The sequence below is a fragment of the Heterodontus francisci genome, chromosome 50, assembly GCF_036365525.1.
Source record: "Heterodontus francisci isolate sHetFra1 chromosome 50, sHetFra1.hap1, whole genome shotgun sequence".
Classification (NCBI taxonomy): Eukaryota; Metazoa; Chordata; class Chondrichthyes; order Heterodontiformes; family Heterodontidae; genus Heterodontus; species Heterodontus francisci.
In genome coordinates, this window is record NC_090420.1 from 7,385,597 (window position 1) to 7,457,685 (window position 72,089).

The window sequence follows — 72,089 nt, forward strand, 5'->3', positions numbered from 1 at the left end:
CAGTCAGTGAACCCGATTATATACTCAGTGTCAGTATCGAGCACTCCCAGCGTAGGTACAATACAGAAATGTTGGGGGTCACTGTCAGGGTAATGTAGAGGGAGATCTGTATTGTCCCCACACTGGGAGTGCTAGACATTGGCGCTGGGTATGTATTGGGGTTGACTGTCAGGGTACTGAAGAGCGAGCTCTGTATTGTACCTACATTGGGAGTGCTCTATACTGACACTGGGAATATAATCGGGTTCACTGTCAGGTTAATGTAGCGGGAGCTCCGTATTGTACCTCCATTTTGAGGGCCCGATACACACACTGGGTATATAATGGGGCTCACTGTCAGGGTAATGTAGAGGGTGCTCTGTATTTCCCCTAACCTGGGAGAGCTCGATACTGACACTGGGTATATAATGGGGTTAACTGTCAAGGTGATGTCGAGGGAGCTCTGTATTGTACAGAAACTGGGAGTGCCCGATACTGACACTGGGTATATAATGGGGTTCACTGTCTGGGTAATGTCGATGGAGCTCTGTATTGTGCAGACACTGGCAGTGTCTGATACTGACACTGGGTATATAATGAGGATCACTGTCAGGGTAATTTCGAGGGAGTTCTGTATTGTATCTACGCTGGGAGTGCTTGACACTGGCGCAGGGTATATATTGCGGTTCATTGTCAGGATAATGTGGAGGGAGCTCTGTATTGTTCCTACACTGGGAGTGCTCGACACTAACACTGGGTAAATAAAGGGGGTTCACTGTCAGGGTAATGCAAAGGTAGCTATGTATTGTACCTGCACTGGGAGTGCTCGATACTAACACTGGGTATATAATGGAGTTTACTGTCTGCCCAATGTGGATGGAGATCTGTATTGTACGTACACTGGGAGTGCTGGACACTGGCGCTGGGTATATATTGGGGTTCACTGTCAGGGTAATGTAGATGGAGGTCTGTATTGTACCAACACTTGGAGAGCTCGATACTGACACTGGGTATATACTGGGGGTTCACTGTCAGGGTAATGTAGAGGGAGCACTGTATTGAACCTGCACTGGGAGTGCTCGATACTGACACTGGATATATAATGGGGTTCACTGTCAGGGTAACGTCGTGGCAGCTCTGTATTTTCCATACCCTGGGAGAGCTCGATACTGACACTGGGTATATAATGTGGTTCAATGTCAGGGAAATGTCGAAGGAGCTCTGTATTGTACCTAAGCAGGGAGTGCTTGACACAGGCTCAGGGTATATATTGGGGTTCACTGTCAGTGTAATGTAGAGGAAGCTCTGTATTGGACCTACACTGGGACTGCTCGATACTGACACTGAGTATGTAATGTTGTTCACTGTCAGAGTAATGTAGGGGGAGCTCTGCATTTTACCTACACTGAGAGTACTCGATACTGACACTGGGTATATAATGGGGGTCTCAGTCATGGTAAGGTAGAGGGAGCTCTGTCTTGAACCTGCACTGGGAGTGCTCGATACTGACACTGGGTATATAATGGGGTTCACTGTCAGGGTAATGTCGAAGGAGCTCTGTATTGTACCTAAGCAGGGAGTGCATGGCACAGGCGCAGGGTATCTATTGGGGTTCAATGTCAGTGTAATGTAGGGGGAGCTCTGTATTGGACCTACACTGGGACTGCTCGATACTGACACTGGGTATATAATGTGGTTCACTGTCAGGGTAATGTAGAGGGAGCTCTGTATTGTACCTACACTGGGAGTGCTCGATACTGACACTGGGTATATAATGGGGTTCACTGATAGGGTTATGTCGAGGGAGATCTGTATTGTACGAACACTGTTAGTGCTTGACAATGGCGTTGGGTGTATATTGGGGATCACTGTCAGGGTAATGCAGAGGGAGCTCTGTATTGTACCTACACTGGGTTGCTCAATACTGACAGTGGGTATATAATGGGGCTTCACTGTCAGGGTAATGTAGAAGGAGCTCGGTATTGTACTTGCACTGGGAGTGCTCGATACTGACACTGGGTATATAGTGTGGGTACATTGTCAGTGTAATGTCGAGGGAGCTCTGTATTGTACCTACACAGGGTGTTCTCCATTCTGACACTGGGTATATAATGGGGTTCACTGTCAGGGTAATGTAGAGGGAGCTCTTTATTGTACCTACACTGGGTGTTCTCCATTCTGACACTGGGTATATAACGGGGTTCACTGTCAGGGTATTGTAGAGGGAGCTTTGTATTGTACCTAGCCTCGGAGTGATCGATACTGACACTGGGTACATAATGGGGGTCACTGTCAGGGTAATGTAGAGGGAGCTCTGTATTGTACAGACACTGGGAGTGCCCCATCCTGACACTGGGTATATAATGGGGGTCACTGTCAGGGTAATGTAGAGGGAGCTCTGTATTGTACAGACACTGGGAGTGCCCCATCCTGACACTGGGTATATAATGGGGGTCACAGTCAGGGTAACGTAGAGGGAGCTCTGTATTGTACAGACACTGCGAGTGCCCAATGTGGACACTGGGTATATAATGGGGGTCACAGTCAGGGTAACGTAGAGGGAGCTCTGTATTGTACAGACACTGCGAGTGCCCAATGTGGACACTGGGTATATAACGGGGTTCACTGTCAGGGTATTGTAGAGGGAGCTTTGTATTGTACCTAGCCTCGGAGTGATCGATACTGACACTGGGTACATAATGGGGGTCACTGTCAGGGTAATGTAGAGGGAGCTCTGTATTGTACAGACACTGCGAGTGCCCAATGTGGACACTGGGTATATAATGGGGTTCACAGTCAGGGTAATGTAGAGGGAGCTCTGTATTGTAGCAACAATAGGAGTGCTGGATACTGACACTGGGCATATAATGGGGTTCACTGTCAGGGTTATGTCGAGGGAGATCTGTATTGTACTTACACTGTTAGTGCTTGACACTGGCGTTGGGTATATATTGGGGTTCACTGTCAGGGTAATGTAGACGGAGCTCTGTATTGTACCTACACTGGGGACCTCGCTACTGTCACTGGGTATATCATGGGGCTTCACTGTCAGGGTAATGTAGAGGGAGCTCCGTATTGAACCTACACTGGGAGTGCTCGATACTGACACTGGTTATATATTGGGTTTTCACTGTCAGGGTAATGTGGAGGGAGCTCTGTATTGTACCTACACTGGGAGAGCTCTTTACTGACACTGGGTATATAATGGTGTTCACTGCCAGTGTAATGTAGAGGGAGCTCTGTATTGTACCTACACTGGAGAGCTCGATACTGACACCGGGTATATAATGGGGATTCGCTGTCAATGTAATGTAGAAGAAGCTATGTATTCTACCTGCCCTTCTGTTCGCTACTGACACTGGGTATAATGTGCAGGTCGGTACTTAGAAACAGGATTGGAATGTTATACTCCTCGGGTCTTTTCCACCATTCATTGTGATCCTGTCTGATTTCTATGCTAACTCCATTCACCTGTCTTTGTTCCATTTCCATTACTCCCCTTGTTCAGTAACAATCTATCAGTTGCAGATTTAAATTATTTCTTGAGCTCGCATTTGTTGTTTTTTGTGGTGTCAATTCCACTCTTTGATCACTATTTGTCTGAAGAAATGTTTCCTAATTCCTCTCCTTCACAATCTGGCTCTGATTTTAAGATCATGTCCCCTTGTTCTCGACTCCCCGACCAGCAGATAAAACTTTCTATCTGCCTTCTCAATCATTTTCAAAATCCTAAAACACTCACTCTGTTGGAATGACCCCTGAACATTCCGGAGAATACAAGCTACAAGCCCAGTTTATGTAACCTGACCACACAATTTAACCCTTGTTGCCCTCATATTATTCTGATGACTCTGTGCTGCTCTCCTTCAATGGCCAATATATCCTTTCGAAGGTGTGATGTCCAGAACTGTACACAGTCCTCCTAGTGTGAAATAGATAGGGTTTTAGATAGGTGGTGGAAAATCTCCTCACCTTTATATTGTCTTGTTATATATAAATGGAGTTGGGTATATTAAATATAATTTAAATTTGCAGGTGATAGAACATTTGACAATGCAGTCAAAAGTGAACAGGACACTAACAGACTGAAATGTGACAGAGAGAGACTGGTGAAGTGGACAGGAATATGGAAGATACAATTTAATTTGGATAAGTGTGAAGTGAACTACTTTGTGGAAACAATATGGGGACAGCAGCATAGTGCTAATGATACTGGGCTGGTAATCCAGAGGCCTGCACTAATGATCTGGAGATATCAGTTCAAATCCCACCATTGCAGATGGAGGAAATTAATTCAATTAAATAAATCTGGTGTTTAAAGAGCTCAACTCAATAATGATCAGGTAACTGCCAGATTGTTGTAAACTCTCATCTGGATCACTAATATATTTCAGTGGAGGAAATCTGCTGTCCTTACCTGGTCTGGCCTACATGTAACTCCTAACTCACAGTAATGTGGTTGACTCTTACCTGCCCTCTAAAATAGCTGAATAATCCAATTAGTTATGTTAAACTGCAACAATAAAATAGCACTGCGGGTGTCCCTACACCACCCATAGTGCAGTGGTTCAAGAAGACAGCTCACCCCCACATTCTCAAGGGTAATGAGGGATGTGAAATAAATGCTGGCCTAGCCAGTAACACTCGCATTCCATGAACGAATTAAAGAAAACCACATGGAGAGGCAGTAGAATCTAAATGGTGCTTTTCCGATTGGTGTGCAAGAGTGGAGGTACCTCGGGAACATAGACACATATCATTCAATGTTACAGGGTAAGTTGATATCGCAGTTAAGAAAGAGTGAATAATATTTGGTTTTGCAAATGCTTTCAATCAATTAAAAAAAAACAAGGAACTTATGCTAAAAATTGACATATCACTGGTCCAGCCTTAGCTGGAGTATTGTGAATAATTACGAACACCACACTTTCAGAAGGATGTCATGACCTTGGTGAAGGTAACAGGGAGATTGACAGGATGATATTAGACATGAAGAAGATAAGAAATAGGAGCAGGAATAGACCATATGACACGTCGAGCCTGCTCCACCATGCAACATGATCATGGCTGATCTTGGTCTTCATTTTCCTGCCTGCTGCCCTTATCCCTTGATTCCCTGAGACACCAACATCTGTCCATTTCAGCATTAAATATATTCAATGATGGGGCATCCACATTTCTCTGATGTACAGAATTCAAAGGATTCACATTGCTTTGAGTTTAAATATTTATTCTCATCTCAGTCCTAAATGATCCTCCCTTATCCCACCCAGGGCAATAACCTTTCCGTATCTCCCCTGTCAAGCCCTTTCAGAATCTTGTATGTTTCAATAAGGTCACCCCTCATTCTTCTAAACTCCAGAGAATATAAACCCAATTTACTCAGCCTCTCATCACAGGATAACCCCCTCATCCCAGAGACCAATCTAGTGAATGTTCGCTGCAGAACCTTCGATGACTTAAATATGGAGACCCAAACAGTACACAGTTTTCCAGGTGTGGTCTCACCAAAAATCTGCACAATTGCAGCAAGACTTATATATTCCTGTATTCCTATCCCCTCGCAATAAAGACAAACATGCCATTTACCTTCCTAATTGCTTGCTGTACCCGCAAGCTGTCTGTCTGTGTTCCTTGTGCGAGGGCATCAAAGTCTCTCTGAACATCAATATTTAGAAGATTCAGGACATTTAAAAATTTTCTGCTCTTCTGTTCTGACCAAAGTGAGTAACTTCACACTTTCCCACATGCAATTCCATCTGCCAACTTGTTGTCCATTTACTTAACCTGTCTATATCTCTTTGCTGCCTTTCTGTGTTCTTCTCACAGTGTGCATTTCCACCTACTTTGTATCATCAGCAAACGGAGATACATTACTCTCGGTCACTTAGTCATCAATATTGATTGCAAATGATTGAGTTCTCAGCACTGGTCCTTGTGGCACTCCAGGATTCACTGCCATCCAAAATGGCCCTTTTATACCCATTAATTACTTCTTATCAATTAGCCAGTCCTCTATCCATGCTAATATATTGCCCCCAACTCCATGAGCTCTTATCCTGCCTATTAACCTTGTTTTGTGTGTAACCTTGTTGAACACCTTTTGGATATCCAGGTATACTACACCTCCAGGTTCCTCCTTATCAATCCTACTAGCTATATTCTCAGACAAACTCGATTAAATTTGTCAAACAGAATGTTCCTTTGGTAAAATAATGTTGAATTGCACAAATCATACTGTGCTTTTCTCAGTGCACAGTTAGGACTTCCTTAATAGTAGATTCCCGCATTTTCCCAATGACAGACATTAGGCTAACTGGCCTGTAGTTCCCTGCGTCCTCTCTCCCTCCTTTCTTGACTGCAGGTTTTACATTCGCTAACTTCCAATCTGTTGGGACTGTGCCAGAATCCAGGGAATTTTGGAAAATCATATCAAGTGCATCGAAAATCTCTGTAACTATCCCTTTTAACACCCTAGCAGGTAAGCCATCAGGTACTAGAGATTTGTCGCGTTGTAGTCCCGTAGCTGTCTCCACCGCTTTTAATTGTTAAAATATGCATGATAACTAATTCTTACTCTTCTTTGGCCTCCTTGTCTCGCGAGACAATGGGTAAGCACCTGGAGGTGGTCAGTGGTTTGTGGAGCAGAGCCTGGATTGGCTACAAAGGCCAATATTAGTGTGACTGACTCTTCCACAGTTCACTCTAATATAGAATGTAAAACGTCCAGTTAGTTGTTAAATTAGATGTCATTCCTAATACATAGGGTATAATATTCTGGTTAACTGTTAAATTAGATGTCATCCCTAATGCACAGGGTATAATATTCTGGTTAATTGTTAAATTAGATGTCATTCCTAATACACAGGGTATATTATTCTGGTTAATTGTTAAATTAGATGTCATCACTTATACACAGGGGATAATATTCCGGTTAATTGTTAAATTAGATGTCATTCCTAATACAAAGGGTATAATATTCTGGTTAATTGTTAAATTAGATGTCATCCCTAATGCACAGGGTATTATATTCTGGTTAATTGTTAAATTCGATGTCATCACTAACACACATGGTATAATATTCTGGTTAATTGTTAAATTAGATATGATAACTAATATCAAGTGCAAATGTTCCAGTTAATTGTTAAATACGATGCCATCCCTAATGTACTTGGAAACTCTGGTTCAATCTCAAATTAGGCATGATAACTAATATAGACCACACATTGTTCATGTTCATTGTTAAATTAGACGCCATCCCTAATACATAGGGTATAATATTCTGGTTAATTGTTAAATTACATGGCATCACTCATACACAGTGTATAATCGTCTGGTTAATTGTTAAATTAGATGTCATCACTTATACACAGGGGATAATATTCTGGTTAATTGTTAAATTAGATGTCATCACTAATACACAGGTTATAATATTCTGGTTAATTGTCAAATTAGATGTCATCACTAATACACAGGTTATAATATGCCGGTTAATTGTTAAATTACATGTCATCACTAATACACAGGGTATGATATTCTGGTTAATTGTTAAATTAGATGTTATCCCTAATACACAGGCTATAATATTCTGGTTAATTGTTGAATTAGATATCATCACTAATATACGGTATGATATACTGCTTAATTGTTAAATTAGATGTCATCACTTATACACAGGGTATAATATTCCAGTTAATTGTTAAATTAGATGTCATCACTAATGTACTTGAAAACTCTGGTTCAATCTCAAATTAGGCATGATAACTAATATAGAGCACACATTGCTCATGTTCATTGTTAAATTAGATGTCATCACTTATACACAGGGGATAATATTCTGGTTAATTGTCAAATTAGATGTCATCAATCATACACAGGTTATAATATTCTGGTTAATTGTTAAATTAGATGTCATCACTAATACACAGGTTATAATATTCTGGTAAATTGTTAAATTAGATATCATCACTAATACACAGGTTATAATATTCTGGTTAATTGTTAAATTAGATTTCATCACTAATACACAGGTTATCGTATTCCGGTTAATTGTTAAATTAGATGTCATCACAAATACACAGGGTATAATATTCCGGTTCATTGTTAAATTAGATGTCATCCCTAATACACAGGGTGTAATATTCTGCTTAATTGTTAATTTAGATGTCATCACTAATGCACGGTATGATATTCTGGTTAATTGTTAAATTAGATGTCATCCCTAATATGCAAAGTATAATATTCTGGTTAATTGTTAAATTAGATGTCATCACTAATACACAGGTTATAATATTCTGGTTAATTGTTAAATTAGATCTCATCACTAATACACAGGTTATCGTATTCCGGTTAATTGTTAAATTAGATGTCATCACTAATACACAGGGAATAATATTCTGGTTAATTGTTGAATTAGATATCATCACTAATACACGGTATGAAATTCTGCTTAATTATTAAATTAGATGTCATCACTAATACACAGGGGATAATATTCCGGTTCATTGTTAAATTAGATGTCATCCCTAATATACAGGGTGTAATATTCTGCTTAATTTTTAAATTAGATGTCATCACTAATACACAGTGTATAATATTCCGGTTAATTGTTAAATTGGATGTCGTCACTAATACACAGGGTATAATATTCTGGTTAATTGTTAAATTATATATGATATCTAATATCAAGTGTAAATGTTCCAGTTAATTGTTAAATACGATGCCATCCCGAATGTACTTGAAAACTCTGGTTCAATCTCAAATTAGGCATGATACCTAACATAGAGCACACATTGTTCATGTTCATTGTTAAATTAGATGCCATAACTAATGCATGGGGTATAATATTCTGGTTAATTGTTAAATTAGATGTCATCACTTATAAAAAGTGTATAATCTTCTGGTTAATTGTTAAATTAGATGTCATCACTAATACACAGGGTATAATATTCTGGTTAATTGTTTAATTAGATGTCATCACTAATACACAGTGTATAATCTTCTGGTTAATTGTTAAATTAGATGTCATTACTTATACGCAGGGTGTAATATTCTGCTTAATTGTTAAATTAGATGTCATCACTAATACACAGGTTATAATATTCCGGTTAATTGTTAAATTAGATGTCATCACTAATACACAGGGGATAATATTCTGGTTAATTGTTGAATTAGATGTCATCACTAATACACAGGGTATAATATTCTGGTTAATTGCAAAATTAGATATGATAACTAATATCAAATGTAAAATGTTCCAATTAATTGTTGAATATGATGCCATCTCTAATGCACTGGAATAATCTGGTTAAATCTCAAATTGGGCATGATAACTAATATAGAGCACACATTGTTCATGTTCTTTGTTAAATTAGATGTCATCCCTAATACACAGGGTATAATATTCTGGTTAATTGTTAAGTTAGATGTCATCCCTAATACACAGGGTATAATATTCTGGTTAATTGTTAAATTAGATGTCATCACGAATACACAGTGTAATATTCTGGTCAATTGTTAAATTAGATGTCATCCCTAATACACAGGGTATAATATTCTGGTTAATTGTTAAATTAGATGTCATCACGAATACACAGTGTAATATTCTGGTTAATTGTTAAATTAGATATGATAACTAATATCAAGTGTAAAATGTTCCCGTTAATTGTTGAATATGATGCCATCTCTAATGCACTGGAATAATTTGGTTAAATCTCAAATTGGGCATGATAACTAATATAGAGCACACATTGTTCATGTTCTTTGTTAAATTAGATGCCATCCCTGATGGACAGTATATGATCTGGTTTATTGCTAAATTCAGCATGATACCCTTATATAGTGTAAAATAATCCAGGTAATTGTTAATTTAGATGTCGCCAGGAATACATAAGTGATGACATTCTGGTTAATTGTTTAACTAGAAGTCATCTCGAATACACTGGGAAGAACATTCAGGTTAATTTCAAAATAGGCATGATAACTAATATCGAGTCCACATTGTTCAAGTTCCTTGTTAAATTCGATGCCGTCCCAAATACACTGGGAATAATCTGCTGGATAATTGTTAAATTCGGCACGATAACTAATATAGAGTGTAAAATGTTGCTGCTAATTGTTAAATTAAATGTCATCTCGAATACACAGGGTATAATATTCTGGTCAATTGTTAAATTAGGCACGATAACTAATATTGAGTGTAAATTATACCTGTTTATTTTAAAATAGATTTCGTCCCTAATACACACAATATAATATTCTGGTTAATTGCTAAATTGGACACGAGAACTAATAAAGAGTTTAAAACGTTCTCCTTAATTGTTGTTAGCTGTCCTTCCCACTGCACAAGGTATAATATCCTGGTTAATTGTTAAATTAAACATGGCAACTAATATATTCCAATATATTGTCACGTTAAATGCCATCGCTAACACACGGGGTATAATATTTTGGTTAATTGTTAAATTATGCATGATAACATGCATAGACTGCAAACAGTTCCAGTTCGTTGTTGAATTTGATGCTGTCCCTAATTCACAGTGAATAATATTCTGGTTAATTGTTAAATGATACATGTAAAACATTCCAGTTAATTATTAAATTAGATGTCATCCCTAATACACGGTATAATCTGGTTAATTGTTAGATTTGACATGATAACAAATGTAAAATGTATAATGTTCCAGTTAATTGTTAAATTAGATGTCACGCCTAAGATGCAGGGGGTAGTGTTTATGTTAATTGTTGATTTAGACATGATACCTTATAGAGTGTAAAACGTGCCAGTTAATTGTTGTATTGGATGTCATCCCTAATACGCAGGGTATAATATTCTGGTTAATTGTTAAATTGTGCATGATAATTAATATAGAGTGTTAAATGTTCCAGTTAATTGTTAAATGGGATGTCATCACGAATACACCTGGGAACTTATTCTGGTTACTTGTTAAAATAGGCATGATAGCTAATCGTGTCCAATGTTCCAGTTAATAGTTAAATTAGATGACAGCTATTAAACAGCAAATATCATATTCTGGTTAATTGTTACTTTGGACATGATGACTAATATAGAGTGTAAAACGATACTGTTCATTATTGAGTTAGATTTCATCCCTCAAAAACAGGGTATAATATTCTGTGTAATTGCTAAATTAAATGTCGCCTGTAATACACCGGGTAGAATACTCCAGTTAATTGTTAAATTAGGCATGTCAAATAGTATAGATGGTAAATAATTCCAGTTAATTGTTAAACTAGACGTAGTCACTCATAGCCAGCGGATAATCGGTGAATTCAAAAGTTAGGCATGATAACGAATCTGGAATGTAAATTTGACAGTTATGTTTGGAGTGTTAAACTTTCCACTTAGTTGTTAAATGAGTTGTAGTCACTAGTACACAGGGGATAATACACTGGTGTGTTGTTGAATTAGGCATGATAACTAAGAAAGAGTGTAAAATGTTCTAGTTAGTTGTTAAATTAGATGCCCTCCCTAATTCACTGGGAATAATATTCTGGTTAAGTCTCAAATTAGGCATGAAAACTAATATAGAGCATACATTGTTCAATCTCATTGTTAAATTAGGTATCATCACTTATACACAGGGTTTAACCAGGTTATTTTTTAAATTTGACATGATAACCAGTATATCGTGTAAAACTTTCCAGTTTATTAAATTCGACATCATCCCTGATACCCAGGGAGTAATATTCCGGGTAAATACTTAAATGTGGAGTGCGAAACGTTTAAGTTAATTATGAAATTATATGTCATCTTAAATACACTGGGAGTAACATTCTGGTTAATTGATAAATTAGGCACGATGACTAATATAGAGTGTTAAGTATTCCAGTTAATTGTTAAATTAGAAATCATCTCTAATACAGAAGGGTCTAATAGTCTTGTTAGTTGTTTTATTAGACATGATGACTCATACCAAATGGATAACATTCCAGTTAATTGTTAATTTAGATGTCATCCCGAATACACAGTGTATAATATTCTGGTTAATTATTAAATTAGATGTCATCACTAATACACAGGTGATAATATTCTGGTAATTGTTAATTTAGATGTCATCCCTAATACACAGTGTATAATATTCTGGTTAATTATTAAATTAGATGTCATCACTAATACAAAGGTGATAATATTCTGATTAATTAATAAATTAGATGTCATCCCTAATACATTTGGTACAATACTCTGATTAATTGTTAACTTCGGCATGATGACTGGTATGGAGTGTTAAATGTTCCAGTTAACTGTTAACTTAGATATCACCACGAATACACAGCGGGTAGTGTTAATGTTACTTGTTGAATTAGACATGATAGCTAAACTAGAGTGTAAAACGTTCCAGTTAATTGTTGAAATCTATGTCGTCCCGAACACACCGGGTATAATATTGTGTTTATTTGTTAAATTAGGCACGATAGTTAATATGGATGATGATCAGGGGAATAGATAGGGTAGACAGTCAGAAACTTTTTCCCCGGGTGGAGCAAAGCGTTACAAGGGGTCATAAATTTAAGGTGAAGGGTGGGAGATATAAGGGGGATGTCAGGGGAAGGTTCTTTACCCAGAGAGTGGTCGAGGCATGGAATGCCTTGCCCGGGGAAGTTGTTGAGTCAGAAACTTTAGGGACTTTCAAAAGGCTTTTGGATAGGTATATGGATAAAGGAGAATGATGGGGTATAGATTAAATTGTCCTTGACAGAGGACAAAGGATCGGCACAACATTGTGGGCCGAAGGGCCTGTTCTGTGCTGTATGTTCTATGTTCTATGTTCTATGTTCTATGGAGTGTACAATGTTCCAGCTAATTGTTAAATTAGATCTCATCTTTAATACACGGGATAATCTGGTTACTTGTTAAACTAGGCACGATAACTAATACAGGGTGTAAAACGTTTCAGTTAAGTGTTAAATTAGATGTCATCCCTAATACTCAGGGGATAATATTCTGGTTAATTGTTAAATTCGGCATGATAGCTAATAGAGTGTAAATAGTTCCAGTTAATGGTTAAATTAATAAATAATCACTAATACACAGGGTATAATCTGGTTAGTTCTTAGATGTGACATGATAACCAGTATCGAGTGGAAAAGTATTCCAGTTTATTAAATTCGATATCATCCCTGATACCCAGGTTGTAATATTCTGGTTAAATGTTCAAATTAGGCTTGATAACTTATATGGAGTGCACAACGTTCCAGTTAATTGTTAAATTAAATGCCATCCCTAATACACTGGGTATAATACTCTGGTTAATTGTTAACTTAGGCATGATAATTGGGATAGAATGTAAATTGTTCCAGTTAATTGTTAAATTCAATGCGATGCCTAATACACTGGAAAATAATATTCTGGTTCAGTCTCAAATTCAGCATGACAACTAATACAGAGCGTACATTGTTCAAGTTCATTTTTAAATTAGATGCCTAATACACAGGGTACAATATTATGGTTAATTGTTAAATTAGGCATGATAACTAATATAGAAGGTCAGATTTCCCAGTTAATTGTAAAATTAGATGTCATCTCACATACAGAGTGTATAATCTGGTTAAATGTTCAAATTAGGCATGGTAACGCGTATGGAGTGTAAAATGTTCCAGTTAATTGTTAAATTAGATGTCATCCCGAATACATGGGGGATAATCTGGCTAATTGTTTAATTAGGCATGATAACGAACATAGAGTGTCTAATGTTCCAGTAAATTGTTAAATGAGATGTCATCTCTAATGCACAGGAAACCTTTTCTTGTTAATTATTTAATTAGACATGATAACTAATATAGAGTTTAAAATGTTCCCCTTAATTAAGTTACTAAGTCACCAGTAACCCCTCTCTCAATGCAGAAATCAACAAGTGTATGAGAAAGGCGTCCACTGCCATGTCCAGACTGGCCAAGAGAGTGTGGGAAAATGGCGCACTGACACGGAAGACAAAAGTCCGAGTGTATCAAGCCTGTGTCCTCAGTACCTTTCTTTATGGCAGCGAGGCCTGGACAACATATGTCAACCAAGTGTGACGTTTCAATTAATTCCATCTTCGCTGCCTACGGAGAATCCTTGGCATCAGATGGCAGGACCGTATCTCCAACGCAGAAGTCCTCAAGGTGGGCAACATTCCCGGCATATCCACCCGACTGAGCCAGCGGCGCTTGAGATGGCTTGGCCATGTGAGCAGCATGGAAGATGGCAGGATCCCCAAGGACACATTGTGCAGCGAGCTTGTCGCTGCTATCAGACCCACCGGCCGTCCATGTCTCCACTTTAAAGACGTTTGCAAACGCGACATGAAGTCCTATGACATTGATCACAAATCGTGGGGGTCAGTTGCTAGCGATCGCCAGAGCTGACGGACAGCCATAAAGGCGGGGCTAAAGTGTGGCGAGTCGAAGAGACTTAGCTGTTGGTAGAACAAAAGATAGAAGTGCAAAGGGGAGAGCTAACTGTGTAAAAGCCCCGACAACCAATTTCATCTGCAGCGCCTGTGGAAGAGTCTGTAACTATAGAATTGGCCTTTATAGCAATTCCAGGTGCTGCTTCACAAACCACTGACCTGCTCCAGTCTCTCGAGACAAGGATGCCAAAGAAGAAGAAGAAGGTGTCATCACCACTACACAGGGTATAATATACTGGTTAATTGTAAAATTAGACATGATAACTAATATAGAGTGTAAAACATTCCAATATATTGTCAAGTTAAATTCTATCGCTAACAGACGGGGTATAATATTATGGTTAATTGTTAAATTAGGACTGATAACATGCATAGACTGTAAACAGTTCCAGTTCATTGGTGAATTTGATGTTATCCCTAATACACAGTGTATAATATTCTGGTTAACTGTTAAATTAGACATGTGAAACATTCCAGTTAATTGTTAAATTAGATGTCAACCCTAAGACACAAGGTTTCATAATATGGTTAATTGTTGAAATAGGCATGATAACTAATAGATTGTAAAACGTTCCAGTTAATTGTTTAATTTGATGACATCCCTAATACATAGGGGATAATATTCTAGTTAATTGTTGAAATAGGCATGATAACTAATAGAGTGTAAAACGTTCCAGTTAATTGCTTAATTTGATGACATCCCTAATACATAGGGGATAATATTCTAGTTAATTGTTGAATTATGCATGATAGCTAATAGAGTGTACAACATTCCAGTCAATTGTTCAGTTATATTCCAAACATAGTGCACAGGCAATAAGCTGGTTAATTGTTAAATTAAGTATGATAACTAATAGAGTGTAAAACGCTACAGTTAATTGTCAAATTCGATGTCATCGCTAATACACCGGCTATAATATATGGTTAATTGTAATATGAGTTATGATCCTTCATAAAAAGTGGATAACAGTCCGGTTAATTGTTAAATTAGACTGCATCCTTAATGCGCGGTTATAATATTTTCGTTAATTGTTAAGTTTGATGTCATCCCGAATACAATGATATTCGTGCCCAGGTCCATCTGGATCTCAGCAGGCAGCCCATATTGGGTAAATAATTGGGTTAGCCCCTCCACCACTACCTTGGCAGAGATAGTTCTTCGGGGGAATAGCCTCTGGAATCGGATCACCACATCCATAATGTTGAGAAGATACTGGTAAACGCCTTTTGTTTTCGGCAGGTGTCCCACACAATCCACCAGCATTCTGTTGAAGGGTTCCCCAAAAGCTGGTATGGGACTTGGGGGTGCAGTTTTTATTGCAAGTTGGTGCTTCCCCACAACCTGGCATATATGAACAGTTTTACAGAACTCCACCACATCTTTGTGGAGTTATGGACAGTAAAAATGCTGTTTTGCAGGCTTGGGTTTTTCTGATGTCGACATGCCCAGCCATTGGAATTCCTGGGTTACTCTCAATATTTCCTTATGGTGCCTCGGGATCACCACTATCTGGTGAACCACTGTCCACTCTTCATCAGCAAGTCTGTGAGGAGGTCGCCACTTCCTCATCACCTCATTTTTTAAAAAATAGTCACACTCTGGAACTCCCTCAGCTTCAGTTTAGCTTTAGACAGTCTGTGCTAACTTTTTAACATTGGGTCTGCTTTCTGAGCCACGACCAAGCAAGACCTATTTAACACATCCCTTTTGTCCTCTAACATCCCAAAGAAGGTTTTAGATAACTAGACAAGTGGGTCATCCGTCTGCAGTGTCAGTTCAGCCTCCTCTGACAGAGTTTTTTTTGGCCATGGACCAGCACAACACAAAGGTAGGAAAAATGCCAGGGGCCTTCTCCTGTAACTGCTCTGTCTGCCTGACCTAGTTCACTCTCTCTAAAGCTATTGGGAAAGCTGCCACCTTCACCCTGACCAGATCATTATCCAGGCACAGGTAGACCCAGTCCACAGGTAAACGAGGGACCATCCCCACGGTTACCAGTAATGAAAGAAAGCGACACTCCAGGTGCATCCAATATAGAGGTATGGGCATTTTCCCTCCCCGATACTGTTTACTAATACCTGAGCGTTCGATACCCTCTCTGGGAGAAAGTTCATGCAATTTCCCAGCAGTTGGGATTAGGTTCCGCCTGTATCCCAAGTATGGCTTTGGGCTTATTGCTGCATTCGAGGGGTATCGGGTCACTTTTCCTGAGGGTACAAAATCCTGGGATCTCGCAGGGTATTTGTTAAATTTCCCAGTACTCTCAGTGGTGGGCATATTGGGTTTTACTGCCGCAGTTAAAGCCACAGCCTGGTCTTCTGTGCTTCCCATCAGGGCTCCTTTTCCTGTATTGGTCTGGTGTACCCTGATTAATCCTACAGCTTTTCACTGTAACGTCCAGCAGTCAGCTCGGACGTGATGTGCCTTGTTACAGTGGAAACACACAGGCTTTGGGGAATCACTCCTTCTCTAAGCACCGTCTGTTCCGGACTGACGAGGGACCATGTGTTTCCAACTCACCTTCTCACTCATGGCTGTTCATCCTGCTATCTGCCTCCCACCTTCCATCTTTTTCAGGTTTATGGAGGTGACTATGGAATGGTTTCCTTTGGGTAAGGGATTGTGTGCAAGCGAAAATTCATCAGCTACTGTCGCTGCCTCCCTGTCTCTTGGAACCTTTTGTTCTTCCACTTGGGTCTTAATGGAAAGGGGAAGTGATTTTTTGATCTCCTACTGAACGATCACCACTTGAGGTTTCATATACGGGCTCTATCTTGAGTGCCCATGCCAAGAAGCCAGTTGCTTCACCTTTCAAACTCGAGGTATGTCTATTCAGGCTGCATTCAGAGAGTTTTGAACTATTGGTGGTACGCCTCCACTACTGGCTCATATACACTCAGGATAGGATTTTCAGCCATCACGCAGTTGCCTGATGAGAGTTCATCAGACTGTGAATAAACCGCCTGGGCTTTTCCTGTTAGTTTGCTTTGCAATAGCAGGGTTTGGCTCTCTGCTGGCCACTTCGGTTGTTTTGCAAGCTTTTCAACAGAGATGAGAAATGCATGCATAGAACCATAGAAAAAATTACAACACAGAAGGGAGCCATTTAGCCCGTCCTGGCCTGTCCCTGCCGGCCGAGAAAACCTGCTGCCCAATCTAATTCCGGCTTCGAGCACCTGGTCTGTAGCCTTGCAGGTTACAGCACCTCAGGTGCAGGTCTAGGTACATTATAAATGAGTTGAGGGATTCTGCTTCCACCACCCGTTCCTGGCAGAGAATTGCAGACACCTGCCACCCTGTGGGTGAAAACGTTTTTCCTCATGTCCCCTCTAATCCTTCTCCCAATCATCTTAAATCTGTGCCCAGTGATAATTGACCTCTCTGCTAGGGGAAACAGGTCCTTCCCTATCTAGGCCTCTCATAATGTTGTACACCTCAATCAATGTCACCCCTCAGCCCCCTCTGTTCTAAGGGAAACAACCCTAGCGGATCCACTCTTCCCTCATAGCTGCAACTTTCAAGCCCTGACAACATTCTTTTCAATCTCCTCTGTACTCTCTCCAGCGCAACTATGTATTCCCTGTTATGTGGCGACCAGAACTGTACGCAATACTCCAGCTGTGACCTAACCAATGTTTTGTACAGTTCCAGCATTAAATCCCTGCTTTTGAATTCTATACCTCGGTCAATAAAGGAAAGCATTCCATATGCCGCCTTCACCACTCGAACGACCTGCCATGCCGCCTTCAGGGAACTGAGTACACACACTCCAAGGTCTCTCACTTCCTCTACCTCTCGCCATATCCTCCCGTTTATTGTGTATTCCGTCGCTCTATTTTCCCTCCCCAAATGCATTGCCTCACACTTCTCTGGATTGAATTCCATTTGGCGCTTTTCTGCCCACTCAATGAAACATTGCTGTCATTCTGGAGTCAACGGCTAGCCTCTTCACTATCAACTATTCGACCGTTTTTGGGTGATTAGCAAATTTCCCAATCCTGCCTCCCACGTTTAAGTCAAAATCATTAATATATACCACGGACAGCAAGGGGCCCAACAGTGATCTCCGTGGATGGCACTGTGGCGCAGCGGTTAGCACAGCAGCCTCACAGCTCCAGCGACCCGGGTTCAATTCTGGGTACTGCCTGTGTGGAGTTTGTAAGTTCTCCCTGTGTTTGCGTGGGTTTTCTCCGGTTTCCTCAATCAAGCCAAAGGACTTGCAGGTTGACAGGTAAATTGGCCATTATAAATTGCCCCCAGTATAGGTAGGTGGTAGGGAAATATAGGGACAGGTGTGGATGTGGTAGGAATAAGGAATTAGTGTAGGATTAATATAAATGGGTGGTTGATGGTCGGCACAGACTCGGTGGGCCGAAGGGCCTGTTTCAGTGCTGTATCGCCAAACTAAACAAAACAATGGAAACGGCTTTGCATTCACAAAAAAACTTTTGTCAACTACTACCCTTTGTTTCCTGTCACTGAGCCAATTTTGGATCCAACCTGCCACATTCCCCTCAATCCCATGGGCTTTCATTTTACTGACCAGCCTGCCATGTGAGACATTGCCAAATGCCTTACAAAATCCATGTAGACCACATCCACTGCATTACCCTCATCAATCCTCCTTGTTATTTCCTTTAAAAATTCTATTAAGTTAGTAAGACACGACCTTCCCTTAGCACACCCATGCTGGCTATCCCTGATTAATCCGTACCTTTCAAAATTGCAGTTTATCCTGTCCCTCAGAATTGATTCTAATAATATATCACCACCGAGGTCAGACTGAGTGGCCTATAATTATGTGGCGTTTCCTTCAAATCCTTTTTAAACAATGGAACAATGTTTGTTGACATCCAGTCCTCTGGTGCCTCTCCTATATCTAGTGAAGATCTGATGATGATCCTCAACGCATCCGCTATTTTCTCCCTGGCTTCCTTTAACAACCTGGGATGCAATCCATCCGGCCTTGGCGATTCATCCACTTTCAGACATATCGGACGTCTAGTACTTCCTTTCTCATTATGCTTATTATATCTATATTTCACACTCATCTTTTACTGCAATGTCTGCATCATCACTCTCCTTTGTGAAGACAGAGCCCAAAAAAACTCATTAAGCATCCTGCCCACATCATCTGCATCCACGTGTAAATTCCCTTGTGCATCTCTGACAGGCCCTACCCTTTACTTAGTTATCCTCTTGCTCTTAATGTCGTGATAAAACATCTTCGTGTTTTCCTTCATTTTACCTGCCAATATTTTTTCATGTCCTCTCTTTGCTTTTCTAACTTCCTTTTTTGCTTCACCCCTTCACTTTCTGTACTCGTCTTGGCTTTCTAAATTATAACGTTTTTTTTTTGTTTTTGTGATCGTCATAATCTTTCTTTTTTCTGCTTTAACTCAGCCTGTAAGCCTCTAGATAACCAGGGGGCTCCATATTTGGCCGTATCACCCATTATCGTCCTGGTGACATGCCTGCACTGCGCCTGTAGTATCTTGCTTTTGAATGCCTCCCACTGGTTTGCCAATGATTTTCCTTCCAGCAGCTGTATTTCAGTCCATTTCACCAGAACGCCTCTCAGTTTAGTAAAATTTGCCTTCCCACAATTTAGAATTTTAACTCCTGTCTTATCTTTGTCCTTTTCCATTATCATGCTAAAACTAACTGTATTATGATTGCCATCACCAAAATGGTCACCGACTGTTATTTCATCCACTTGCCCAGATTCATTACCGAAAACTAAATCTAGAATTGCGCCCCCTCTACGTTGGGCTTGTTACATTCTGGCTAAAAAGAAGTTCTCTTGAATGCATTTCAAGAATTTTGTGCCCTCCGTGCCCTTCACACTGTTTGTATCCCAGTTAATACTGGGTTAGTTGAAATACTCAACTATAGCTTTATCACTCAGAAATTTGCCTACACATTTGTTGTTCTATCTCTTTCTCGCTATTTGGGGGTCTATTGTCCGCTACTGATAGTGTGGCTGTCCATTTTTTACATTTCTGAGCTCCACCCATGTGGCCTCGTTTGATGATTTATTTAGCACATCATCCCTCCTCAAAGCTGTTATTGATTCCTTAACTAATAATGCTGTATCCCTTCGTTTTTATCTCCCTCTCTATCCCGCTTGAAACCCCCATATCCAAAGATGTGGAGCTGCAATTCTTGCCCTACTTTAAGCCAAGTTTCCATTATAGCAATGCTATTGTGTTTCCATTTGACTATCCGTGTCCTCAGCTCATCTCATTTATTTGCGAAACTCCTTGAATTTGAATAAATACCCTTTAACACTGCCAAATTCTTGTTCTGCACACTTTTTAACATTTGCTTCTTCTGTCTTTCCGAGTCACGCGCTAATTTTCTGCCTTCCATCCCCTCGCCTGAAATTGTCCTATCTGAAATTGCCTTCAGGTTCCCATGCCCCTTCCAAACTAGTTTACACCATCCCCAACAGCACTGGAAAACCTTCCTGCAAAGAAATATGTCCCAGTCCTATTCAGGTGCAGACTCTGTGGCTTTTACTGGTCCCACATTCCCCCGAACCGGTCCCAATATCCCAGATATCTGAAGCCATCCTTCCTGCATCATCTCTCCAGCCACTCATTCATTTTCCTATTTACATACTCACGAGCACGTGGCCTTGGGAATAATCTGCCCTCGGGAGTAATCTGCCTCAATATCTGCTTTGTGGCTCGGTGACATGTTTTGTTTTATAATTCCTCTGTGATCAGCTTGGAACTGTTTATGACATTAAGTACACGATATAAAGATAGGTTGTTGTTGTTGATATTGGTGCCTTCGGGACAACAATGTGTACAACTCTCCAGCCAGAAAAAAAAAAACAATGGCTCACCACTTCTCCCTATTTTCTGTGCCTTAGCCAATGCAATGTTTACAGAACCATTGCCAGATTGATCCATTGTTTTCAGTTTTCCTAAGAGGCCTATTAAGTGGCAATTGATCACATGCCTTTAAAAGTCTAAATACTTAACATCACCTGCACCACCCTCATCAATTCCCTCTATTACTTCATCACATAACTCCTTCACGTTCGTAAGCTACAATTTGCCTTTAACAAGTTCATGATGGTTGAGATTTATAAACCCTTGATTTTCAAAACAAGGATTTCATTACCAGTGAGCATAAAGGTGATTGGTGAACGGCATTAGGTGCAGGCTAGGAGAATGGCAGTGTAGGTTTAGATGACCTTAAGTTTTCAGAGGGCAGACTGTGTGAATGTTGTCACGACAGCATTGAAATAGCCAAGTCTAAAGATAATAAAGGCATAGATGAGCGTTTCAACATGAGAAGGCCTGAGGTGGGGTTGAGTCGTGTTAGCATACAGAAGTAGAAACCTGGCGACAGGGTGTCCAAGACTGGGAATTCAATATTCAAGGATATTCGACATTTAGGAAGGACAGGCCAAAGGGGAAAAGAGGTGGTGTTGTGAGGGTAATAAGGGGTGAGATCAGTACTTTATTAAGGGAGGATCTCCGATCGGAGGAGCAAAATGTGGAATCTGTTTGGATGGAGCTAAGAAACAGCAAGGGGCAGAAAAGCATTGTTTGAAGTTCTTTATAGGCCACTAAACAGTAGTGGTAGTGTGGAACATGGCATTAAACAGGAGATAAGAGAATCATGTAGCATGGGTAATACAGTAATCACGGGTGCCTTCAATCTTCATATAGACTGGGTAAACCTAATAATCACTAATGCTGCGGAGGACGAGTTTCTGGGTTGTGCTTGGATGATTTTCTCGAGCAGAATGTTGATGAACTGAAAAGAGAACAGGCTATTTTAGATCTGGTGTTATGCAATGAGAAAAGATTAATTAATAATCTTGTTGTAAAATAATCTTCAGGGATGAGTGATCATAATATGAAGAAATTTACATCATGTTTGAATATGAGGTAGTTTAATCTAAAGCCAGGGTTTAAATTTGAACAATGACAATTTTGAAGCTAGGGCGGCACAGTGGCGCAGTGGTTGGCATCGCAGCCTCACAGCTCCAGCGACCCGGGTCCAATTCTGGGTACTGCCTGTGTGGAGTTTGCAAGTTCTCCCTGTGTCTGCGTGGGTTTCCTCTGGTTGCTCCTGTTTCCTCCCACATGCCAAAGACTTGCAGGTTGAAAGGTAAATTGGCCATTATATATTGCCCCTAGTATAGGCAGGTGGTAGGGAAATATAGGGACAGGTGGGGATGTGATAGGAATATGGAATTAGTGTAGGATTAGTTTAAAATTGGTGGTTGATGGTTGGCACAGACTCGGTGGGCCGAAGGGCCTCTTTCATTGCTGTACCTCAAAACTAAACTAAATGAGGGGCATATTGGCCGAGCTGGATTCGGAAAATACATTAAAAGGTATGACAGTACTTAGGCAATGAATATTCTTTAAAGAAATATTAGATCGTTTACAGCTACTATATATTCAATCAAGGAATAAAAAAACCCAAAAGCAAAGGCAGTCAACCTTGGATAACAAAGGAAATTAAGGATTGTATAAGATTGCAAGAAAAGGCCGATAAAGTTTCCAGATATAGTCGTAAACCTGAGGATTGGGAGTATTTAGAATACAGTAAAAGAAGACGAAGAAACTGATAAAGAAATGGAGAATAGAATATGAATGTTAGCTACTTAAAAAAACATAAAAACGGACTGTAAAGGCTTCTAAAGGTATGTAAAACGGACAAATGTGCGTCCTTTACAGGCAGAGTCAGGATAATTTATAATGGGAAATAGAGAAATGGCATGGAAACTATATGATTACTTTGTGTCTGTCTTCACTGAAGAAGATGCAAGAAATCTCCCAGAATTAGGGATCCAAGGGATTAGGGAGAATGAGGAATTGAAGGAAATTAGTATTAGTAAAATGGATGTATTGCAAGATTAAATGGGTCTGAAGGTTGACAATTACCCAGGACCTGATATTTTACATTTCTGAGTGTTGAAAGGATACCTATGATGATAGCGAATGCAATGGTGATCATCTTCCAAAATTCTATAGTTTTTGGAAAGGTTCCTGTAGATTTCAAGGTCACAAATGTCACCTCACTATTTAAGAAGGGAGAGAGAAAAAACATTGAATTGCAGACGTGTTAGCCGTACATCAGTCGTTGGGAAAATGCGAGAATCTATTTTAAAGGATGTGATGAGCGGATACTTGGATAATAATGATCTGATTGGGCATTGTCAACATGGATTTATGATTGGGAAATCATGTTGCATGAAGCTGTTGGAGTTTTTTGAGGATGTTACCAACTGAATTGATAAAGGGAATTCAGTGGACGTGCTATACTTGAATTTTCAGAAGGCATTTGATAAAGTCCCCCACAGTAGGTTGGTTAGCAAAATAAAAGCACATGGGATAGGAGGCAATATACTGACATGGATTAAGGATTGGTTAACGGGAAAAAAGCGGATAGTAGAATAAATGGGTCATTCACAAGTTGGAAGAATGTGACTAGCGTGGTACCACAGGGATCAGTGCTTGAGCCCCAGCTGTTAACAATATATATCAATGATTTGGATGTGGGGACCAAATGTAATATTTCCAATTTCGTGGATGACACAAAACTAGGTGGGATTGTGTGTTGTGAGGAAGATTCAAAACAGCGTCAATGGGATTTGAACAGAATTGATGAATGATCTAGTGCCAGACAATGACCATCTCCAACAAGAGAGAATCTAACCATCTCCCCTTGACATTCAATGGCATTACTATAGCTGTATTCACCACTATCAACAGCCTGGGGTTTACCATTGACCAGAACATGAACTGGAGTAGTCATATAAATACTGTGGCTACAAGAGCAGGTCGGAGGTAGGAATCCTGAGGCGAGTAACTCACCTCCTGACTCCCCAAAGCCTGTCCACCAACTACAAGGCACAAGTCAGGAGTGTGATGGAATACTGTCCACTTGTCTGGATGGGTACAGCTCCAACAACACTCAAGAGGCTCGGCAGCATCTGGGACAAAGCAGCCTGCTTGATTGGCACCCCATCCACTAACATCCACTTCCTCCACCACCGACGCACACTGGCAGCAGTGTGTACTGTCAACAAGATGCACTGCAGAAACGCACCAAGGATCCTTAAAGAGCACTTACCAAACTCACGACCTCTACCACCTAGAAGGACAAGGGCAGCAAATGCATGCGAACACCACCACCTGCAAGTTCCGCTCCACGCCATACCCCATCCTGACTTGGAACTATATCGCCGTTCCTTCACTGCCACAGGGCCAAAATCCTGGAACACCCTTCCTACCCCACGTGGAGTGCAGAGGTTCAAGAAGGCAGCTCACCACCAACTTATAAACGGCAATTAGGGATGGGAAATAAATGTTGGCCTAGCCAGCTGGCCCCATGAATGAATAAAAAAAAACATGGCAGATGGTGTATAATGTGGGAAAAAGTGAGGTTATCCATTTTGGAAGGAGGAACAGATGTGCAGTGTATTTCTTTTTAATGATAAGGCATTATAAAGTGGAGATGTGCAAAGGGATCTGTGAGTCCTTGTCAATCAGTCATTGAAAGCTAATATGCAGGTGCAGCAAGCCATTAAGAAGGCTAATGGTATGTTGGCCTTCATTGCTGGAGGATTTTAGTACAGGAGTAAGGAAGTCTTGCTTCAATTATATCGAACATTGATTAGACCACACTTGGTGTGCTATGTGTAGTTTTAGTCCCCTTACCTTAGGAAGGGTGTTATTGTCAGAGAAGGAGTGCAAGGAAGGTTCACCAGACTTTGTTCCTGGGATGGCGGACTGCCCTATGAAGAGAGATTGGGGAACCTGGGCTGTATTCTCTGAAGTTTCGAAGAATGAAAGCTACAAAATACTTAAAGGGATAGACACTGTAGATGTAGGTAAGATGTTTTACCTGTTTAGGGAGTCTAGATCGAGGGGACACAATTTCAAAATAACAGAGAAGCCACTTAGGACAGAGATGAAGAGAAATGTCTTTACTCAGAGGGTTGTGAATCTTTGGAACTCTCTACCCCAAAGGGCTGTGGAAGCTTAGTCATTGAGTATGTTTAAAGCAGAATTGGTATTTAGAAACCTGTCAATGATATAAAGTGATATGAGGATAGTGTGGGAAAAAGACAGTGAAGTAGATGATCAGCCATGATCATATTGAATGATAGGGCATGCTCAATGGGCTGAATGGCCTTCTGCTTGTCCTATGTTCCCATGTAAAATAACAGGCAACTTTGTGCTTGTCCATGACTGAAACGATCCCACCATCTTATCACCATGAGAGTCTTACTGCACTGCAATTACATGGTTTATTCTATCCCTCTTTTTTCTAAAACAAAGTTTAACTGATGCAAACCACCAATCCAATGGCACCACTTCCATAACCAAGGAGGAATGAAAGATGCTTCCAAGTGACTCTGCTATTTCCTCCTTTCCTTCCATCAACAACTCTCAGTTATCCCATCCAAACCAGCTAAATGTTCTACTTCATTGTGGTACAAAAAGTATTAGATTGAAAGGGGTTAACTGAACCTTGTTTGTTCAATGACTGTAATTAATGTCAGTCTCCATAGACCCTAATTGTAGCATTGGAGGGTTTTGTTCTTCTATTAATAAGGGATTCCTTTCAATGTGTTATTTCAAAGTGTTAGTGGGAGCATCATCCCCGGCAATAACAGAGATCAGCAGTTGCAGAGAAACTGAGAGAATAGATCAGAATCTGAGAACAGCAGATTGGAATGTTACAACAATGGATCAGAATCTGAGAACGAAAGATTGGAATGTTGCAACAATGGACAGGAGTTTATCCTTTTTGTTTTTCCTTCTTACTGCAGATTATTATTGGGTAACATTAGACCATCGGATCTATTGGGCACTGATGATGATTCAGTATATTTACTATCAGATTCTCGCTATTGTTGGTGTCCTTGGTAAGTCTCTCACTCTCTATCTAGCTATTAATTAATTAATTAATCGAGCTTTCCATCATGACTAATTACATTACCGACTAACACCTTTTTTAATTCATTCATGGGATGTGGGCATCGCTGTCTAGGGCAGATTTTATTGCTCATCCCTAATTGCCCTTGGTAAAGTGGTGGTGAATTGCCTTGTTGATCCGCTGCAGTCCATGTGAGGTACCTACACCCACAGTGGTGTTGGGAAGGGAGCACCAGGATTTTGACCCAGCGACTGTGAAGCAATGACGATATAGTTCCAAGTCAGGCTGGTGTGTGACTTGGATGGGAACTTACTGGTGGTGCTGTTCATATGCATTTGCTGTCCTTGCACTTCTAGGTGGTAGGGGTCGCGGATTTGGAACGTGCTCTCAAAGGATCGTTGGTGTGTTGCTGCAGTGCATCTTGTAGATGGTACACAATGCTGTCACTGTTTGTCAGTGGTGGAGTGAGTGAATGTTTGTGGAAGGGGTGCCAGTCAAGCGGGCTGCTTTGTCCTGGATGCTGTCGAGCTTCATGAGTGTTGTTGGAGCTGCACCCATCCAGGCAAGTGGAGAGTATTCCATCACACTCCTGACTTGTGCCTTGTAGATGGTGGATGGGCTTTGGGGAGTCATGAGGTGAGTTACTCGCCACAGGATTCCTAGCCTCTGACCTGCTCTTGAAGCCACGCTATATATATATGGCTACTCCAGTTCAGTTTCAGGTCAAGGGTAACCACTAGGATGATGATAGTGGGGGATTCAGCGATGGTAATGCCATTCAATATCAAGGGGAGATAGTTAGATTCTCTCTTGTTGGAGATGGTCATTAACCTGCACTTGTGTGGCGCGAATGTTATTTGCCACTTATCAGCCCCAGCCTGGATATTGTCCAGGTCTTGCTGCATTTCCAGAAGGACTGCTTCAGTATTTGAGGAGTTGTGAAAGGTGCTGAACATTGTGCAATCATCAGTGAACATCTACCCTCCTGGCCTTATGATTGAAGGAAGGTCATTGATGAAGCAGCTGAAGATGCTTGGGCCTAGGACACTACCCTGAGGAACTCCTGCAGTGCTGTCCGAGAGCTCAGATGATTGACCTGCAACAACCGCAAACATCTTCCTTTGCGTTAGGTTTGTCTCCAACCAGCGGAGAATTTCCCCCCTGATTCCCATTGATTCCAGTTTTGCTTGGGCTCCTTGATGCCATACACGGTCAAATGCTGCCTTGATGTCAAGGGCAATCACTCTCACCTCATCTCTTGAGATCAGCTCTTTTGTCCATGTTTGAACGAAGGCTGTGATGTGGTCAGGTGCTGAGTTTCCCTGGCAGAGACCAAACTGAGTGTCACTGAGCAGGTTATTGCTAAGCAAGTGCTGCTTGATGGCATTGTCGATGATACCTTCCATCACTTTACTGATGATTGAGAGTAGACTGATGGGGTGGTAGTCAGCCCTGTTGGACTTGTTCTGCTTTTTGCGTACATGACATGCATAGGCAATTTTCCACATTGTCCGGAAGATGCCAATGTGGTCGCTGTACTGGAAAGGCTTGGCTACGGGCGTGGTAAGTTCTGAAGCACAGTTCTTCAGTACTATTGCTGGAATATTGTCAGGGCCCACAGTTTGTGCAGTATCCTGTGTCTTGTGTTATTCTTGATATTAAGCGGAGTGATTCGAATTGGCTGAAGTTTGACATCTGTGATAATGGAGACTGAAGGAGGAGGCCGAGATAATTATCAACTTAGAAATTCTGGTTGAATATTTCTGAAAATGCTTCTGCCTTATTTTTCGCTCTGATGTGCAGGGCTCCCCCATCACTGAGGATGGGAATATTGTGGAGCCACCTCCTCCAGTTAGTTGTTTAATTGTCCACCACCTTCATGGCTGGATGTGGCAGGACTGCAGAGTTTAGATCTGATCCGTTGGTTATGGGATCAGATAGCTCTGTCTCTCGAATGCTGCTTATGCAGTTTGGCACGCAGATAGTCCTCGGTTGTAGCTTCACCAGGTTGACACATCATTTTGAGGTAAGCCTGGTGCTTCTCCTGGCATGCCCGCCTGCACTCTTCATTGAACCAGGGTTGGTCTGCAGGCTTGATGGTAATGGTAGAGTGGGTGATATGCAGGGCCATGAGGTTACACATTGTGTTTGAGTACAATTCTGCTGCTGCTGATGGACCACAGAGCCTCATGGATGCCCAGTTTTGCATTGCTAGATCTGTTCGAAATCTATCCCATTTAGCACGGTGATAGTGCCACACAACACGATGGACGGTATCCTCAATGTGAAGGCGGGACATCGTCTCCACAAGGACTGTGCGGTGGTCACTCCTAACAATACTGTCATGGATATATGCATCTGCAGCAGGCGGATTGTTGAGAGCAAGGTCAAGTATGCGTTGCCCTCTTGTTGGTTCCCTCATGACCTGCTCCAGACCCAGTCTAGCAGCTTTGTCCTTTAGGATTCGGCCAGCTCGGTCAGTAGTGGTGCTACCGAGCCACTCTTGGTGATGGGCATTGTGGCCCCCCACCCAGGGTACATTCTGTGCCCTTGCCACCATCAGTGCTTCCTCCAAGTGGTGTTCAACATGGAGGAGCACTGACTCATCAGCTGAGGGTGGGCGGTACGTGGTAATAAGTAGGAGGTTTCCTTGTCCATGGCCTGATGCCATGAGACTTCATGGTGTCAGGAGTCAATGTTGAGGGCTCCCAGGGCAACTCCTTCCTTACTGTATACCACTGTTACACCACCTCTGCTGGGTCTGTCCTGCTGGCGGGACAGGACATACCCAGGGATAGTGATTGCAGTGTCTGGGACATTGTCTGTAAGGTATGATTTCGTGAGTATGACTACGTCAGGCTGTTGCTTGACTGGTCAGTGGGATTGCTCTCCCACTTCGGCACAAGCCCACAGATGTTACTAAGGATGACTTTGCAGGGTCGTCAGGGCTGGGTTTGGCTTTGTCGTTTCTGGTGTATGGTCGATGTCGTGTGGTCGTTCGCTTTCATTCCTTTTTATTGACTTTGTAGCATTTAGGTACAACTGAGTGGCTTGCTAGTCCATTTCAGAGGGCATGAAAGAGTCAACCACATTGCTGTGGATCTGAAGTCACATGTAGGCCAGACCAGACAAGGATAGCAGATTTCCTTCTCTAAAGGACATTCGTGAACCAGATGGGTTTTTACAAAAATCGACAATGGTTTCATGGCCAATATTAGACTAGCATTTTAATTCCAGATTTATTAATTGAATTAACGTTCCACCTTCTGCTGTGGTGTGATTCGACCCCCTGTTCCCAGAGCAATATGCTGGGGTCCGCGTTATTAGTCGGTAACAATGGCACCGCATCCCACCGTCTCTTCTGTGATATTATCCTCCGTGTGAACCCCATAGCTGAGGTATTACATTAAAACATTGCATCTGTCTTTATCAAGGACGAAGATGCACCGCAGGCAATGTTGAAAGAGGAGGTAAGTCAGACACTAGACGGGTTTAAAATTGATAATGTGGAAGTAGTAGATAGGCTGTCTGTACTTAAGTGGATAAAGCACCAGGGCCGGATGAGATGCATCCAAGGATACTGAGGGAGATGAGGGTGGAAATCGCTGAGGCACTTGCCATAATTTATCAGTCTTCCGTAGACTGGGGTGGTAGCAGAGGACTGGAGAAATGCAAACGTTACACTCCAGGTCAAAAAATAGTGGCAAGATAAGCCCAGCAGCTGCAGGCCAGTCAGTTTAAATTCGGTGGTGGGAAAGCGTCTAGAAAAAATAATTTGGCCTAAAATCAATCGTTACATAGACAAATGTATGCTAATTATGGAACGCCAGCATGAATCTATTAAGGCAAAAGCATGTTTAACTAAGTTTCTGGAGTTTTTATAAGGAGGTTACAGAGCGGGTTGATGAGGGTGATGCTGTTGATGAGGCGTACATGGACCTCCAGAAGGCATTTGATACAGTGCCACACGCAAAACTGATACAAAATTAGCTAAGTGAAAGGAAACAAAAAGTAGTGATTAATGGATATTTTCGAGCTGGAGGATAATTTGTCGTGGAGTTTCCCAGGGATCGGTGTTGGGATCCTAGCTTTTCCTGATATATGTTAATGACCTAGACCTTGGTGTACAGGGCGCAATTTCAAAGCTTGCTGATTATTAGAAACTTGGAAGTATTGTGAACTCTAAGCAGGATATTGTAGAACTTCAAAAGGACATAGACAAGTTGGTGGAATGGGTAAAGAGGTGGAAAATAAAGTTCAATGCATAGAAATGTGAAGTGATTCATTTTGGTAGGACTTGTGTGACTTGTGAGATGGACTGAAAACACAAGCATGCTCATTTTTTGTGAAACTGTGTTCTCCCTTGTTTGTGTCATACTGATGTTTTTGATTGGTTTGTTTGTGTTCAACATTAGCAGTCCGGTTTGGTAGAACCACACTCAAAATTGAGTCCATAGCATTCTCTACATGCTGTGGCATATAGGAGCTCATGGACACACTATGCGTCCAAAACAAGCACTTCTGCAGGAAGTGTTACCGGCTGCAGAAGCTTAATCTCTGGGTTTCGGAAGTCGAACGGTGGCTGGTGTCGCTGTTGTGCATCCGCGAGGCAGAGACCTATGTGAATAGCACGTTTAGAGAGGTGGTCACACCGCAGGTTAGAAACATACAGACAGATGACTGCCAGGCAGTTTAAGAGAACCAGGCAGGGACTGCAGGAGTCCCCTGATATGATCTCACTCACTAATCGGATTTCCATTTTGGATACTGGTGAGGGTGATGGTTCCTCAGAGGAGTGCAGTAAGAGCCAGGTTTGTGGCATCACAGGTGGCTCAGCTGCACGGGAGGGGTGGAAGAGGAGTGGAAAAGCAATAGTGATAGAGGATTCGTTAGTTAGGGGAACAGACAGGCGGTCCTGTGGCAGTAAACGTGACTCCATGATGCTGTGTTGCCTCCCTGGTGTCACGGTCAAGGATTTCATGGAAAGGCTGAAGAACATTCTTCTGGGGGAGGGTGAACAGCCAGAGGTCGTGGTCCACACTGGTACAAATGAAATATGTAAGAAGGGGATGAGCTCCAGAAAGCAGATTTTAGGGAGCTAGGAAGGATATTATAAAGAAAGCCCTCAAAAGCAATAAACTCAGTATTACTCCCAGTCCCACTGTTAGTGAAATAGGAATAGGAGAATTTAGTGAACACGTGGCTGGAGAACTGGAGTACGAGGGAGGGCATCAGATTTCTAAGATATTGGGACCGGTTCTGGGGCATGTGGGACCTGTACATGATGGATGGGTTGCATCGTATCGGGGCTTGTATCAATATCCTCGTAGGGCGATTTGCTAGTGCTGTTCGGGAGGGTTTATGCTAAATTGTCATGGGTATGGAACTTGTCAGGTGTGCGAGAACCAGAAGCAACTATTAGAGAAGAATACCAAGGTGCACAGAATGGTGGGGGTGATAGATAACACGCGAGTAGGGATAGTATGTTATTAGGTGGTGCCAGAGTAAGGGAGAATGTAATACAGTCTGAATAAAGGTTAATGCACTTGTATGTGAATACAAGGAGTGTTGTTAATAAGACTGGTGACGTACAGGTGCAGTATGCCATGAGGAAATATAGTGTTGCAGCAATAACAGAGACCTGGCACAATGAAGGGCACAACTGGGTGTTAATATTCCTGGATACTCGGTATTCAGGAAAGACGGGAACGTGAAAAAAGGGGGAAGGTTGGCATTATTGATTAAGGAGAACATTGCAGTGCTGGAGAAAAAGGATGTCCCAGAAATGTAGGACCGATTCAATTTGGCTAAAGCTAAGGTTCAAAAAAGATGCAGTTACATTGCTCGGTGTTGCCTATAGGCCACCAGCTAGTGGGAAGGACGTGGAGGAACAAATTTCAAGGAAATTACAGAAAGGAACAACAATTATAGGGTAGTTATAAAGGGGGACTTAATTAACAAAACATGGACTGAAATAATATTAGTGTAAAGGGCAGTCAGGGGCAAGAGTTCCAAGAATATGTTCAGGAATATTACATAAACAGGCCATTCTCACATTGGCAGGCTGTGACTATTGGGGTACTGCAGGGATCAGTGCTTGGGCCACAGCTGTTCACAGAATATATCAGTGACTTGGATGTGGAGACCAAATGTAGTATTTCCAATTTTACAGATGACACAAATTTTGGTGGGAATGTGTGTTGTGAGGAAAATGTAAAGCGGCTTCAAAGGGATTTGGACAGACTTAGTGAGTGGGCAAGAACGTGGCAGATGGAATATAATGTGGAAAATGTGAGGTAATCCACTTTGGTAGGAGGAATAGATGTGCAGAGTATTTCCAAAATTGTAAGAGATTAGAAATGTAGATGTACAAAGAGACCTGTGTGGCCTTGTTAATAAATCACTGGAAGTTAACATGCAGGTGCAGCAAGCCATTAAGAAGGCTAATGGCATGTTAGCCTTTATCTTAAGAGGATTTGATCACTGGAGTGGTGAAGTCTTGTATCAATTCTATAGAACCTTGTGTAGACCACACCTGGAGCACTGTGTGCAATTTTGTTCCCCATACCTTAAGAAGGATATTATTGCCTTAGAGGGAGTGCAGCAAAGGTTCAACAGACTTGTTCTTAGGATGGTGGGACTGTCCTACGAAGAGAGATTGGGGAAACTGGGCCTGTATTCTCTAGCGTTTCCAGGAATGAGAGGTGATGTAATTGAAATCTACAAAATACTTAACCGGTTGGACAGGGTAGATGGAGGTAATATGTTTCCCCTGGTTGGAGAGTCTAGAACCATGGGACACAATTTCAAAACAAGGGGGAATTCACTTCGGACAGAGATGAGGAGGAATTTCGTTATTCGGAGGGTTGTGAATCTTTGTAATTCTCTACCCCAGAGGGCTGTGGAAGCTCATTCATTGGGTATGTTTAAAGCAGAGATTGACAGATTCCCAAACGCAAATGACATAATGAGATATGAGGGTAGGGCGGGAACAAGCATTGAAGTGGATTATCATAGAATCATAGGAAGTTTAAGGCACAGAAAGAGGCCACTTGACCCATCGTGTCTGTGCTGTCCGAATAACGATCCACCTATTCCAATCTCACCTTCCAGTATTTGATCCATAACCCTGCAGATTATGGCACTTAAGGTGCATATCCAGACTCCTTTTGAATGAGTTGAGGGTCTCTGCCTCAACTACCTTTTCAGGCAGTTATTTCCAGAGCATCACCACCCTTTGGGTGAAAAGGTTTTTCCACATCTCTCCTCTAATGTTTCTCCCAATCACTTTAAATCTATGCCCGCTAGTCACTGACATCTCTGCTAAGTTGAGTAGACCCTTCACCTCCACTCTATCCTGGCCCCTCAAAGTTTTGTACATTTCAATCAGATCTCCTCTCAGCCTTCTCTGTTCCAACGAGAACAACCCCAGCCGATCCAATCTTTCTTCATAGCTGCATTTTCCCAGTCCTGGGAAAATCCTCGTAAATCTCCTCTGTGCCCTCTTCGTGCAATTGCATATTTTCTGAAATGAGGTGACCAGAACTGCATACAGTACTCAAGTGTTGTCCTCGCCAATGAGTTATACAGTTCCAACATAACCTCCTGCTCTTATATTCTATACCTCGCCTAATAGAGAACAATATTCCATATGCTTCTTATCCACCTTATCGACCTGTCCTGCTACCTTCAGTGATCTTTGGACATTCATTCCAATGTCCCTCACTTCCTCTACACGTCTCAGTATTTTCCCATTAATCGTGTATTCCTTTGCCTTGTTTTACCTCCCCAAATGCATCACCTCACACTTCTCCAGGTTGAATTCCATTTGCCACTTTTCTGCCCATCTGAATAGACCATCAATATCTTCTGCAGCCTACAGCTATCCTCCTCTCTATCTATCACATGGCCAATCTTTGTGTCATCTGCAAACTTCTTGATCATGGTCCCTACGTTTACCTTCAAATTATTAATATATACCACAAAAAGCAGGGGACCCAATACTGAGCCCTGTGAAACACCAATGAAAGCAGCCCTCCAGTCGGTAAAACACCCATCAACAATTACCCTTTGTTTCCTGCCACTGAGCTAATTATATACCCACCTTGCTGTATTTCCCTGGATCCCATGGGATTTTATTTTTCCAACCAGTCTGCCAGGTGGGACATTGTCGAACGCCTTGCTAAAATCCACGTAGTCCACACCAATTGTACTATCCTCATCTATCTTCCTTGTTACTTCTTCAAAAAATTCGATCAGGTTGGTCAAACAAGATCTTCCCTTAACAAATCCATGCTGACTATCCCAGATGAACCTGTGCCTTTCTAAGCGCCAGTTTAGCCTGCCTCTCAGAATAGATTCCAATAATTTCCGCACTACTGAGGTGAGACCGATTGGCCTGTAATTATTCGGTTTATCCCTCAATCACTTTTCAAATAGATGTACAATGTGAGCAGTTCTCTAATCCTCCGGTACTACACCTGTATCCCGTGAACACAATAAAATGATGGTCAGACCTTCTACTAATCCATCTCTTGCTTCTTTTATCAGTCTAGGATACATTTCATTCGGTCCTTGTGATTTATCAACTCGCAAGGATGCTACTCCCATTAATGCTTCCTCTCTCTATGTTTATCATATCCAAAACTTCACAGTCTCCCTCCTTAACTACAATATCTGCGCCCCCCTCCTTTTGTAAAGACAGACGCAAAGTATTCATTAAGAGCCATACCAATATCTTCCTCTCCTACACATAGGTTACATTTTCGGTCTATTACGGGTCCTACTCTCCCCTTAGTTATCCTCTTACTCTGAATGCACTGAAAAAAAAACATCCTTGGGTTCACATTGATGTTGCTTGCCAATATTCCTTCATGATCTCTTTTTGCTTTCGTAATTTCCATTATGATATTAGCCCTCCACTTTCTATGCTCTTGGTTTTCTGTAATATTGAGTTTTCGGTGTCGGACAAAAGATTTCCTGTTCTGCCTTACCTTATCTTATCGGGTGCTTGGGGCAGCACAGTGGCGCAGTGGTTAGCACCGCAGCCTCACAGCTCTAGGTACCCGGGTTCGATTCTGGGTACTGCCTGTGCGGAGTTTGCAAGTTCTCCTTGTGTCTGCGTGGGTTTCCTCCGGGTGCTCCGGTTTCCTCCCACATGCCAAAGATAGGTTAATTGGCCATTATAAATTGCCCCTAGTATAGGTAGGTGGTAGGGAAATATATAGGGACAGGTGGGGATGTGATAGGAATATGGGATTAGTGTAGGATTAGTATAAATGGGGGGTTGATGGTCGGCACAGACTCGGTTGGCCGAAGCGCCTGTTTCAGTGCTGTATCTCTAAACTAAAACTAAACTTGATATCCACGGGGGTTGAGATTTGACCGCCTCACCCTTTTTCTTTGTTGGAACATGTTTACCCTGAACACCTTGAATCTCCCCTTTTAGTGCCTCCCGCTGCTCTGAGACTGATTTACCTTCAATTAGCTGTTTCCAGTCCACTTTCGCTAAATCACTCCACAGTTTAGTAAAATTGGCTTTGCCCACATTGAGAACTCGAACTCCTGTTCTCTGCTTGTCCTTTTCAATAAGTATGTTAAAACTGCCTGAATTATGATCACTACCACCAAAACACTCTCCCACTGCTACTCCTTCTACCTGCCCACCTTCCTTTTCTAAAAGTAATTCTAAAATTGCCCCTTCTCTTTTTGAACTTGGCAGATACTGGGCAGAAATGTTCTCCTGATTGCATCTCAAGAGTTCTGCTCCATCAAATCATTTCAAACTAAAACTATGCTATTTAATATTTGGGGAATTTAAATCCCTTATATTGCTGCCCTATTGTTCATCCAGTTCTCAGAGATTTGCGTACATGTCTGCTCTTCTACCTCCCTCTGACTTTGTGAGGGTCTATAGTACACGCTCAGCATCATATTGAATGGCAGGGCAGGATCGATGGCCTGAATGTTCTACTCCTGCTCCTATGTTGCTATATTCGACAACTGTATGTTTCTAGTCCAACGAGAAAGCAGGCAGTGCTAGACTTAATTCTTGGGAATGAGGTGGGCCAAATGGATCAATTATCAGTAGGAGAGCACTTAGGGATAGTGATCATTGCATCATAAGAATTAGGCTGACTATGGCAAAGTATAAAGAGGAATCCAGACTAAGAATAATAAACGGGGGGGTGGGGGGGCTAACTTCAATGGGGTAAAAATGGAACTGGGGCAAATAAACTGGAGTCAAAAGGTGACAGTAAGGCTGGTAGATGAACAATGGGCGACCTTCAAAGAATAGATAGTTTGGGCACAGTCAAGGTATATTACATCGAAAGGGGAAAGCACGGCAAACAGATCCAGAGCTCCCTGGATGTCAAAAGAGGTAGTGATTACTATAAAGTAGCAAAATTGCGCTGATGACAGATGCCAGGTAGAAAATACTATTGTGAACCAGGCTGAATATCGAAGGTCCAGAGGGGATGTGAAAAAGCAAATATGAGATACAAAAAGAGTGCATGAACAGAGATTGGCAGCTTGCATTAAAAGATATGCCAAAGTTTTATATCGACATTTAAATAGTAAAAGGGTGGTAAAAGCAGAAGTGGGGCCTATTAGGGACCGAAAAGGGGATTAACCCATGGAGGCAGAGGGCATAGCTGAGGTATTAAATGAATACTTTGCATCTGTCTTTACCAAGGAAGAAGATGCAACCCAGGCAATGGTGGAACAGGAGGTAATTCAGACAGTAGAGAAGTTTAAAATTGATAAAGAGGATGTATTCTCTAGGCTGTCTGTACATCAAGTGCATAGAGCACAAGGACCAGATAGATGCATCCAAGGTTACTGAGGGAAGTGAGGGTAGAAATTGCAGACTTTCAAAAGGCATTTGATACAGTGTCACAGAACAGACTAGTGAGCAAACTTGCAGCTCATGGAATAAAATGGATGATGAGAACGTGGATATGAAGTTGGCTGAGTGACAGGAAACAAAATGTATTGGTTGTTGGATGTTTTCCAAGCTGCAGAAAAGTTAGTAGTGGAGTTCTCCAGGGGTCCGTGTTGGGACCCTTGCTTTTCCTGATATATATTAACGACTTACATCTTGGAGCACAGGGTATGATTTCAAAGATTGTAGATGATACGAAAGTTGGAAGCATCGTGAACTGTGAAGAGGATAGTGTTAATCTGCAGAAGGACATAGACAAGTTGGTGGAATGGGCAGGCAGGTGACAAAAGACGTTCAATGCAGAGAAATGGGAAGTAATTCATTTTGGTAGGAAGAACATGGAGAGACAACATAAAATAAAGGGTACAATTCTAAAGGGAGTGCAGGAGCAGAGGGACCTGCGTGTATATGTGCAGAAGTCATTGAAGGTGACAGGACAGGTTGAGAGAGCGGTTTATAAAACACATAGTATACTGGGCTTCATTAATAGGAACATAGAGTACAAGAACAAGGAAGTAATGTTGAACTTGGACATGACACTGGTTCCGCCTCAGCTGGTGTATTGCGTCCAATTCTAGGTGCTGCACTTTAGGAAAGATGTGATCACATTGGAGAGAGTACAGAAAGGATTCATGCGAAGGTTTCGAGTGATGAGGAATTTCAGTTATGAAGATAGACTGGAGACGTTAGGACTGTTTTCCTCACAGAAGAGAAGGCCGAGAAGTGATTTTATAGAGGTGTTCAAAATCATGAGGAGACTGGACAGAGTAGATAGAGAGAAACTGGTCCCACTCGTGAAAGAAAGGAGAACGAGTGGGCACAGATATAACTAAATTGGTACAGAAGTAAAAGTGAAATGAGGCAGTACCTTTCCTTGCAGCGAGTGGTTAAGATCTGGAATGTGTTGCCTGAGAGTGTGTTGGAGGCAGGTTCAATTGAAGCATTCATAAGGGAATTATACAGTTATCTGAAAAGGAAGAACGTGCAGGGTTATGGCGAGAAGGGAGAGAATGGAACTGAGGGAGTTGCTCTTTCAGATATCTGGTGAGGACACGATCGGCTGAATGGCCTCCTCCTGCACTTTAACGATTCTGTGATGCACCAAAACCTCAGCAGGTGTATACCCTGTACTGGAGGGTGAGATTGTCCTCTACTTCAGCAGGAAATTAGCCAACCGCTGATACATACTGGGATTTGAACAACCATGAAGCATGTGTTTCGTCATTGCTTCTTTCACTATCCTAAGGATCTTTCAGCAGCTCCATTTGATGCCAGATGATAATGAAGTGAGGGGAGGTTTGATAGCATTTCGCTTCATGAAATTTTGGAACGAGGCAGAATTGAATTGAGAGCCATTATCTGAGACAAACTCGTTTGGTAAAGCATGAGAAGCAATAATAGCATTGGTGTTTACATTCATGACCTTGATTTGATCCATTTCGAGTGGTTATCAATCAGAACTAAGAAATTGTAATTTTATTTTCTTACAAAGCTATACATGAATTCTTTGAAATGGTCGACTCGTCCATGGCCACAATTGCTAAGGCATTTGAAGCAGCTTATTTAAGCAGTTTTGGCACATAGTACATTTGCTAACCAATAATCCTCGATAGCTGTCTGGAAAAGGCCAATAAACTAAACGTCTTGCATAGATTTCATACTGACCATTTCTGTGTGTTCAGTATGGAATTCTGTCCGAATTCTATCTCTCAAACAACTTGGTACCACCACTTTATGACCCTACTTCATGCAGCCTTGTTCACAAGATAACTCATTGTGATGATTGTGGAATGGTTTCAGTTCCACGACTGTACACTGGTCACTTTCTGTCCATCCATTCAATGCCTGTTCATGGATTTTTTTTTCAACACTGAGTCCTTCTGAGTTTCAGCTGCAATTTCAGTTGCAGTGATTGGAAAGTCATCATCCACTACACCTATTATGAAGATTGCACCTTCACTGCCTAATTCTGAGATCTAATGCAGCAAACACGACAGTATATCAGCGTTAACATTTTTTTTTAGAACATCGATTTTGCGCCGACCTGTGAAACCATCTGACCTACACTATTCCATTTTCATCCATATGTCTATCCAATGACCACTTAAATGCCCTTAAAGTTGGCGAGTCTACTGTTGTTGCAGGCAGGGCGTTCCACGCCCCTTCTACTCTCTGAGTAAAGAAACCACCTCTAACATCTGTCCTATATCTATCAACCCTCAACTTAAAGCTATGTCCCCTCGTGTTTGCCATCACCATCCGAGGAAAAAGACTCTCACTATCCACCCTATCTAACCCTCTGATTATCTTATATGTCTCTATTAAGTCACCTCTCCTCCTCCTTCTCTCCAACGAAAACAACCTCAAGTCCCTCAGCCTTTCCTCGTACGACCTTCCCTCCATACCAGGCAACATCCTAGTAAATCTCCTCTGCGCACTTTCCAAAGCTTCCACATCCTTCCTGTAATGCGGTGACGTGAACTGCACGCAATACTCCAGGTGCGGTCTCACCAGAGTTTTGTACAGCTGCAGCATGACTTCGTGGCTCCAAAACTCGATCCCCCTACTAATAAAAGCTAACACACCATATGCCTTCTTAACAGCCCTATTAACCTGGGAAGCAACTTTCAGGGATTTATGTACCTGGACACCAAGATCTCTCTGCTCATCTACACTACCAAGAATCCTCCCATTAGCTCAGTACTCTGCATTCCTGTTACTCCTTCCAAAGTGAATCACCTCACACTTTTCCGCATTAAACTCCATTTGCCATCTCTCAGCCCAGCTCTGCAGCCTATCTATGTCCCTCTGTACCCTACAACATCCTTCGGCACTATCCACAACTCCACCGACCTTCGTGTCATCCGCAAATTTACTAACCCACCCTTCTACACCCTCTTCCAGGTCATTTCCAGGAGCCCCAAAACAGATCCTTGTGGTACACCACTAGTAACTAAACTCCAGGATGAACATTTGCCATCAACCACCACCCTCTGTCTTCTTTCAGCTGGCCAATTTCTGATCCAAAGCTCTAAATCACCTTCAACCCCATACTTCCGTATTTTCTGCAGTAGCCTACCGTGGGGAACCTTATCAAACGCCTTACTGAAATCCATATACACCACATCCACTGCTTTACCCTCATCCACCTGTTCGGTCACATTCTCGAAAAACTCAATAAGGTTTGTGAGGCACGACCTACCCTTCACAAAACCGTGCTGACTATCGCTAATGAACTTATTCTTTTCAAGATGATTATAAATCCTGTCTCTTATAACCTTTTCCAACATTTTACCCACAACCAAAGTAAGACTCACATGTCTATAATTACCAGGGCTGTCTCTACTCCCCTTCTTGATCAAGGGGACAACATTTGCAATACTCCAGTCGTCCGGCACTATTCCTGTCGACAATGACGACATAAAGATCAAGGACAAAGGCTCTGCAATCTCCTCCCTGGCTTCCCAGAGAATCCTAGGATAAATCCCATCTGGCCCAGGGGACTTATCTATTTTCACACTTTCCAAAATTGCTAACACCTCCTCCTTGTGAACCTCAATCCCATCTAGCCTAGTAGTCTGAATCTCAGTATTCTCCTCGACAACATTTTCTTTCTCTTCTGTAAATACTGACGAAAAATATTCATTTAACGCTTCCCCTATCTCCTCTGATTCCACACACAACTTCCCACTACTATCCTTGATTGGCCCTAATCTAACTCTAGTCATTCTTTTATTCCTGATATACCTATAGAAAGCCTTAGGGTTTTCCTTGATCCTATCCGTCAATGACTTCTCGTGTCCTCTCCTTGCTCTTCTTCGCTCTCCCTTTAGATCCTTCCTGGCTAGCTTGTAACTCTCATGCGCCCTAACTGAGCCTTCACGTCTCATCCTAACATAAGCCTTCTTCTTTCTTTTGACAAGCGCTTCAACTTCTTTAGTAAACCACGGCTCCCTCGCTCGACAACTTCCTGCCTGCCTGACAGGACACGCAGTAGCTGCTCCTTGAATAAGCTCCACATTTCGATTGTGCCCATCCCCTGCAGTTTCCTTTCCCATCCTACGCATCCTAAATCTTGCCTAATCGCATCATAATTTCCTTTCCCCCAGCTATAATTCTTGCCCTGCGGTATATACCTATCCCTGCCCATCGCTAAGGTAAACCTAACTGAATTCTGATCACTATCACCAAAGTGCTCACCTACATCTAAATCGAACACCTGTCCGGTTTCATTACCCAGTACCAAATCCAATGTGGCGTCGCCCCTGGTTGGCCTGTCTACATACTGTGTCAGAAATCCCTCTTGCACACACTGGACAAAAACTGACCCATCTAAAGTACTCGAACTATAGTATTTCTAGTCAATATTTGGAAAGTTAAAGTCCCCCATAGCAACTACCCTGTTACTCTCCGAACTGTGATATTTGACGATGTAATCATAGTGTAAGAGAAGTACAGCCCACCTTTCATCCTTCATGCTACCACTGTCAATATTGTAGACTTTGGTCCCAGAATAATTCGTAGATATTTATGATCTGTTCCTGGGGTGTAGTTTTCATATTTCAAAAACTGGTGAAGCCTTATCATCCAGAAGATGATTCCAATCACTTCCTTTTCTACCTGCGTGTAGTTGCATTCACTCTTAGTCAATGCACATGAAGAACATGCTTCTCTTGACCATCATACATGGCATGATTGATCACTGCTTCAACTCCATAGGTGAAGCCTTGCATGTTGGCTACAGGTCACGATTTGTGCTATGATGAATGTGTCGTGCATCACCTGTCAAGCTTATCTTACGTGCATACCTTCAGAGAGAAAAAAGGCACACTTGCACTTTTTTGAACTTCTCATTGAGATCAGGGAGACCTTTTAATACTTCATCCATCACTTGAAGATTCTCTTCCTCTGTTGCAGTCATGAACAACGCATCATCCTGATTACACAAGCAATGGATAACTCATTACAAAATCTTATTAATTGTATGTTGGAAGCTTTTTGGAGAGAACCTCACACCATAAGACAGCTTTGTGCACGAGTGTAACACCACGTGTGCATTTATTGTAAGATACTGCCGACTCCCTAGATCCACCATGAGCTATGCATAAGCATGGGACAAATCCAACTTCATGAACAGCTTGCATCCCAGGAAGTCCGCATACAACGTTTGAGAGGTCGGCAGTGGTTACTGCTCATCATCCACTGCCTGGTTGATTGCAACTTGGTAGTCCTTGCATAGTCTTATGATTTTGTTCTGACCTGGGCACTACTACAATCGGGGTTACCAATCTCTGTGATCAGTTTTCTCTCACACACTGTTCCTCTATGGCTTCTATATCTCGTCTTCAGCCTGGGTTCTTAGAGCATAAGGAACTGGCCCAGCTTTTCAATTTACTGGTTTTGATTCAGACCTGATTCAGATGTGCACTTTCACACCGATTATGTCTTCATAGCTAGCCACGGACATGTTGCTGAAAATTATTCAATGGCTGAGAAAGTTTCTTGACTGTCTCAAAGTGGAAAATGTGCTTCCACTCTAACTTCAGCTTGTCAAGTCAGTCTTTGACCACTAACATTGGTTGGTTGAGATATTTCACTGCAACAATAGGTAACTTGAGGGACTTGCCATTATGTTGGAAATTACACTCCATTTGTCCACACGTTTCTAACACATCAGAAGAGTAGTTTTCCACCTGAGCTGTGCTCTCAGTTAGAGGTACGACACTGAATTTGACCTCGTAAATATCTGCATTCATAATGGAGCAATTTTCACTGCTGATTTACTAACTCCTTTGCACAAAGCTCTCTGTCATTTGAGTTATTGCGAGTGGCATAAATGTTGAAGAGCCATAGCTCCTCTTTACTTAAGCACTCTTGATTTACTGAAGATTTTGAACTGCACCCTTGTGCTGTAAGTGTTTTACATTCCACCGGAATGAATTCCCTTTCTTGCTTTGGCCTTTTCTCAGCTAGCAGTTGCAATCTGGTCATTCGTTTGGCAATTAAAACATTTGACATTTCTCTACTGACACGCTAATGCGTGTGGTTGCCCTTCCAGTGATAACGAGACACTGAACCGCCATCACCAGCATACTTCTGACTAGTTTTCTCCTCTTAGGCTTGGCAAAATCCTTCTGACTGTGGAAAAAAGCTGTACTAGTCACTTGCACAGGATGAATTCTCCGGGCATTTTTGAGGTAACTTCTATAGAACGAGTCATCGTTCACACCAGCTCAAATATAAGATTTTATGTATTTAGTAACTCCACCAATCCACACACAAATCTGATTCATAATGCACGGTCAAAGAATGTGCTCAAACTGCAATGGAATATTAAATTGTTCACTGCCGCAATGTACTCACCAACTGTTTCACCACTTTTTGCATGTCTGGTTCCTACTTTGTAGCTTTCCACTATCTCTAATGGCTTTGAGTTGAAATGTTCCACCAACTTATTGATGATTGTTTCAAATGACACATTGTTTACCTTGTTCGGGTAGGATTTGTTCGTGTGCCACATGATCTTTTTCACTGCAGTCCCTGCTGCTGTCAACTGCCTGTATTAATGAACTTTTATCTCATCTTGTCACCACCATTTTTAGCAAGCTGATGAAATCTGCAGTTTGTGAAGCAATGGAGGGGTGAGGGGGGGGGAGTGGGGGCGGAGGTGGCGGCTGTGCCAGCTGCTGGCTGATCAAATGACTTGTTGAATGTTGGGTCACTGACATTTTTTTTTCAAAGCTTGTCTTTTAAGACATGCCCTAACTGAAAGGGAAACTAACATTGAAACAGAAATGGAAAGCAATGCTGAAACAGAAACTGGGAAAATCTTTGGGTTTCTGGGGAAACTGAAACTGATTGGAATCAGATAAAATAAGACATATGCCTCTCTATATGAGGCCCATCACCCAGGAGTGGACCACCGTCAAGCTAAAGAAAGTGAAGATTGAATTCAGGAACTGTTTCTTTTACTTAAAGTGGCTGATTAAACAGACCTGGCCATTAAGTGCTTACAGCTGTCACTGAAGGGCTTGGATAAATGTGCTACTGGTGGATGCACACCATCGAGACTGTAGTAAGCAGAGTTGAGGAAGTTCTGGAGAGGTGGGCTGTTCTGGTGGAAACTGTACGTGTTCAGTTTGCAATAGAATGGAAACTGCTGTCAGATTAAAGACAGCAGTCAAATCCTGGGAGAAAGGAGCTGAGGAGGTTCAGAACTTTGATGGACTTTGTGGCTGCAAATGGTGCCAGATATGCTGCGAGGACAGCCCAGTAATTCTGTAGGATCTATTTCTGTTTTGGCTGCAGCAGCCGTCACACAAGGGGGTAGCAACAGGTGTACTTGAGTTTCGAAGTAGCAGTCTAGCATTAGATGCTTTCTTGATATTTCAGTATCTCCCAATACAAAAGAGGCAACAGGAATCACTCTTGAGGCAGGGATTCTTCAGAGACTGGAGGCAAAATGAATCTGTTACCTTTCAAACTGCAGGGGCTTCCTATCTGCAAAACAGCTTTTCCTCCACAGAGAATAGCAACTCCTCTTTTCCTGGGTATGTTTCTCCCTCCGGGGGTCCTTTCCTCTCTCCAGGTAGGCGATAGCCACACCTCAAAAGTAGGATATCTTTTTGCAAGAGAGGCAAGTCTTCTTTTACAGAGAGTTGCTTTTTTCGCTGGTTTGCAAAAAGCTCACTGCATGTTGCTGGTCCAGGTTGCACTTATTTCACAGTGCAAACTGAGACTAAAATTAACAATCAAATCATGTGACAGTTATAACTATTCCTCTCATTTTCTTGTTGTGCTGCTTGGAACAAGGTGCCTTGCAGTCTGTGAACACTTCACTCAGTCCACAATTTAAATATCATCTCTTAAAGAAAAAAAGAACCACTCCCATAACATAATTATGCTATCAAAGCGTTGTGTTATTAGCATTGTATACAAATAGGTTACATGTACAAACCATGTCCCAATGATGGTTATTTTCATATTTGCTATATGTCTGCAGAAATACATCCCCTCCAATAAGCACTTTCAACTTCCAAAGTTTATCAGACAATTTTCAAGACGTGATGTGTTTGATTCCTTCATTAATGCCTTTGTACAAAGTTTGGGAAGAGATAGTGATGGGAATGATTGACAGGGAAATCTTCTAAACATATATTCAAAGCTCCTGCTCTCTCACAAAGAAATGTAAACTGATGGATTTAAAAGAACCTGGAAATGTAATATCCAGGATAAACACAGCAACAGAGACCTGTAATAACCTATAGCTCAAGGAAAGCACATGGCAATATTTTGCTCTGTGACTAAGTTGGTGAAAAACAGCTGTCTAGTAAACGGAATATCCTGGCTTAAAATCCCAGCACAGCCTGAATTCAGACGACGTTGTGAAATTGAGTAGGACAATCAGGCAGGAAAGTTATCTACCTTTGCTTAGGAAAGGATTTCGGAATGTCTGTTTGAAACACTTGCTCTGCGTGCAGACATTCACTGTAAATATTTGAAAGGCATGTCAGTCACCCACTATTTGTTCAAAGTTGCATTCGACCTGGAAACAACTCTCAAAATTAATCAGACTAAATCTGAATGTGACCGTGTTGTGTCTGAAAGCGTGTTGGTGTTGCTATGTGTCACTTCTAACCGAGACTGGGACATGACGCAAGGTTGATCTGAGATTTGTAATACGTTGTCAGTCCGGAAGGAGAAAACTTAAAAAGATAAAAAAAAACACAATAACTCAAGTGCCTAGATTGTAGAATCTGTAGATCCGCTTTGGAAAAGTGAATCAGGGCAGAATCAAGATGTGAATTGCCTAACTGCCCAGAAATGATGAAGTGCATTCTCCCGGTTAATGATGAAGTGCATTCTCCCGGTTTATGATGCTGGAACATACCTCACATAGAGGTTATTGCAACAGTGCTACCAATTGAAGGAATGTCTAACGTGGTTACCGAGTGACAGTAAAAATGTTATTCAACTTTGTTCCATTCAATCCAGCTGTGATGAACTTTGAAATTTGTTCTCATTTCTTAAACAATATCTGAAGGGTCTCGATAAGGATATTGACTGGTTAGGAGAGTGGGGCCTGGGTGAGCAGCAGGTAAGTGTAACAGGGCCAGGACTGGATATAGGAAGTTGCTCGACCGTCTCATCTCTCTCTATTCTCTCACTCTCTTTTTCGCTCTCTCTCTCTCTGATTGGGCTGTATTGATTGACAATTGCTGATTTTTGTTTTTTTTTGATAAATAAAGGAAGTTCCCTCCAACAGTTTGTTTATTGTGATTGACATCTGCAAACAACTTTTTTGTCCCAGGAAACAAGAACATGACTAAAGTGAATTAGTGCAAGATCATTCTTGATCTGTATTAAAGGCATGTGATTTCAGCTGCCATGGTCCAGTGGTTAAAACTTTCAACTTATCCCACTTTTATTTGAGCCCTGATCGCAGAGGACCTATTCAGGAATTTAAATTACCTCTTTTTCTTTAATACTCAATTCCCACAGAACGCTGGCATTGGAATTCCTCATAGTTCTCGCCATTGCTATCCATTCTGGAGGTACTGACAGCATTGACCAAATGTAGGCACGCTCAGAGGGCTGTGGGAGGGGGTTTCTTTTTGGATTTTATGTCTCTTTTAGTCCATTAACAGCAACAGTATGGATGCAGAGAAATTTCGAGCGCCCGGCCCCTCGGAGGGCAATCTGCCGGGATGAAATTTAATCTGGGGACGAAATTAAGGTGAAAATAAAAGGTGAAAGAAATTGGGGCCAAAACTCCCGGATATTTGGGAAGGAGAACATGGTGGGTGTGCATTGTGATAATAGGTGGATACGAACGTGGGTTATTGTCCAGGCTATGCTGAAGGAGGGGAAAGAAGTTGTTTTGCCTTCCCATCGAAGCTGAATGTTGGGTTTGAGGCGACAAACAGTTTCTTAGCGGAAGTGGATCAAACGCCTTTTGAAAGTCCATAGACATAACTTCAATTATGTACATTCATCAACCACCTCCTTTGCTTCATCAAAGAACTCCATCAAGTTTACCTCACCGCCACCTCTCTCCACTCCTCCACAGTTGTTAAATTATCAGACTGCATATCCAACACCCAGTACTGGATGAGCAGAAATTTCCTCCAATTAAATATTGGGAAGACAGAAGTCATTGTTTTGGTCCTTGGTCCAAACTCCCCTCCATTGCTACAGACTCCATTCCTCTCCCTGACAACGGTATGAGATTACATCGGTCTGTTTGCAACTTTAGTGTTACATTTGACTCCGAGATGATTTTCTGACCTGATATTTGTTCCATCACAAAAATCGCCTGCTTACGTCTCAGTAACATCAAGTCCCGTTCCTCTGTCACCACTGTGTTTGCTGACTTACACTGGCTTCCAGTAGGGCAAAGTCTAGATTTTTAAATTCTCAACCTTGTTTTCAAATCCCACCAAAGGCACGCCCCTCCCTATCGCTGTAATCTCCTCCAGCCCCGCAACCCTCCAAGATAGCTGCTCTCCATTAATTCAGACATCTTGTGCAACCCTCTGCAATAGCCTCCCTACACCTCTCCGTAATCTCCACCTCACTTTCCTCCTCTCAGACTCTCCTTCAAACCCACCTCTTTGATCCAAGCTTTTGGTCATCTGATCTGATATCTTCTGCTGTGGCTCACTGTCATGTTTTGTTTTATAATGCTCCTGTGAAGCACCAATGGATGTTCTACGATATTAAAAACACTTTAAAAACAGAATTTTTGAAATCTGCCAGACTTGCTTTGTCATTACTGCATCCAGGCTGCAAGCTATTTATAAATCTATCATTTTCCAAACAATTAATATTTTTGTCCTGGGTTGTGAACGCTGAACATTTCCCAGCGGTGGCACTATGCTGGCTACTCTGTAGTTACAGGAGTTATTCTCTGTATACTTCTGTAAGCAGGGTATAAAATGTACAAACCTCCAGCCCTCTGTTATCATTCCCATATCCAAGGATGATTGGAAGATTATGGTCAGTGCTTGTGCCATTTCCACCATTCCTTCCTTCAGCAACCCTCATATCTATCATCTAGACTGGGTAAATGGTCCGTTTATTGTGGTACAAAAAGTGCTGGTTTAAAAGGGGTTTACTGAACCTGTTTGTTGAGTGACTGTAATTAATGTCAGTCGCCGTGGACCCTAATTGTGTCACTGGAGGGTTTCCCTCTTCTATTAATATGTGTCATGAAAAACTCCAAAAGCCAAAGGGGAAATATTAATGGAATTAATTGGTAACTTACATTAAACTTTTAATGAAAAGTCTTGCAAGTAACTTTAAAAAGCAAAACGCTGGCATCCAAGATGGCCACCGTAAGTTAGATGTGAAACAGTAAAAGATCAAACTGCAGACGAAAAGTCTCCCAAAGCCTAACCAGAACAATGGCTTACTCTGATTGAATTATCTGGAATTGCTTTATCAACACGGGGGCATGCAGCACCTTGAATTCCAGAAGGGGATTCCAGAATAACCCTCAATAATATAAAAAACAAAAGAGTTTGATGGAGTCATGTGACAGCCTTCACAGCTCTGCAGAAACTGTAAGCTTTATCCCACGGACAGCAGACACAGTAACTGAAAATCCATCACCAAAGCAGGCTCTTTCTCTCTCTCTCTCTCCACCGCTCCAGAATCTATAGAATTTTGGGAGATGGTCACCAATGGATCCACTACCTCCATTGCCACCTCTTTTGACACTCTGGGATGTAGAATATCAGGTCCTGGGGGCTTATTAACCTTCAACCCCATCAATTCCTCCAATACAACCTTCTTACTGATACTAATTTCCTTCAATTCCTCATTCCCCCTAATCCCTTGGATCTCAAGTTCTGGGAGATTTCTTACATATTCCTAATTGAAGACAGACACAAAATAATCATTTAGCTTCTCTACCATTTCTCTATTCCCCATTATAAATTTCTTGACTCTGTCTGCAATGGACCTTCATTTGTCTTAGCCAAACGTTTCCTTTTTATGTACCTATAGAAGATTTTTACAGTCCGTTTATATGTTTTTGCTAGCTTACATTCATATTCTAAACTCCCTTTCTTTATCGTTTCTTCATTTGCTGTTTTCTACAATGATCCCAATCCTCAGTTACATTACTATTTCTGGTAACTGTGTAGGCCTTTTCTTTTAATCTTATACAATCCTTAACTTTCTTTGTTATCCACGGTTGACTGCCTTTACTTTTCTGGTTATTGTGACTTGAATGTATCGTTGCTGTAAACTATGTAATATTTCAGCCAATTTGCCCCTCATACCTCTATAATTCCCTTTGTTCAAATTTGACACCCTAGCATTAGATTGAAAAACCTCAATTACAAACATAATGTAAAATTCTATCATATTACGGTCATTTATCCCGAAAGGTTATTTTTCAACAAAATTATTAATTAGTACTTTCTCATTACCTAATACTAGATCTAAAATAGCCTGTTCTCTAGTCGGTTCCTCAACATACTGCTCAAGAAAATCATCCCGAAGACGCACTTAGAAACTCATCCTGCTCATTAGGTTTACCCAGTCGATTTGAAAATTGGAGTCACCTATGATTACTGTATTACCGATGTTACATGCTTCTCTAATCTCCTGATTAATGCCATGTCCCACACTACTACTACTGTTTGGTGGTCTATAAACAACTCCTACCAATGTTTGCTGCCCCTTGCTGTTTCTTAGCTCCACCCAAACAGAGTCCACATTTTTTTCTTCCGATCTGAGATCCTCCCTTACAAATATACTGTCTTCATCCCTTATTATCAGCGCAACACCACCTCATTTTCCTTTTGCCTCACTGTCTTTTCTACCTCCTGTTATCAGCTTTACTTCCAATTTGAGCTACCCTTCACGTTCCCACTCCCATGATAAGCTAGTTTTAATCCTCCCCAACAGCACTATCAAATCTTGCTGTGAGGATGTTCGTTCCAGTACTGTTAAGGTGTAGCTTGTCCATCTTGTACAGGTCCCACCTGCCCCAAAACCGGTCACAATGCCTCAGAAATATGATTCCCTCCCTCCTACATCAATTCTCCAGCCACGTCTTCATTTGAACAATCCTCCTGTTCCGATGCTCACGAGCACGTGGCAGTGGGAGTAAACCTGCGATTACTGCTCTTGAGGTCCTGCTTTTAATTTCCTTCTTAAATCCCTAAATTCTGATTTCAGAACCTCATCCCTTTTCCCACCTGTACCATTGGTCCCTGGCCTGGTGTATTATTGGCAGTGGCCCTACTCAATGATTGGCTCCAGTGTCCTTGCTACTGTTGCCAGTGGTACGGATCTCCAGTCAGGGTCCTGGTCCCAGGGCTGTCCTGGCAGTGGCCATGACCAGTTGACTGGATCTGGCGTCCTCTCCACACTAATCTAGGGTTTAAGGATCCAGAATGGCCCTGCATCCAGGCCTTGTGATGTACTGGCAGTTCCCAAGTTCCGGGTGGTGTTGCAAATACAACTGAGCTGCTGGCCCTCTAATTGTTCAGCAACTTTGGCAGGCGGAATCCCCAACCTTAAAGGGATGTGCACCATGGAACCAGACAATTAATTGCCCGAGTGCCACTGAATTGTGTCAGTAATGAGCTCTGAATTGCTAAGATCTGGTTCCGCTCATATATTCGGCCTGCCGTCAGGAACCCTGCTGGCTCCACTATATTCAGCTTCCTGTCCCCAGCAGAAATTGCTGTCATTGATACAAAAACTAGATCCATCCCTGAATGTAGTAACAAATGTACAAATGTCACCGCAAATTCCTTCAAAATGTTGTTTTTTTTTCCAACCTGGTGTAACATTTCCTGATAACTTCCCTTGTTTACAGTCAACTTAGTAACAATTGAGATTATTTGTTTCATTATTTTTTCAGTGGACTCATTCTCAATTGTTGCTTTGAAATAATTGAATTCTGTGCTGCCTTTCCCAGGTGCGGGAAACTCTCAGTCAGTCCACCATTTAGCTTTATATACAACAGCAAAGTGCTGCAGATGCTGGAAATATGAAATAAAAACAGAATATGCTGGAAATATTCCGCAGGTCTGGCAGCATCTGTGGAAAGGGAAGCAGAGTTAATCTTTCAGGTCAGTGATCCTTCATCAGAACTGGGAGAGATTAGAGATGGAACAGTTTTTAAACCAGACGGGGAAAGGAGGGAGGGGGCGGATTATGATCAACATTCAGTTTGACAATTTCAATATCATCCGTTTGTTATTTAATCTCTCCTGTCTTCCACCGTATCATAGACCTTCCCATTTTTTCATTCAGGTCCAATCATTTTAATACCTCACTGGATCCAGGAACATATTTATAAATCTCAATCAGTCCTCAATCAAACTGGTAACTTTGCTCCAGCCTGATGGATAATTTCTCTGTTTATTTCCCTTCCTCACAGTTAACTTGCTGACGATTGGGATCCTGTCTCGGGGAAGGTGCCGTCTCTCCAAATGCGTCACTCGCTACCTGGTGGCCATGTCAGCGGCGGACCTACTGGTCATTATCCTGGACCTGATATTGAGACACATTCCCATTGTTTATCGGATACAGTTTTGGTTCCTGTTGCCCATCCCCGTGTGTAATATCCACGCCGTCCTGCTTTACGCAGCAACAGACTGTTCTGTCTGGTTCACCGTCACTTTCACCTTTGATCGATTTGTGGCCATTTGTTGCCAGAAACTGAAAAGTAAATATTGCAGTGAGAAAACGTCGGCTGTGGTTGTGGGAACAGTGACTGTGCTGAGCTGTTTAAAGAACATCTTCTGGTATTTTATGTTAACAGGTCAGCATCGGCTGTCGAACGATCCCTTGTTTTGTTTTGTAGCAATGGATGTCAGGTTCTCTCGTGTCTGGGCAGCAATCGAGTTCCTTCATAACATTCTAACCCCGATTGCCCCATTTATATTGATTCTGATGCTCAATGCTGTCACCGTCAGACACATTTTAGTGAGCAGCAGAGGACGCAAGAGACTCCGGGGTCACAGCAGTGGGGAGAGTCGCAGAGACCCAGAGATGGAAAGCCGAAGGAAATCCATAATTTTACTGTTCGTTATCTCGGGGAATTTCATTCTCTTATGGGCAATGTTTACGGTGAATACAATAAGATGGCGGATGTTGAACTTGGGGCCTGTGGTTGAGTCTGAAGCTCCACCTGCTTATTTGCAGGAATTGGGCTTCATGCTGCAGCTCTTGAGTTGCTCCACAAACACTGCAATTTACGCCGTGACTCAGAGTCAGTTCAGAGAGCAGTTGAAGAATGTGCTGAAATATCCCTTTACTACAATTGTTAAATTCATTCAGTGATGAGAGAAACTAAATTACTGACTATTTCCAGCAGCCGGGGATCGTGGCCTGTCCCTCTGGAGGGAGAGTGACGTGGGCCTGTCACAATGGAGACATGGCGGGGGGTGCGGCCTGTCTCATTTGTGACAGAGTAGGGCGGGGCATGTTACTATGGTGCCAGAGAGGGGCGGGGCCTGTTATCATGGAGGCAGAACGAGGACGGGGGCACACAGTATGGAGCCAGAGCGGTGCGGGACATGTCGCTATGGTGACAGTGTGGGGCGTGGCCTGTAACTATGGTGACAGCGTGCGGTCGGGAACTTTAGCTATGGAGTCAGAGCGAGAGCGCGGTCTGTGCGATGGTGGAGGGTGAGAGCGGGGCCAGTTTCTCATGATGACGGTGACTGGAGGCGGGGTCTGTTGGCCAGAGTGATAGAGAGCCGGGGCGGGGCCAGTTTCCAAGGGTGACAGGAATTGGAGCCGGGGCCTGTTTCCCAGGATAATGGAGAGTGTGGACGGGGAATGTTTCCAAAGTGACGGGTTGGGGGTGGGGCATATTCTGTGACACAATTTATAACCTTTACAATATTTAGACACGTTCATCAATGTTTATAACTATTTGTAAACATTTAAACATCTGCACATGTTTATCTGTATATGTTGCCTGGTATGGAGGGCGCTAGCGATGAAGAGAGGTTGAGTAGATTCGGATTATTTTCATTAGAAAGACGGAGGTTGAGGGGGGACCTGATTGAGGTGTACAAAATCATGAGAGGTATAGACAGGGTGGATAGCAAGAAGCTTTTTCCCAGAGTGGGGGATTCAATTACAAGGGGACACGAGTTCAAAGTGAAAGGGGAAAAGTTAAGGGGGGATATGCGTGGAACGTTCTTTACGCAGAGGGTGGTGGGTGCATGGAACGCATTGCCAGTGGAGGTGGTAGACGCGGGCACGATAGCATCTTTTAAGATGTATCTAGACAGATACATGAATGGGCAGGAAGTAAAGAGATACAGACCCTTAGAAAATAGGCGACAGGTTTAGATAGAGGATTTGGATCGGCGTAGGCTTGGAGGGCCGAAGGGCCTGTTCCTGTGCTGTAATTTTCTTTGTTCCTTACACGCCTTTATAACCATTATAATACTTGATGACCATTTATACCCCATTTTAAACCTTTTTAAACCTTTATAATACTTTATAAAACTTTCCAATCATCCATAATCCTTTGTAACTGTTTAAAATCCTTTATAACCCTTGATAAGCTTTTATTATCTTTTATGATTGTGTATGATTTATTATATAGTATACTACATTGAAAGCAATACAAGTAAATCGCTGCTTCACCTGAAAGGAGTGCCTGGGGCCTTGGTTAATGAAGAGTGGGTAGGTGAAAGGACAGGCATTACATCTCCTGCGATTACATGGAAAGCACACAATGTGATATACTGTATTCGCTGCTCACCATGTGGTCTCCTCTACATTGGGGAAGCCAAATGCAGACTGGGTGACTGCCTTGCGGAACACCACCCCTCAATCTGATAGCATGATTCCAAGAGTTCCGGTTGCTTGCCATTTCAACACTCCTCCCTGCTCTCATGCTCACACCTGTGTCCTGGGATTGCTGCAGTGTTCCAGTGAACATCAACGCAAGCTCGAGGAACAGCATCTCATTTAACAATTAAGCACGCTGCAGCCTGCCGGACTGAACATTGAGTTCAATAATTTCAGAGCATGACAGGCACACCTTTTTTACTTTTAGTTATTTTCTTTATTTTTTACATTTGGTTTGCTTATTTTATTGTAGTTTTTTTCATTTTGGATTTTTTAAACCACTTTTTCATGTTTGTGCTTTGTGCCAAGGCTGTTCATTGTTCTGTCAATTAACACCCTCTCTGCACTACTGGTCTGTCTTTCAGCACACCATTAACATACCGTTTGCCTTTGCTGCATGACCTTCTGGTCATTTATTCTCTGTGACCCGTCCTATCAACACCTTCCCTTTTGTTATCCCGTGCCCCACCCCCGATTTATTTGCTTAAAACCTATTACATTTCTAAACTTTGCCAGTTCTGATGAAGGGTCACTGACCTGAAACGTTAACTCTGCTTTTCTCTCCACAGATGCTGCCAGACCTGCTGAGTATTTCCAGCACTTCTTGTTTTTTATTTCAGATTTACAGCATCTGCAGTATTTTTCTTTTATATTACCACTTTGTATTCTATCTGCCATTTTCCTGCCCACTCACCCAACCTGTCTATATCCCAATGCCGCTTGTTTGTGTTCTGCTCACTGTTTACTTGTACACCTAACTCTGTATCATCAACAAACCTGGATACATTACACTCAGTTGCATGTTATGGACAGGTAGGTAATAGGGTTGCTGGCTTCCACTATCACATCCCAACTGCCCACTGAGGTAGTGTTTCTATTAAAGTACTGTTTAAGCCGCCGAGTGTTTTAAGGGTTAGATAAACAGACCAACGGCAGGTTTTCTCTTCCAAAGAAAGAAAGCAAGATAACTATTTTTCCACAATAACTAAATTGTTCATAACCTTTGTTCACTGATGCATTCACTCACAAACAAACATAAGCATAGATTGAAAGGAAAAGGTAAGATGCACTGAAAGTCCCAAGTGATGTAAGAGTTTTGTTTTTTTTAAAAAACCTGTTGCATCACCTCGGGAGGAAAGTCTTTTCAAAGGTGCAGGCCTGAATGTTTGTAGTCTAGAACTTGCTGAAGTGTTGCAGATTCCTGCTTTAATTCCACTGGTGGGGATTTCAAAGTCAACTCGCAATTACTGTCTGCCTCAGTTGTTCAAAAAGTATGTGAATCTGTTTTTGCAGGTCGGGCAGCTTTGCTTAGCTGGTCAGCCTCACATTGTCTCTGTCTGGATGTAAGGCCTTCAGTTCAGTTCAGTTCAGTTCAGAGATACAGCACTGAAACAGGCCCTTCGGCCCACATGGTCTGTGCCGACCATCAACCACCAATTTATACTAATCCTACACTAATCCCATATTCCTACCGCATCCCCACCTGTCCCTATATTTCCCTACCACCTACCTATAATTGGGGCAATTTATAATGGCCAATTTACCTACCAACCTGCAAGTCTTTTGGCTTGTGGGAGGAAACCGGAGCACCCAGAGAAAAGCCACGCAGACACAGGGAGAACTTGCAAACTCCACACAGGCAGTTCCCAGAATTGAACCGGGGTCGCTGGAGCTGTGTGGCTGCGGTGCTAACCATTGCGCCACTGTGCCGCCCCGAAGTCTCTCTCTCTCTCTTTTTAAGGAAAAAATGTCTGACAGGCTTGGTTTCGGTCATGTGACCAAAGAATGCTCTCCCCTGCAGGGTTTATACAACAGCTTTGAATTTGCACAGTTGTTAAAAATGGGATTTTAAGATGGCTCATCATGATACCGTGGTGTTAGGTCAAACCTATTTTGGCTTTTGAATCTGCAGTCTCCCTTTCTGCCATGGTGTTTCATAACACAATAGTTGAAGACAGGTGAGAATGGTGAGAGACTGGGAATTGTTTGCATTCAGAGGGACATGATGTTCGCTTTGCTTTGAATAGCCTGTTTCCAATTTTAATGAATTCCCAGTGCTGGACCAGATGTGATGATGGGTTTTGATCTCCAGCCACCCAGATACTTTGTATTACAGGAGTAGAGTTACCTGACCACAAGCCAATCTTGTCTGTAAAAATGTGTCCATGTTTTGGAGTTTAACTCACCACTTCATTTTTATAGTTAATTCCTGTTGCAGTTCGCTTCATTTTTCATCCTTGCTTTTTCTGCGAGCATAACAACTGAATCTGACTGGGCTTACTTCTGTACTCACTGGTTCCTCTCTGTCCTCCCCTGAAGGTGCTGACTCTGACTGGTTTCAGTTCTACACTCCCTGGTTCCGCTCTCTCTCCTCTCCTAAATTTGCTGACTCTGACTGGGTTCATTTCTACACTCACTTTTCTTCTCTCCCCTACCCTGACTCTAACTGGGTTCAGTTCGACACTCTCTGGTTCCTCTCACCCTCCTCTGAAGGTGGCGATTCTGACTGGGTTCAGCCCTACACTCATTTGTTCCCCTTTGTCTCCTCCCCTAAAAGTTCTGAAACTGACTGTGTTCAGTTCTACACTGAAAGGCTCCTCTCACTCCTCACCTGAGGTTGGTGAATCTGGCTGAGTTCAATTCTAAACTCACTGGTTCCCGTCTCTCTCTCCTCCCTGATGGTGCTGACTCTGGATCTATAGTTCTATACTCACTGATTCACAGTTTATAAAGGGTGTGAAACCGGTCAGTGTCGATATTGGGAGAGTCTTGAGGGTATTCGTCCAAGGAATGCACAACGTTATCATGCAAGTTCAACAGGCTCTTCGGAAGGCAATTGGCATGTTGGTCTGTATTGCAAGGGGAATGGAGGACAGGAATAAAGACTTCTTACTAAAATTGGATAGGGCTTTAGAGAGACTGCAAGGAATACTGCATGAGGTTTTGTTCTCCACATTTAAGAAAGGATATAGTTGAACTGGAGGCTGTCTCACGAAGATTTACTAAATTGATCCCAGGGATGAGGGGGTTGTCCTTTGATGAGAGGCTGAATAAATTGTGCCCATATTCTGTGTTGTTTCGAAGAATTAGAGGCGATCTGTTTGAGATATAAAATATTCTGAAAGGGCTGAGTAGAGTAGAAGCTAAGAGATTGTTACCACTGGTCAGGGAATCTAGAACACGGGGAGCACAGTCTCAGGATAAGGGACCGATCATTCAGGACTGAGATGAGGAGAAATTAATTCACTCAAAGGGTTTTGGATCTTTGGAATTCTCTAACTCAGAAGGTTGGGGATGCTCCATCCTTGAATGCATTTAAGGCTGAGATAGACAGATTTTTTGTCTCGCAGGGTATCAAAGGATATGGGGAGCAAGCAGGAACGTGGAATTGAAGCTCAAGATCTGTCATGATCGTATGGAATGGCGGAGTAGGCTCGATGGGCTGTATGGTCTACTTCTCTTATTTCTTGTGCTCTTGTGTCCCTTCACTGTTTTCCCCCTCTCTCTCTTTTCCCCTGAAGATGCTGATTCTGTCAGTGTGTACGTGCTCTCTCCCCATCATTTGACACTCTGGCCCTCCCTTTTCATTGCAACATCTCCCAGTTCTGATGATGGGCGCTCACTGACAACTCTCCATTTCTCCTTCTTATTCAGATTCTCGCTGAGAACACCCACTTCACATAATGATGCACCAGAGAAAGAGGCCATTCGATCTATTATGTATGTGCTGGCTGTCTGAAAGAACTAACCAATATGTCTCCTTCCCCATAGCCTTGTAAAATTTCCCCACTGAAGTTTTTATTTAATTTCCTTTTGGAAGTTGTTATTGAGTCTGCTTCCTCCATCCTTTCAGACATTGAATTCCAGATCAGAACAACTCGCTGTCTAAAAACATTTCTTCTCACCTCCTCCGGCTGCCTTTATTGGCCAATTATTTTAAATATCTGTCCTCTGGTTACTGAACCTTCTGCCAGTGGAAAGAGTGTCTCCCTCTCTACTCAAAGAAAATCCCTCATCATTTTGAACATGTCCATTAAATCTCCCATTAACCTTCTCTGCTCACAAGAGAACAATCCCAGCCTCTCCGGAGAATTAAAGCCCCTCATTCCTGGTATCAATCTAGTAAATCTCTTCTACACATTCTCCAAAGCCTTGAATCTTTTCTAAAAGACTGATGCCCAGACTGGATACAATAATCGAGCTGAGATCTAATTAGTGATTTATAAAGGTTTATCAGAATCTCCTTGCCTCTGGTCTGTAGGCTTCTATTTATAAAGCCAGGTATCCGGTATGCTTTTTAAACCACTTTATTAATTTGTCCTGCAATCATCAAAGATTTGTGTACATGCACCCCGGGTCTCCCTGATCCTTCACACTGTTTATAATTGTATCATTTATTTTATATTGCCTCTCCTCATTCTTCCTTCCAAAATGCATTACTTTACATTTTTTCTGCATTAAATGTCTTCTGCCATGTATCTCCCTATTGCACCAGTCTGGCTGTATTCTCCAGAGATGAGGTACCATCCCTTTCCACTACTTACCAATCCTCTGTCATTTGCAGACATTCCAAGACGAGTCCACATTTCCCCTCCATTTACAGACACTCCCTGAGTGTTCCCAACTCTTGTTGTTCTTCTTGGAGTTTGCTGTTTACACTGTGCTTTCCGGCCGGTGTTTACCTGGGACCTACTCCTCTCAGCGTTTATTAACCCGCTCGCTCCACACCTTGAACTTGGCAGCTCACAACATCCGGCTGATTGATGATATCTCCGGACCAATAGGAAGAAAAAAGGCACGGCTGGAGGACTGAGCTGGAAGTTGGTCCTCCAACCAAATGGAGAGAATTGGATAGTGATTGTTCTGTAGGTGATATACGGTCAGTCCTTTAATAATTGAACAGTGATTGTACTGAAGGTTATTTACGGTCAGTCCTTTAATAATTGGACAGTGATTGTTCTGTAGGTGATTTACGGTCAGTCCTTTAATAATTGGATAGTGATTGTTCTGTAGGGGATTTATGGTCAGTCCTTTAATAATAGGACAATGATTGTTCTGTCGGTGATTTACGGTCAGTCCTTTATTAATTGGATAGTGAGTTTTCAGTAGGTGATTTACGGTCAGTCCTTTAATAATTGGACAGTGATTGTTCTGTAGGTTATTTACGGTCAGTCCTTTAATAATTGGATAGTGATTGTTCCGTAGGTGATTTACGGTCAGTCCTTTAATAATTGGATAGTGATTGTTCTGTAGGTGATTTACGGTCGGTCCTTTAATAATAGGACAGTGATTGTTCTGTAGGTGATTGAAGGTCAGTCCTTTAATAATTGGATAGTGATTGTTCTGTAGGTTATTTACGGTCAGTCCTTTAATAATTGGACAGTGATTGTTCTGTAGGTTATTTACGGTCAGTCCTTTAATAATTGGACAATGATTGTTCTGTAGGTGATTTACGGTCAGTCCTTTAATAATTGGACAGTGATTCTTCTGTAGGTGATTTACGGTCAGTCCTTTAATAATTGGACAGTGATTGTTCTCTTGGTTATTTACGGTCAGTCCTTTAATAATTGGACAGTGATTGTTCTGTAGGTGATTTACGGTCAGTCCTTTAATAATTGGATAGTGATTGTTCTGTAGGTGATTTATGGTCAGTCCTTTAATAATAGGGCAGTGATTGTTCTGTTGGTTATTTACGGTCAGTCCTTTAATAATTGGACAGTGATTGTTCTGTAGGTGATTTACGGTCAGTCCTTTAATAATTGGACAGTGATTGTTCTGGAGGTGATTTACGGTCAGTCCTTTAATAATAGGACAGTGATTGTTCTGTAGGTGATTTACAGTCAGTCCTTTAATAATTGGACAGTGATTGTTCTGTTGGTGATTTATGGTCAGTGCTTTAATAATTGGATAGTGATTGTTCTGTAGGTGATTTACGGTCAGTCCTTTAATAATTGGACAGTGATTGTACTGAAGGTTATTTACGGTCAGTCCTTTAATAATTGGACAGTGATTGTTCTGTAGGTGATTTACGGTCAGTCCGTTAATAATTGGAGAGTGATTGTTCTGTAGGTTATTTACGGTCAGTCCTTTAATAATTGGACAGTGATTGTTCTGCAGGTGATTTACGGTCAGTCCTTTAATAATTGGATAGTGATTGTTCTGTAGGTGATTTACTGTCAGTCCTTTAATAATTGGACAGTGATTGTTCTGTAGGTGATTTACGGTCAGTCCTTTAATAATTGGACAGTGATTGTTCTGTAGGACATTTACGGTCAGTCCTTTAATAATTGGACAGTGATTGTTCTGTAGGTGATTTACGGTCAGTCCTTTAATAATTGGACAGTGATTGTTCTGTAGGTGATTTACGGTCAGTCCTTTAATAATTGGACAGTGATTGTTCTGTAGGTGATTTACGGTCAGTCCTTTAATAATTGGACAGTGACTGTTCCGTAGTTTATTTACGGTCAGTCCTTTAATAATTGGATAGTGATTGTTCTGTAGGTGATTTACGGTCAGTCCTTTAATAATTGGATAGTGATTGTTCTGTAGGTGATTTACGGTCAGTCCTTTAATAATTGGACAGTGATTGTTCTGTAGGTTATTTACGGTCAGTCCTTTAATAATTGGATAGTGATTGTTCTGTAGGTGATTTACGGTCAGTCCTTTAATAATAGGATAGTGATTGTTCTGTAGGTGATTTATGGTCAGTCCTTTAATAATTGGACAGTGATTGTTCTGTATGTGATTTACAGTCAGTCCTTTAATAATTGGACAGTGATTGTTCTGTCGGTGATTTACGGTCAGTCCTTTAATAATTGGATAGTGATTGTTCTGTAGGTGATTTACGGTCAGTCCTTTAATAATAGGATAGTGATTGTTCTGTAGGTGATTTACGGTCAGTCCTTTAATAATTGGATAGTGATTGTTCTGAAGGTGATTTACGGTCAGTCCTTTAATAATTGGATAGTGATTGTTCTGTAGGTGATTTAAGGTCAGTCCTTTAATAATAGGATAGTGATTGTTCTGTAGGTGATTTGCGGTCAGTCCTTTAATAATTGGATAGTGATTGTTCTACATGTGATTTACAGTCAGTCCTTTAATAATTGAACAGTGATTGTTCTGTAGGTGATTTACGGTCAGTCCTTTAATAATTGGATAGTGATTGTTCTGTAGGTGATTTACGGTCAGTCCTTTAATAATTGGATAGTGATTGTTCTGTAGGTGATTTGCGGTCAGTCCTTTAATAATTGGATAGTGATTGTTCTGTAGGTTATTTACGGTCAGTCCTTTAATAATTGGACAGTGATTGTTCTGCAGGTGATTTACGGTCAGTCCTTTAATAATTGGACAGTGATTGTTCTGTAGGTGATTTACAGTCAGTCCTTTAATAATTGGACAGTGATTGTTCTGTAGGTGATTGACGGTCAGTCCATTAATAATTGGACAGTGATTGTTCTGTAGGTGATTTCCGGTCAGTCCTTTAATAATTGGATAGTGATTGTTCTGTAGGTGATTTACAGTCAGTCCTTTAATAATTGTATAGTGATTGTTCTGTAGGTGATTTCCGGTCAGTCCTTTAATAATTGGACAGTGATTGTTCTGTAGGTGATTTACGGTCAGTCCTTTAATAATTGGACAGTGATTGTTCTGCAGGTGATTTACGGTCAGTCCTTTAATAATTGGACAGTGATTGTTCTGTAGGTGATTTACGGTCAGTCCTTTAATAATTGGACAGTGATTGTTCTGTAGGTGATTTACGGTCAGTCCTTTAATAATTGGACAGTGATTGTTCTGCAGGTGATTTCCGGTCAGTCCTTTAAGAATTGGACAGTGATTGTTCTGTAGGTGATTTACGGTCAGTCCTTTAATAATTGGACAGTGATTGTTCTGTAGGTGATTTACGTTCAGTCCTTTAATAATTGGACAGTGATTGTTCTGTAGGTGATTTACGTTCAGTCCTTTAATAATTGGACAGTGATTGTTCTGTAGGTGATTTGCGGTCAGTCCTTTAATAATTGGATAGTGATTGTTCTGTAGGTTATTTACGGTCAGTCCTTTAATAATTGGACAGTGATTGTTCTGCAGGTGATTTACGGTCAGTCCTTTAATAATTGGACAGTGATTGTTCTGTAGGTGATTTACAGTCAGTCCTTTAATAATTGGACAGTGATTGTTCTGTAGGTAATTGACGGTCAGTCCTTTAATAATTGGATAGTGATTGTTCTGTAGGTGATTTCCGGTCAGTCCTTTAATAATTGGATAGTGATTGTTCTGTAGGTGATTTACAGTCAGTCCTTTAATAATTGGACAGTGATTGTTCTGCAGGTGATTTACGGTCAGTCCTTTAATAATTGGACAGTGATTGTTCTGTAGGTGATTTACGGTCAGTCCTTTAATAATTGGACAGTGATTGTTCTGTAGGTGATTTACGGTCAGTCCTTTAATAATTGGATAGTGATTGTTCTGTAGGGGATTTATGGTCAGTCCTTTAATAATAGGACAGTGATTGTTCTGTAGTTGATTTCCGGTCAGTCCTTTAATAATTGGATAGTGATTGTTCTGTAGGGGATTTATGTTCAGTCCTTTAATAATAGGACAGTGATTGTTCTGTCGGTGATTTACGGTCAGTCCTTTAATAATTGGATAGTGATTATGCAGTAGGTGATTTACGGTCAGTCCTTTAATAATTGGACAGTGATTGTTCTGTAGGTTATTTACGGTCAGTCCTTTAATAATTGGATAGTGATTGTTCTGTAGGTGATTTACGGTCAGTCCTTTAATAATTGGACAGTGATTGTTCTGTCGGTGATTTACGGTCAGTCCTTTAATAATTGGACAGTGATTGTTCTGTAGGTGATTTACAGTCAGTCGTTTAATAATTGGACAGTGATTGTTCTGTAGGTGATTTACGGTCAGTCCTTTAATAATTGGACAGTGATTGTTCTGCAGGTGATTTACGGTCAGTCCTTCAATAATTGGACAGTGATTGTTCTGCAGGTGATTTACGGTCAGTCCTTTAATAATTGGACAGTGATTGTTCTGTAGGTGATTTACGGTCAGTCCTTTAATAATTGGACAGTGATTGTTCTGCAGGTGATTTACGGTCAGTCCTTTAATAATTGGACAGTGATTGTTCTGTAGGTTATTTATGGTCAGTCCTTGAATAATTGGATAGTGATTGTTCTGTAGGTGATTTACGGTCAGTCCTTTAATAATAGGATAGTGATTGTTCTGTAGGTGATTTACGGTCAGTCCTTTAATAATTGGACAGTGATTGTTCTGCATGTGATTTACAGTCAGTCCTTTAATAATTGGACAGTGATTGTTCTGTCGGTGATTTACGGTCAGTCCTTTAATAATTGGATAGTGATTGTTCTGTAGGTGATTTACGGTCAGTCCTTTAATAATTGGACAGTGATTGTTCTGTAGGTGATTTACGGTCAGTCCTTTAACAATTGGACAGTGATTGTTCTACAGGTGATTTACAGTCAGTCCTTTAATAATTGGACAGTGATTGTTCTGTAGGTGATTTACGGTCAGTCCTTTAATAATTGGACAGTGATTGTTCTGCAGGTGATTTACGGTCAGTCCTTTAATAATTGGACAGTGATTGTTCTGCAGGTGATTTACGGTCAGTCCTTTAATAATTGCACAGTGATTGTTCTGTAGGTGATTTACGGTCAGTCCTTTAATAATTGGACAGTGATTGTTCTGTAGGTGATTTACAGTCAGTCCTTTAATAATTGGACAGTGATTGTTCTGCAGGTGATTTACGGTCAGTCCTTTAATAATTGGACAGTGATTGTTCTGCAGGTGATTTACGGTCAGTCCTTTAATAATTGGACAGTGATTGTTCTGTAGGTGATTTACGGTCAGTCCTTCAATAATTGGACAGTGATTGTTCTGCAGGTGATTTACGGTCGGTCCTTTAATAATTGGACAGTGATTGTTCTGCAGGTGATTTACGGTCAGTCCTTTAATAATTGGATAATGATTGTTCTGTAGGTGATTTACGGTCAGTCCTTTAAAAATTGGATAGTGATTGTTCTGCAGGGGATTTATGGTCAGTCCTTTAATAATTGGACAGTGATTGTTCTGTCAGTGATTTCCGGTCAGTCCTTTAATAATTGGATAGTGATTGTTCTGTAGGGGATTTATGGTCTGTCCTTTAATAATAGGACAGTGATTGTTCTGTCGGTGATTTACGGTCAGTCGTTTAATAATTGGATAGTGATTATTCAGTAGGTGATTTACGGTCAGTCCTTTAATAATTGGACAGTGATTGTTCTGTAGGTTATTTACGGTCAGTCCTTTAATAATTGGATAGTGATTGTTCTGTCGGTGATTTACGGTCAGCCCTTTAATAATTGGACAGTGATTGTTCTGTAGGTGATTTACGTTCAGTCCTTTAATAATTGGACAGTGATTGTTCTGTCGGTGATTTACGGGCAGTCCTTTAATAATTGGACAGTGATTGTTCTGTACGTGATTTACGGTCAGTCCTTTAATAATTGGACAGTGATTGTTCTGTAGGTGATTTACGGTCAGTCCTTTAATAATTGGACAGTGATTGTTCTGTAGGTGATTTACGGTCAGTCCTTTAATAATTGGACAGTGATTGTTCTGTAGGTGATTTACAGTCAGTCCTTTAATAATTGGACAGTGATTGTTCTGTAGGTGATTTACGGTCAGTCCTTTAATAATTGGACAGTGTTTGTTCTGTAGGTGATTTACGGTCAGTCCTTTAATAATTGGACAGTGATTGTTCTGCAGGTGATTTAAGGTCAGTCCTTTAATAATTGGACAGTGATTGTTCTGTAGGTTATTTACGGTCAGTCCTTTAATAATTGGTAAGTGATTGTTCTGTAGGTGATTTACGGTCAGTCCTTTAATAATAGGATAGTGATTGTTCTGTAGGTGATTTACGGTCAGTTCTTTAATAATTGGACAGTGATTGTTCTGTAGGTGATTTACGGTCAGTCCTTTAATAATTGGACAGTGATTGTTCGGCATTTGATTTACAGTCAGTCCTTTAATAATTGAACAGTGATTGTTCTGTCGGTGATTTACGGTCAGTCCTTTAATAATTGGATAGTGATTGTTCTGTCGGTGATTTACGGTCAGTCCTTTAATAATTGGATAGTGATTGTTCTGTAGGTGATTTACGGTCAGTCCTTTAATAATAGGATAGTGATTGTTCTGTAGGTGATTTGCGGTCAGTCCTTTAATAATTGGATAGTGATTGTTCTGTAGGTGATTTACAGTCAGTCCTTTAATAATTGGACAGTGATTGTTCTGCAGGTGATTTACGGTCAGTCCTTTAATAATTGGACAGTGATTGTTCTGTAGGTGATTTACGGTCAGTCCTTTAATAATTGGACAGTGATTGTTCTGTAGGTGATTTACGGTCAGTCCTTTAATAATTGGATAGTGATTGTTCTGTAGGGGATTTATGGTCAGTCCTTTAATAATAGGACAGTGATTGTTCTGTAGTTGATTTCCGGTCAGTCCTTTAATAATTGGATAGTGATTGTTCTGTAGGGGATTTATGGTCAGTCCTTTAATAATAGGACAGTGATTGTTCTGTCGGTGATTTACGGTCAGTCCTTTAATAATTGGATAGTGATTATGCAGTAGGTGATTTACGGTCAGTCCTTTAATAATTGGACAGTGATTGTTCTGTAGGTTATTTACGGTCAGTCCTTTAATAATTGGATAGTGATTGTTCTGTAGGTGATTTACGGTCAGTCCTTTAATAATTGGACAGTGATTGTTCTGTCGGTGATTTACGGTCAGTCCTTTAATAATTGGACAGTGATTGTTCTGTAGGTGATTTACAGTCAGTCGTTTAATAATTGGACAGTGATTGTTCTGTAGGTGATTTACGGTCAGTCCTTTAATAATTGGACAGTGATTGTTCTGCAGGTGATTTACGGTCAGTCCTTCAATAATTGGACAGTGATTGTTCTGCAGGTGATTTACGGTCAGTCCTTTAATAATTGGACAGTGATTGTTCTGTAGGTGATTTACGGTCAGTCCTTTAATAATTGGACAGTGATTGTTCTGCAGGTGATTTACGGTCAGTCCTTTAATAATTGGACAGTGATTGTTCTGTAGGTTATTTATGGTCAGTCCTTGAATAATTGGATAGTGATTGTTCTGTAGGTGATTTACGGTCAGTCCTTTAATAATAGGATAGTGATTGTTCTGTAGGTGATTTACGGTCAGTCCTTTAATAATTGGACAGTGATTGTTCTGCATGTGATTTACAGTCAGTCCTTTAATAATTGGACAGTGATTGTTCTGTCGGTGATTTACGGTCAGTCCTTTAATAATTGGATAGTGATTGTTCTGCAGGTGATTTACGGTCAGTCCTTTAATAATTGGACAGTGATTGTTCTGTAGGTGATTTACGGTCAGTCCTTTAACAATTGGACAGTGATTGTTCTACAGGTGATTTACAGTCAGTCCTTTAATAATTGGACAGTGATTGTTCTGTAGGTGATTTACGGTCAGTCCTTTAATAATTGGACAGTGATTGTTCTGCAGGTGATTTACGGTCAGTCCTTTAATAATTGGACAGTGATTGTTCTGCAGGTGATTTACGGTCAGTCCTTTAATAATTGGACAGTGATTGTTCTGTAGGTGATTTACGGTCAGTCCTTTAATAATTGGACAGTGATTGTTCTGTAGGTGATTTACAGTCAGTCCTTTAATAATTGGACAGTGATTGTTCTGCAGGTGATTTACGGTCAGTCCTTTAATAATTGGACAGTGATTGTTCTGCAGGTGATTTACGGTCAGTCCTTTAATAATTGGACAGTGATTGTTCTGTAGGTGATTTACGGTCAGTCCTTCAATAATTGGACAGTGATTGTTCTGCAGGTGATTTACGGTCGGTCCTTTAATAATTGGACAGTGATTGTTCTGCAGGTGATTTACGGTCAGTCCTTTAATAATTGGATAATGATTGTTCTGTAGGTGATTTACGGTCAGTCCTTTAAAAATTGGATAGTGATTGTTCTGCAGGGGATTTATGGTCAGTCCTTTAATAATTGGACAGTGATTGTTCTGTCAGTGATTTCCGGTCAGTCCTTTAATAATTGGATAGTGATTGTTCTGTAGGGGATTTATGGTCTGTCCTTTAATAATAGGACAGTGATTGTTCTGTCGGTGATTTACGGTCAGTCGTTTAATAATTGGATAGTGATTATTCAGTAGGTGATTTACGGTCAGTCCTTTAATAATTGGACAGTGATTGTTCTGTAGGTTATTTACGGTCAGTCCTTTAATAATTGGATAGTGATTGTTCTGTCGGTGATTTACGGTCAGCCCTTTAATAATTGGACAGTGATTGTTCTGTAGGTGATTTACGTTCAGTCCTTTAATAATTGGACAGTGATTGTTCTGTCGGTGATTTACGGGCAGTCCTTTAATAATTGGACAGTGATTGTTCTGTACGTGATTTACGGTCAGTCCTTTAATAATTGGACAGTGATTGTTCTGTAGGTGATTTACGGTCAGTCCTTTAATAATTGGACAGTGATTGTTCTGTAGGTGATTTACGGTCAGTCCTTTAATAATTGGACAGTGATTGTTCTGTAGGTGATTTACAGTCAGTCCTTTAATAATTGGACAGTGATTGTTCTGTAGGTGATTTACGGTCAGTCCTTTAATAATTGGACAGTGTTTGTTCTGTAGGTGATTTACGGTCAGTCCTTTAATAATTGGACAGTGATTGTTCTGCAGGTGATTTAAGGTCAGTCCTTTTATAATTGGACAGTGATTGTTCTGTAGGTTATTTACGGTCAGTCCTTTAATAATTGGTAAGTGATTGTTCTGTAGGTGATTTACGGTCAGTCCTTTAATAATAGGATAGTGATTGTTCTGTAGGTGATTTACGGTCAGTTCTTTAATAATTGGACAGTGATTGTTCTGTAGGTGATTTACGGTCAGTCCTTTAATAATTGGACAGTGATTGTTCGGCATTTGATTTACAGTCAGTCCTTTAATAATTGGACAGTGATTGTTCTGTCGGTGATTTACGGTCAGTCCTTTAATAATTGGATAGTGATTGTTCTGTAGGTGATTTACGGTCAGTCCTTTAATAATTGGATAGTGATTGTTCTGTAGGTGATTTACGGTCAGTCCTTTAATAATAGGATAGTGATTGTTCTGTAGGTGATTTGCGGTCAGTCCTTTAATAATTGGATAGTGATTGTTCTGCATGTGATTTACAGTCAGTCCTTTAATAATTGAACAGTGATTGTTCTGTAGGTGATTTACGGTCAGTCCTTTAATAAGTGGACAGTGATTGTTCTGTAGGTGATTTACAGTCAGTCCTTTAATAATTGGATAGTGATTGTTCTGTAGGTGATTTGCGGTCAGTCCTTTAATAATAGGATAGTGATTGTTCTGCAGGTGATTTGCGGTCAGTCCTTTAATAATAGGATAGTGATTGTTCTGTAGGTGATTTACAGTCAGTCCTTTAATAATTGGATAGTGATTGTTCTGTAGGTGATTTGTGGTCAGTCCTTTAATGATAGGATAGTGATTGTTCTGCAGGTGATTTGCGGTCAGTCCTTTAATAATTGGATAGTGATTGTTCTGTAGGTTATTTACGGTCAGTCCTTTAATAATTGGACAGTGATTGTTCTGCAGGTGATTTACGGTCAGTCCTTTAATAATTGGACAGTGATTGTTCTGTAGGTGATTTACGTTCAGTCCTTTAATAATTGGACAGTGATTGTTCTGTAGGTGATTGACGGTCAGTCCTTTAATAATTGGATAGTGATTGTTCTGTAGGTGATTTCCGGTCAGTCCTTTAATAATTGGATAGTGATTGTTCTGTAGGTGATTTACAGTCAGTCCTTTAATAATTGTATAGTGATTGTTCTGTAGGTGATTTACGGTCAGTCCTTTAATAATTGGACAGTGATTGTTCTGCATGTGATTTACAGTCAGTCCTTTAATAATTGGACAGTGATTGTTCTGTCGGCGATTTACGGTCAGTCCTTTAATAATTGGATCGTGATTGTTCTGTAGGTGATTTACGGTCAGTCCTTTAATAATTGGACAGTGATTGTTCTGTAGGTGATTTACGGTCAGTCCTTTAACAATTGGACAGTGATTGTTCTACAGGTGATTTACAGTCAGTCCTTTAATAATTGGACAGTGATTGTTCTGTAGGTGATTTACGGTCAGTCCTTTAATAATTGGACAGTGATTGTTCTGCAGGTGATTTACGGTCAGTCCTTTAATAATTGGACAGTGATTGTTCTGCAGGTGATTTACGGTCAGTCCTTTAATAATTGGACAGTGATTGTTCTGTAGGTGATTTACGGTCAGTCCTTTAATAATTGGACAGTGATTGTTCTGTAGGTGATTTACAGTCAGTCCTTTAATAATTGGACAGTGATTGTTCTGCAGGTGATTTACGGTCAGTCCTTTAATAATTGGACAGTGATTGTTCTGCAGGTGATTTACGGTCAGTCCTTTAATAATTGGACAGTGATTGTTCTGTAGGTGATTTACGGTCAGTCCTTCAATAATTGGACAGTGATTGTTCAGCAGGTGATTTACGGTCGGTCCTTTAATAATTGGATAATGATTGTTCTGTAGGTGATTTACGGTCAGTCCTTTAAAAATTGGATAGTGATTGTTCTGCAGGGGATTTATGGTCAGTCCTTTAATAATTGGACAGTGATTGTTCTGTCAGTGATTTCCGGTCAGTCCTTTAATAATTGGATAGTGATTATTCAGTAGGTGATTTACGGTCAGTCCTTTAATAATTGGACAGTGATTGTTCTGTAGGTTATTTACGGTCAGTCCTTTAATAATTGGATAGTGATTGTTCTGTCGGTGATTTACGGTCAGCCCTTTAATAATTGGACAGTGATTGTTCTGTAGGTGATTTACGTTCAGTCCTTTAATAATTGGACAGTGATTGTTCTGTCGGTGATTTACGGGCAGTCCTTTAATAATTGGACAGTGATTGTTCTGTACGTGATTTACGGTCAGTCCTTTAATAATTGGACAGTGATTGTTCTGTAGGTGATTTACGGTCAGTCCTTTAATAATTGGACAGTGATTGTTCTGTAGGTGATTTACGGTCAGTCCTTTAATAATTGGACAGTGATTGTTCTGTAGGTGATTTACAGTCAGTCCTTTAATAATTGGACAGTGATTGTTCTGTAGGTGATTTACGGTCAGTCCTTTAATAATTGGACAGTGTTTGTTCTGTAGGTGATTTACGGTCAGTCCTTTAATAATTGGACAGTGATTGTTCTGCAGGTGATTTAAGGTCAGTCCTTTAATAATTGGACAGTGATTGTTCTGTAGGTTATTTACAGTCAGTCCTTTAATAATTGGTAAGTGATTGTTCTGTAGGTGATTTACGGTCAGTCCTTTAATAATAGGATAGTGATTGTTCTGTAGGTGATTTACGGTCAGTTCTTTAATAATTGGACAGTGATTGTTCTGTAGGTGATTTACGGTCAGTCCTTTAATAATTGGACAGTGATTGTTCGGCATTTGATTTACAGTCAGTCCTTTAATAATTGGACAGTGATTGTTCTGTCGGTGATTTACGGTCAGTCCTTTAATAATTGGATAGTGATTGTTCTGTAGGTGATTTACGGTCAGTCCTTTAATAATTGGATAGTGATTGTTCTGTAGGTGATTTACGGTCAGTCCTTTAATAATAGGATAGTGATTGTTCTGTAGGTGATTTGCGGTCAGTCCTTTAATAATTGGATAGTGATTGTTCTGCATGTGATTTACAGTCAGTCCTTTAATAATTGAACAGTGATTGTTCTGTAGGTGATTTACGGTCAGTCCTTTAATAAGTGGACAGTGATTGTTCTGTAGGTGATTTACAGTCAGTCCTTTAATAATTGGATAGTGATTGTTCTGTAGGTGATTTGCGGTCAGTCCTTTAATAATAGGATAGTGATTGTTCTGCAGGTGATTTGCGGTCAGTCCTTTAATAATAGGATAGTGATTGTTCTGTAGGTGATTTACAGTCAGTCCTTTAATAATTGGATAGTGATTGTTCTGTAGGTGATTTGTGGTCAGTCCTTTAATGATAGGATAGTGATTGTTCTGCAGGTGATTTGCGGTCAGTCCTTTAATAATTGGATAGTGATTGTTCTGTAGGTTATTTACGGTCAGTCCTTTAATAATTGGACAGTGATTGTTCTGCAGGTGATTTACGGTCAGTCCTTTAATAATTGGACAGTGATTGTTCTGTAGGTGATTTACGCTCAGTCCTTTAATAATTGGACAGTGATTGTTCTGTAGGTGATTGACGGTCAGTCCTTTAATAATTGGATAGTGATTGTTCTGTAGGTGATTTCCGGTCAGTCCTTTAATAATTGGATAGTGATTGTTCTGTAGGTGATTTACAGTCAGTCCTTTAATAATTGTATAGTGATTGTTCTGTAGGTGATTTACGGTCAGTCCTTTAATAATTGGACAGTGATTGTTCTGCAGGTGATTTACGGTCAGTCCTTTAATAATTGGACAGTGATTGTTCTGTAGGTGATTTACGGTCAGTCCTTTAATAATTGGACAGTGATTGTTCTGTAGGTGATTTAAGGTCAGTCCTTTAATAATTGGACAGTGATTGTTCTGCAGGTGATTTACGGTCAGTCCTTTAATAATTGGACAGTGATTGTTCTGTAGGTGATTTACGGTCAGTCCTTTAATAATTGGACAGTGATGGTTCTGTAGGTGATTTACGGTCAGTCCTTTAATAATTGGACACTGATTGTTCTGCAGGTGACTTACGGTCAGTCCTTTAATAATTGGACAGTGATTGTTCTGTAGGTGATTTACGGTCAGTCCTTTAATAATTGGACAGTGATTGTTCTGTAGGTGATTTACGGTCAGTCCTTCAATAATTGGACAGTGATTGTTCTGCAGTTGATTTACGGTCGGTACTTTAATAATTGGACAGTGATTGTTCTGCAGGAGATTTACGGTCAGTCCTTTA

General features: G+C 41.2%; 1 protein-coding gene across 1 annotated transcript; it reads left to right on the plus strand.

The window, feature by feature from the left end:
* Positions 1–26,130: 26,130 nt before the first annotated feature.
* LOC137358454 (probable G-protein coupled receptor 139) lies at positions 26,131–52,564 on the plus strand. Its single transcript, XM_068024418.1, has 2 exons — positions 26,131–26,299; positions 51,660–52,564. The coding sequence occupies exons 1-2, from the start codon at positions 26,161–26,163 to the stop codon at positions 52,562–52,564; spliced, it is 1,044 nt and encodes a 347-aa protein (XP_067880519.1). The 5' UTR covers positions 26,131–26,160.
* The last annotated feature ends 19,525 nt before the right edge of the window (positions 52,565–72,089 follow it).

Bases quoted from the DNA above. Each gene is read 5' to 3' on its own strand.
- LOC137358454 (XM_068024418.1), top strand. From the start codon at position 26,161: ATGGACAGGAGTTTATCCTTTTTGTTTTTCCTTCTTACTGCAGATTAT. The intron at 26,300-51,659 runs GTAAGTCTCTCA...CCTTCCTCACAG, and splicing joins CGCTATTGTTGGTGTCCTTG to TTAACTTGCTGACGATTGGG.